This window comes from Agelaius tricolor, unplaced genomic scaffold (genome assembly GCF_023055355.1).
Source record: "Agelaius tricolor isolate 1412-34295 unplaced genomic scaffold, bAgeTri1.0.p SCAF_2, whole genome shotgun sequence".
Taxonomy (NCBI): Eukaryota; Metazoa; Chordata; class Aves; order Passeriformes; family Icteridae; genus Agelaius; species Agelaius tricolor.
The window spans coordinates 68,951,547-69,021,935 of record NW_027269262.1 but is presented as its reverse complement, the minus strand read 5'-3'; the positions used below and the strand labels follow the sequence as shown (position 1 = coordinate 69,021,935).

Below are 70,389 nucleotides of genomic sequence, written 5' to 3'. Positions count from 1 at the left end.
TGTGTATCCTCCTTTCCCAGTTTGGACTGGCACCATGCTACCAGTTCCTGCCTGCCAGCTTTGGACACAGTATTTCTCTTGGAGTGTGCAAGAGCCAGTGCCCTGTGTGGATGCTGCATTCTGAAGGTGAGAGTTCAAATTCCAGCAGAAAATCCACTTCTTTTGGTGAATGGTAATTTTAGTTTGCCAGCATATAGGTCAGAAAATGACTGAAAAATTAATGTATACCAAAGTTCAGGCTTTCTGTTTTGCAATGCTTTTCATGGCACTATAGCTACAGAGGAGGTTTGTAACACACATATATGGGTTTAAATTTGCTCTAATATGGCCTCAACAAAATGGCTTCACAAGGATCTGGAATGCAAAGATGAAATGGTGAGCTGGTATTTGCACAGTTTTTTTTACAAAGATTTTACATCATGTACCCTGAGCTTTATGCAATCACTGCTTTATCTCTCATACACATAGAAACCCACCTCTCCCTCCCTACAAAAAATCATAGAGTAGCTGAATTTGGAAGGGACCATGGAAGATCATCTCTTGCTCAAAGCAGAGCTAACTTCAAAGTTAGGTCAGGTTACTGAGAGCCTTATTCTAGCTGAGGGTTGAAATAGTTCAAGGTGGAAGATTCTGCATGTTCTCTGGGTGACTTCTTCCAGGGCTTGACCATCCTCATAGTGAAAATTTTTGCCATATCTCCAGAGAAAACTTTCCTCATTGAAAGTTGCAATTATTGCCCTTTTGCTTTTCTCTGCAAATCCCATCTTCCTATAACCTCCCTCTTATACCTGAATGTATATATATATGTTTGTAGATATATATTTATATATTGAATTATATATATATAATAAATATGTATAAAATTATAAATATACTTATAAATCTGTTCTGTTTTAAATGTATGTTTGCTTTTTATTTCTACTTTGCTTTTCCTCTGTTTCCTTATCACTTGTGCATCTAATGGAGAAAATATTTAAGATATTTCTTAAAAATTATATCCCTGACACTAACCCTATAATCTTGAAATGTCTAGTTTGTTTTCCCACTCTTTCTGTTGGTTGCAGAAGGAAAGGCAGCAAAGATGATTGTGTACCTGTAAACACAGAATTGTTACCACAACAAGCAATGACAATCAAAAGTAGCTTTCAAAATGAGAAAAGTGATATGATGGAAACTTTTTTATTGAAATGTCAGAATTTGTGACTTATTTTGTTGTAACAGAAGCATTGTCAAGCATAGATATATGTTGTATTCAACATCTTTTCTTAATAGCCTTCTAATTTAGTAACTGGCTTTGGAGATGTCTTCCAAGTATAATTTAGAGATATTTACTATTTAATGTTAATAAAGGCAAAGTGTTAAATGTTGTGATGGTAAGTGCATGTTTTCTCCAGCATATCTATTTAGCAATAAAGTGATTGCAATACTTGTTGGAATATACAAGAAGTATCTCTGCCAAATGATAATAAAGAAGGGAATTTAAAAAGAATTTTGGACAGTTGAGAATTCTTAGATAAAATCCTGAAATTTGTGTAGTTAATCTACACCGAGTTTCAAAAGTAAAATTGTCTCCAGTAATAAAATAACGTGTTCAAGACAGTTTTATAATCTGCAAAATATTATACTTTTCCACTGTCACATCATTGCTTACTCCTTGTCTTATATATTGAGCAAACAGCTCAGGAAAACAAATTAAAAAAGAACTCATGAGCATTCTCTCTGAAGCACTGTCACCTCCTTTAGCCCAGCTCAGGAGAGAGCCTGGAGCAGTAGGTGATCCTACACTGAAGGAGCAAATAGTGACAGGAATAGGAAAGGGGAGCATGAGCTCAGTGCACTTGGGGTGCCAGTCCCTACATGACCTTGTACAAATACCTATACAGAAACCAAGGGTCTTGGTGAAAGGGCAACAAAAGAGCTTACATTCAGTTTTGTCAGAGGAATTGTACAGATGTAACTGAAGACATATTTTTAAAATGTGAGAGCCACAAAATACAGCTTTTCATTTTAAAAAAGTGCAATAAACCACTGTAGAATATTGTTTTGTTTGAGCTTTATACCCTGCCAGTCATGATGGGAGCTGAATGTCAGCTTTTACTTCATTGCAAGTTTTGGAGAAGTGTACCATATCTATCTTGTGGGACCAAAATTAGATTGATTTCTTTGCTTAAAATATAATAGAGATAAACCATAAGGGGGGAAAAGTGAAAATTTGAGGTCATCATTCTTCAGAACAATTCTTCAAAGTAAAATTAAATTAGAGAATAGGGCAGAGAAACTGTGATGGCAGCCATTTCAACAGCACCCCAGGGGCTGAGAGGGCTGCTGGAGCCAGAAGCATGAACCACAGCACGTAAGGAGCTGTAGCCTATAACCATGCCTATCTTCTGATGATCCCCAGAAAGCCCATAAATCATGCTCCTTGGGGACTGAAAGGCTTAAATAAGTATTAAAGGACTCAGTCATGCACTGGCAGAATAATACATATGATAATCTAGGAGATTTCATTTTTATTTTATTTTGGACATTTTTCTCTGTCCACTGAGCCCTTTAAAGCAGAGGAGTATGTGAGGCCATGCCAAGTGCAGATATTTCACTCTCCTTTCCCTGAACTCAATACTGAAGTTTTTTATCATCACTTTGAGGGATATTTTCAGATCAGCTGAACGTCTGTGTTGATTTTCATTATTTAATGTCAATTTCTCTCCTTGGGGAAAATACTAAGTTAGGATTTTTTTTAACTAGCATGAAAATTAACAAAGAGAATATTACAAATCACATGGTTTAGTCTAAAAACAGCTACTGATCATCTTCAATGCCCTCATGACTGTCCCAAACCTTCTTTTACCCCAGTGCTGGTTTGGCACACAGCTGGCAGCTGAATATTTTCTGACTGTAGCTGGCTTGGTGAGTACAACTAATAATATCCCTGGGCCCAAGTCCACTCCCTGCTGTTTTGTACTTCTGGGGAACAGCATCTTGCACAGTAAGCAATTGTTGAAGTATCAAAATCCACATTTTATCTGCCTCTTCATGAGGGATGCAGAGCGATGTAGCTGGGACAGTTTCAGGCAAGGGATTTTTAAAAGGGAATTTGTGGTGTGCTACTGCTGGCCCCTTACAAAGTGTCACCTTCAAAACTTAAGATGTTTTTTTAATATTAGGGAAAGATAAGTACCTTGTCTCATACCCCTTATACACATGGGATAGAAACTAGGAGCTAAATCCCTGAAGAACATATTTGAATGCCGGCAACTAAATTTTACCTGAAGTGCAGCACCTAAATACAAAATAGAAGTAACCAATAATAAAAACATTAAAATAAAATAAAATAAAATAAAATAAAATAAAATAAAATAAAATAAAATAAAATAAAATAAAATAAAATAAAATATAGCTTGGCTTGCTTCTCAGCTGGAGGTTTTAAACACCATAGCACCATTTAGCTTGATTTCAAAGATCCTGGAAACTTTGCTTCTACCTCAAACTGGCAAATGTGGAAGGCTGGGATCCTCTTCAGCAAACACATTCTCAAACCTTAATTGCAAAACAAACATGAAATGTGCATCACTATTTTCAAGCTATGCCCCTAGCCCTGCCAGTGTGGTTTATCAGAGGCATTCTGAGAAAATATCCAGGAATGGTGTCCTTGCAAAACACAGCTGTGATGACTTTGTTAGACAGCAACAGTACCCTAACACTACACAATTGACTATTTCCCATTTGCTTCATGATATCAAAACCTACATCTCTGAATGTATCCTAAGTAATTAGTAGTGGAAGGCAGAATGGGGATGAAGTGATCTAAACAATCCCAGGAAATCGGGATTTGTTAGACTAGAAGGAAGCAGGAGAAAGAAGCCCACATTCTAGGAAAGATCCATGCATGGCTCCATGTTTTCTGTCCCCCAAAAGATTTATGTTTGCATTCATCAATTACTGCCTAAAATATTACATGTCCCACTACAGAAAACCACCTTGGAATGGGGGGCTGAGAGCCTTCAGCTATAAATTGCCTTTGGAGCAATCAGCCCATGACAAGCTCTGTCTGCAAACATTGTCCATCAACCATCTCTTGATGATTCCATCTAGGGAAACACGGCTACCAGGGCCTGGGGAGCAGTAGATGTGGAATCTGAATGTACATTGAGGCTGAGGACGTTCTTGAGTATCAATATCTCACCCCTCAGCTGAATGGCTCAGCCTGTAAATGCCTGCACAGAATCACAGAATCACAGAATAAGGTGTGTTGGAAGGAACCCACAAGGATCACTGAGTCCAGCTCCCAGCCCTGCCCAGCACCATCCCCAAAAGTCACACTATGTACCTGAGAGCACTGTCCAAACTTTTCTTGAGCTCTGTCAGGCTTGGTGCTGTGACCATTTCCCTGGGGAGCCTGTTCCAGTGCCCAACCACCTTCTGGGTGAAGAACCTTTTTTAATATCCAACCTAAACCTCCCCTGACACGGCTTCAGGCCATTCCCTCGGGTCCTGTGACTAGGCCACCATAGAGATGAGAACAGTGCCTGCCCCTCCTCTTCCCCTCATGAGGAAGTTGTAACCACAATGAGGTGTCTCCTCAATGTCCTCTTCTCCAGATTGAACAGACCCAGTGACCTCAGCTGCTCCTCCTACAGCTTCCCCTCAAGGCCTTTCACCATCTTTGTTGCCCTCCTTTGGGTGCTCTCTAGTAGTTTAATGTCTTTTATTGTGGCACCCAAAACTCCCCCAGCACTTAAGGTGAGGCTGCCCCAGCTCAGAGCAGAGCAGAACAATCCCCTCCCTTGCCTGGCTGGTGATGCTGTGCCTGATGCCCTATAGGACACATTTGACCCTCCTGGCACTGCTGGCTCATGTTCAACTTGCCATTGACCAGGACCCCCAGGTCCCTTTCCATGGCACAGTTTTCCAGCATCTCAATCTCCAGTCTGTACATACATCTGGAGTTGCATCCCAGTTGCAGAATCCAGCACTGTCCCTTGCTGAACTGCATGTGGTTGGTGACTGCCCAGTTCTATAATTTGTTGAGGTTTCTCTGTGGGGCCTCCTTGCCTTCATGGGAGTCAACAGCTCCTTCCAGTTTTGCATTGGCTGTGAACTGACTCAGTGTCCCTTCCAGTCCCAAGTAATTTATGAAGATGTTGAAGAGCACAGGCCCAAGGATGGAGCCCTGCAGACCCACTAGGGACAGGTCTCCAGTTTGATGTCACTCCATTCACTGTAACCCTTTGTATCCAACCTGTGAGCCAGTTGCTCACCCATCACATGATGTGTTTATCCAGCTGTGTGAGACAGTATCAAAGAGAGATATGACCTAATAAGGTTTTTTTTAAAAGAAAATTGCGGATTTGGGTCTGTTCTTTGACAAAATGGCTGTAGGTAAGTGCACATGGTGACTATATTTTTCAACCCTCTTCACTGGTTAAAGCAGCATCTCCTTTATGGTGGCTCTTTGGAGAGGTGCAGGAACACTGCTGCCCCCCAAATATCTTTGATCAGAACATCACTGACAAGCAACTGTAACCCAGCTCCCCAGTTTCCTCAGTAGCTCCATGTGATGCCTTGGACATGTGTCAGGTTTTGAGCACATGTGATGGGAGCAGAGGTGTGGGGATCACTGGCTTACAGCTACCTATGGTTTCATGACTTCTAAAAAATGCCCGTCACAAGTCAAGGATGAGACTGTGATCACTGTGATCAAAAAGTGGCCCAGCACTAGCACTGTTTGCTGAGCCTCATTCAGGTGCCTCAAACTGAGCTGTCCTCTCATCCAAGTTAAAGGCGACCCATGCAAAAAAAGCTTGTGTTAGTATCTGCTTCTCTAATGTCATTTGATACACTGATGCAGCCAAGTAACTGCTTGCTGGGTCAGCCAAGGAGGCTGTGGCTCTGTGAAAGGCTGTGTGAATATTGCTTCGCTACCTCAGCTTATAATTCACACATAATGCTACAGATTTTTTGAGAGATGTTTGATGCTTAAATTATGATCACCTGCAGGAAGAGGGTGGAAAAGGAAGACAGGGAATACCACATAAAACCAGTCTAGCTGGGTGGGTTTCTCCATGCTCTTCTTTTTGTAATAAGAAATGACTGCTATGTGGGTGCATTTGAATTCTTAAATTTCAGTTCTCTCTGTGCTTGGATGTGATCTTGGAGCAAAAAGCAGTGGACACAGAAGATGTCTAAGACCAGGATGATAGGATCACATATATCATCATATATTTTTGTGAGCAAACTGTCTTGCTAACTTTTTATCCAAAATGACCACTGCCTGCTTGGAAGACATCTGGAGAAAGGGAAATGGCATTATCCATGGAGGGGATAGGAGCAGGAGCTCTTGCCCAACCAGCAGCAGGGCATTCAGCAGCTGCCAAAACAAAGGAAACCACAGCTCACAACTGCAAAATCAGCCATTATTAAATATGGAAAGAAGTTTTGAAAGCTTATATGAGTTTATGGGGAGAAAAGGTAGAAAATCATACTTACCAGTGGCAGTAGCAGCAATACAGTATAAGCGTAAAACTCTTGGCAAGACTTAGAGCAGATTTTTCCATTCCACTGATGTTTTTCGCACTCTCTCTTGCCATATATCATTCTTACATTAAAGTTTTTTCCTCAAAAACGTTTTGCTCCAAAAAAACCCTTTGCACCTGTAAAATGCAAAATGCAAACTACCTTTAATGAAGAGGATTCCTCCAGGATTTCTTCCACTCATGTTTATGCTCAGGGTATGACTCAGATGTTCACATCAGACCCAAGAAACTACTCCATCTTCAGAGGACCCATCAAACCAAGCTTTCTTTAAGACCTGCATTAGAACTCAGCCCTGTCCTGTCCTGTGCCAGATCCTGGCCACAAACATATTGAAATTGCTGGGAGAAATGTATTTTGTACATTTCCAACTATTGTTCTTGTGTGTATGGTTTGTACTAGGGGAGACCTTGCACCCATGTCATTCCAGCCTTGGAGAATACACTCCTAGCAATTTCTGGGGCCTGATTTAGCTCTAGCACAGCTGCACTGCCATGTTATAGGTATTCCATCTGGGTGCATTGCAGTGTTTGGTACTGGCATATTTCCATTCAGTGGTCTCATGTACAAAGAAATTGTCACAGAATTGCAGGGTGGCTGAGGTTGGAAGGGACCTCTGAAAGTCACCTGCTCCAACCTCCCTGCTAGTCTAGCAACAGCTGGTTGCCCAGATGGCTTTTGATTATGTCCAAGGAACATTTTGGCAACCTGTGTTTGATCATACTCAGAGTAAAAAAGTGGGGGTTTTGTGTTCAGATTGAATTTAGTTTTTTAGGTTTGTAATCACAAGCCTCTCAACTTGTCACCAGACTCCACTGGGAAGATTGGCTTTCTCTTTTACATCCTGTCACACCAGGTATTTATTTATACATATAAGAATCCCCTGTGCCTTCCCTTCCCAGACTGGACAGTCCCAGCTTTCTCAGCCTCTTCTCCAAGTGAAATGCTCTAGTCCCACTCTGCTGGGCTCACTCCAGCAAGTCCATGCCTCTCTTAACTGGGAAAATGAGTGGTGGGTCTTCTGAGCTGGCACAGAAAGGCCAAGAGAGATGGACACTTGTTTTGAGGAGTCAGGTCTGAGACTGCTTAGGAAGCCTGGGGACAAAAGATCTGAACCTGGTTGGGGACAGTCTAATGAGGCTGATAAACTGTCACGATTGTACAATCCCAGATCCAGCAGAACAGAGGCCATAAAAATTATTTTGTAAATATTATTTTAACATCTAACCTGGTGGTGTTGTTTACGCCAGGCGAGAGATTTGGCTGAGGTAGCTGCAGCATGTTTAATTCAATACCAAATTGTCAACAACTGTTTTTCCATTTGACTCTGCAAAACACACACCATAATAATTTCCATTATTTGCTTTTTCAAACTTCCAGCAATATGCTCTGTAAGGGGAGAGTTTTTCATAAAAGCAAGTAGTATGTTAATAGAGAAAACACATCAGAGTAGCTAATGAAAAAAAACTTAGTATTTTTAGTAAAAAAATATATGGTAAAACCCAAACTATATATATCATACAGGTTCAGTGTGAGACAGTAGACAAAAAAAAATCCTGCAATACTTTGTAACTTGTTCAAACAAGCATTAGAAGAAAGCCACCCTTTGAGTAAACCACCTGAAGTAAGCAATTAGCAGAGCTTTGCTAAGAACAATTCCTGTTGCAGATATCTCTTATCTGTCAGATATCACTAGTTGATACCTTAGTTAATATAAATCCACTTTGTTTACACTGTTGGAGAGTTTTCATTATACCAAAACCTTTCCATAAACTGCATCATATTGTATACAAGGTATAGAAAGCATTTGTTTTGGGCTTACTGGATTCCCAAACAATAGATTGTTTCTTTTTCTTACATGTAGCTGGTTTGCTTTGAAAAAAGCACTTAAACATTGATTATATGGGAGCAATTATCAAACTTCCTGGGGTAGAACTGATCCAAAAATAATTTAGGAATTGCAAAACCAGAAAAGCCTCCTAGTGAGAGGTGAGATGCTGAGGTTCAAATCCTTATTTTAAAATCAGGAAAAAGAGGGATGTAAGCCTGGTGTTAAAGGTCCTGGGTATGCACTCAGGTTATACAGCTGACAAATCCTTCTTCTTGGTTTGTCTTCCTGATAGGACAGATCTCAGAGAATGCCCACCAGGTAGGATGGACTCCAGGAAAAGGAACACAACTTCAGCTCCTGCCAAGTTCAGCCTGCATGTATGAAATTGGGCATTTAGCGTTATGGGGAATTCAGAAGTCTCAAGGATTAGATTGCAGCTGTAGAAGGCATAGCAGGTTTAAATTTTGGATGTAGGCACCTGAAAATGAAGTGATTTTCTATCACTGATTCAGTGGGGTGATGACAGATGGAGCAATGATTTTCAAAGATATTCCCCACTAATTGCAATCCCACTACCTGGCTGAAGAAAGGTGGTTGAATACTGTGTTCTTACTCATTTCTGCCCATGAGACTAACATAACCTTTTCTGCAAACTATCACATCTCTTCCTTCTGCTTTCTTTATCAGTGACTATTGTTGAAACAAAAAATTATAAAACACCATTCTCTCAGTTTTAGAAGATCTGAGTAAAGACTGCAGGAAACCTGTCACAGACTTGATGCCAGATACAGAAGTACAGACAGCTGTGCTGTTCACCTGAAAGCAAGACAATTTTGGGAACACACAGAGTGCCTAGGGCAATACTGATGTAGGAATATAGCACATCCTTACTTTCTGATATTTACAGGGCAATCTCAACATTGCAATAGTTTAGGGGATTTTTAACACACAGATTAAACCTTTTCTGAAAGTGAAGCTCCAAGGGTAAGCCAGCAGAGAGGTGCGAGCAGAGCACCAGTGGTTTGGGATTCACCATGGGCTGTGCACACCTGCTGGGACCACCCAGGCCTTCCTGGGATTCTTCTTCTGCACCAAGTCCTGTGACATAGCATCCTCATTGCTATTTATATCTTTATGAGGTAGCCTAAGGCTATTTTCTAAATCTTTTAGGGGCAGAAGAATGTAAAGAATAGGCTTAAGGCCCTCATTTTTCAGTGAACTTTATACCTTTTCCATTTATAAGTTTGACAGATGCATCTGGAAACACCATGTGGAAGGATCTTGAAAGCAGGTCTGGAGTTGGAAGCTTCTGACTAACACAGCAGTAACATTTCTAGTTCCATATTCCAGGCCCTTTGACAGCATCAAGACAGACAAGCCACCTATAGTGCTTGGAACAACTATGCTCTGGAAACTTTTATACTCATTTTAGATCAGTCTAGCAATAATAAATTGATTCTTAAGGTTGCTGGCAGGCTGCCCCAACATGAGAAGCCTTCTATCCCTTGCTGAAACACAGGATCCTTCAGCCAATCTTCTCTAGCTCAGGGAGGTTTGGACTGCAGTGACTTGCTCTCAGCCATCCCCACATTATGTTATTTATTTGTAGCATTTTGTATAAGAGCTCCTGTGCAAATTAGAGCTTGGAAGCTTTGTCCAGTGCATAGCAAGAGCTGCAGTGTGCCATTCCCCCAGTGGCAAGTCTTCTTCCCTGTCACTTAATAAATCACCATTCCAAACACAAGAGAAAAATATAAATATGTTGGAAATTTAAAATTGGATCTTTTCTGTCATTCTTCTCTCATCACAAATAAACCAAAAAGAAAAGAAAGATGCTTGTGGTACTAGAAGCCTTTGGATTGTCATAAATACTAACCAAAACCTCCAATAAGCTGCCAACCAGACTACTTCCCTCAAGTTTATTATTCCATTTCTGTTTCTGCCATGCAAATCCTCAACTGTAATATTTCTATGCAAACAGCATGGTGTGTCCAAAATATCTTATCTTACATTAGAGAGAAAACAATTTTTTTCAGAGAGAACACTGTATCTTTTCCCCATATGGCTACAACTATGCAAATCCAAAATGGTTTCTCTCTTGGCAGGCAGGCGGGATACCTAATGAGCCAATACACAGAAAAAAGATAAAATTAAGAGACAAACAGCAGAGCATGTTTCATCCTCTTTCTTTTCTCACCATGTTTTTTCCAGGTTTTATGTCCCAGCTATTACCACTAACACCAACAAATATTTAGAAATTACATTTCAACCAATGTCACTGGCCAACGTGCCCCATGCACTGATGCAAATTTAATACTGCTCCCCGATATTCATGGCTATCTGGAATTTTTATCTTGTCTATATCTCTGTTCTAATTTCTTCCTAACTTTGCCTAGTACTTTTTGATTCTTCTTACATGACAGCTTCTTTTCTCTTTCATAACATGCCCTATGTTGTTTCACACTGTCCTTGTACTTTCCTCAGGCTCCTCCTCCTTTTGCCTTCTCCTGTTTCTTTAGACAAACCTTTCAAACACTCTTCTGGAGTAGAGGCTTCTCCCATGACTTCCCTTCACATCCTTTATCTTTACTCCCTTATATGGGTCCATAATAATTCCTCAGTTTGAAAACAATACAGATGGAAAAATCCACAGGATGAAAACACCACATCTCAAATTCCCTGCTTCTCCAGAACTGGTGATGTTGAGTTGATGGTTCCTGCATCACAGATATTTAACTAATGGATGGATGCCACTCGTTTCCTAGATGGAATCTTCCAGCTGATGGATATCCCTTATATCTTCTTTTTTTTCTCACAAGTGCAGCACTAACAGAAAGAGGGAAGGGGAGGGCTGTGTTATCTCTCTCCATGGGACCAGCTCAGAAGCTGTAGGGGAAGTGAAGATAAAGAGAACATGGTGAGGTACTGGAATATGTGGCCTTAAACTAACACCACATATATCTCTTTGTGGCTCCCTCTGCCTACACATACAACAGTCCCGCTGAGTCTGGCTCTATTCAAGAGCAAAGCATACACATGATAGCTTATTAATAATATTTAATATCTAATTTTTCCTTTTTTTCACCCCAGGAAAACACTTAGCATCTTATCACCTTTCAGTTCTGTCGACTTCTAACAAGCTTTTTAGGGAGATTTTTTTTTTCCTTGAGTTGGTTTTGGTGGTAAGTAGGAGTGAAGGAAGAAATTCAGTAAGCCAGCAGGCAATTGCTACATTGGCAGTGTGTATTGCTTTTCATTTTGGAATTGGCATGAAGGCCCTCCAAGTAACATGAGCTCTCGTTTTTGAGAGAATTGACAGATTAATTATATACACAAGATGCAGTTGGATAGTTTTTGGGGGGATGAGGATTGAGTGAAGTCGAAATGGAAAGCTCATTTCACATCAGGGATATTCCTTCACTGTTTTATTGACACAAGACACCTTTGATCCAAAAGGCTCCAATAGCCCTCCACTAAATGTAGCCAAAATTTGAAATTATGTGGCTGTCTAAATTAAGTTCCTCAATCTAGAGTTGGCTATACCAGTAACAACTCAATGATCACAAGTGCTTGACCTCTCCCAAATTCTGTTTACTTGGCGGGGAAACTGCAAATCATTAGTACCTTTAAGATGTGTAATTATAGTTTCAACTCTATATTTGTTGAAAACACTCATTGAATTTGTCCAGGAAACTAATATCTAACCTTGTTGAAAGCCAAAATAGATGAGTGTTCTTGTTACTTTTAACCTAATTTGAACCTCCTGGAACTCACAGAAATTATCTGACATTTCCCATGCTGGGTAACATTTGCTTTATGTTCAAATCATATAAAATATTGGATTATATTTTTACTACTAATAATTTCCAATAAGTGTTTTCAAAGCTTTGGAAGCTGCCCTGAGTGAGTTTCAGATCCTTCAGGGAGATTTATAAGGCAATATGAAGTGTGGAACAGGGAAGAAATGAAGTTGAAATAAGCTTCTCCCAACATATGCAGTAAGGAAGGCACAGCACCAAACAAATAGTACTAGTTAGATCAAAAATAAACCTATGGAAAAGAAACAAACAGGTTGTTCTCTGTTCTTTACACTGAGCAAACTTTAAAATCTTCTGTAGTGCAAACAAAATTTCTTCATTTAAATTCGTTGGGAAAAGGGTTGTTTCATCGAGGAAATCATACAACACAAGGTTTGTATAAGTAAGAAGGAGGAACTGCAGCTTGATAGAGGAAAAACTATTAGTGTCTAATGTCATCACCTTTTGTCTCTTCAAAAATACCTCAATCTGGCATCATAGGAGGAAAAATGCACCTTAAAGCAGAAGAAATAGGGAAAAATACCTAAATTATGCAATTATTATCAAATACCACAATGCATTTCTGTGGGCCCTACTGTAAAATATGAAAACATACAGAAATAATTTACACCCCAAAACTCCAAAGTACTTTGACTTCTAATTCCTAAGAGGGGATATAAAGCATACATTTCTTTGCCATGAGATTAAACAAGAAATCTCTGTCCATATGTAAAATTTTGAGCCTTCTACAGGCAGCCACACTGTTCAGTCACAAGGTGAATACTTTTACATGTTCTTTATAATGGTTCTTTGGCACAGCACAGTATTTCCTTAAATACCACCACTTCTGATCTCTGCAGGAACACAATTTAGCCTTCTCAACATGGGTATAAAAAGATAATTGCTTTAAACAATTGTTTTTACATGCCCTGCCCAGGGTCCTTATAAGAGCAATATCATTTGCATGTTCCCAACTCTTACAAACTCACACAGCGCAGTTTCCAGCCTGTGGCCACTTCAGCCAAGGCAGCTGGAGCTGAGCAGCATGGTCAGCACCTTTCCAGATTCTACTGCAGTGTGTGCAAGCTCTCACAAGCACCTCATTTTTTTAAGGCAAATTCTTGTATTTACAGTAGATGTTCACTGCAACAAGAAGTTCAACCTACTGAAACAAGCTTAAACTTTTATGTTCTTTGCATTAAAATTTCTCCTCATTGCCAACTTAGCATATTCAGGGTTGGTTAGCTCCAGGAAGATGAGATCCACCATGACAACAGTCTAATTCATACACCCTTTAAATACCTTAAGCTGTGGAATGTATATACTGCATTATCATTTCACCTCTCGCTAAAGCTCAGCTTTGTTCAGTGGCCATAGTGCACATATGAACACAAACCCTCACACTGAAGATACTTTGGGACACAGTGGATGGAGAAGTTTAGATTTTTCTACTGGCACAGGGCAGATGGGTGAGGCCTGCCATGCCTGGTCTGCTACCATGCAGCCTACTTTTTTACAAGGAGAGATATGGATTACACATACCCTTCATTCAAAATACCCTCCTATCACTGAGGATGCACTGATCAAGAAACAAAGAGACTACTTCTGATGTGTGATGTGAAGTCAAGGAAGATGTGGTTATGTGGCCTATTCCTTTGCCCAGGCTGCTAAGAAACCATAGCCATCCTCTGAGTGAACAATTAATGGAGAGCTGTACATCAGTGGTGGTTTTGGTCTTGGCAAAGCATTACTCATTCTCACACAAAATGAAAGTATTCATTAGGAGGCATGCAGATTTGTATTTTCACGTCTTTATTTAGTCAGGGTTGCATGACGCAAGTAATCAGCTGGCTACTCATACATGGCAAGGAATTTGTTTCACAATTTGGCTTCTAGTGCCAGTTGCCATCCTTTCTAAGGACACCCCATTCATGAATCCAGCTGCAGGGAGCTCACATGCACCTCCCAAGGTTCCTGGGTAGCCAATTCTTGGTGCTAATCACCTCACCCTGCTGTTATCCACAGGCCTCGGAAATCTTGTTCTACGGAGGAAGGCTCCTACCTGTTGCCATCTTGTTTATTTACAAAGATAGTTCATAAAACCAAATCCTCTGCTGAGTTACAAAATGATCGAGGAAAGCCAAGTCCACTTTTCAGCCCCTCTGTGCTCTTGGCATTTCCTATTGATCTCCTACGTTTGCTCATTCCCCATTGTGACTCACAACAATTCCAGCAGCCAGTACTCTTTGTTGGCACAACAGAGTCTTAGGCTATAAAACCTAGTGACGACTTGGAGTAGAAAATATGTCTGCCTTTCCAAGCTGCAGGTGGGATTTAGTTCAAGCTTTTATTTTAATGTACAGCTTACACTCATCTGATTTTGCTTCTCTCCTGGATATTACAGGTTACATAAACAATTGCAGGGAAGCGTGGAAGTCCCTCATGCAGTTCTTCCACTCTCACCTGCTATAAAAGGAGCTCTCTACCAGAAGTAGCACTTACCACAACCCTCCTGTTAAAGATCCTTGAATGGCTTTTGCAAGCTTAATTTCTGGTGGCATTTCTACAATGGGAATTGAGAAGACACTTATTGAAACTATTAAAATTTTATTAAAATAATTACAAATATGGCAACACATCTTCTCTAAATAGGATAGATGAAATATTTTAACCCCCAGACAGTCGTAGCTTTACATGTTACAGTTGCTTAGAGGGAAAACAACAATCTTTATAGTCTCCAAAAGAGGGAAAACTTGATATTATAACATTGTAGCTGCTCAACAAGTTTATGGAAAAAAAAAAATCTTGATTTTAAAAGAGTCCTTGGAGCAGAAGTACAAAATTTCTCTTTCACCCTTCACCATTCCAAAACCTAAAGGAAAGAGAAGAAAGTCTTAAAACAGTCTTCCTCTCCCCTTTGCAAATCTTTTAGCAGTTACTACAAATATTTTTTTGTAAAAGCAATGCCAAAACAAGAGACGAAGTAGACCTTATCTTCATGTAATTTAGACAACTATTCTTGGATGTTTATAAAATATTGCTACTAATGAGATTGCTAAAGCTTAGTCAATGGAAAGTTATGACAGAATTTGCAATTGTCGTGCTTGAAGAAAGCTTCATCTACTGCCAACCTACTGCAAACTCACGCTCTGGCCAGCATCACCCTCTGCCTGAGAATAAACTTTGCCTTCCCCCATCTACTATCCCCTGCCTGTGTAATTCAATCATAACTCAGTTCTTTGTGAAGGTGTCCCAGATTGCCAGGCAGGGAAGGCAGCACATTCTCCATAACCACAGGGACAGTCCCAGCCAAGCACACGTTCAGCCACATGAAAAACCCTCGGGTGACTGCTGGCAGAGCTGAGGGCTGTTGCAGCACCATCAGGAGAGCCCATTATAGGGTTTGTCCTTGGAGATTTAGATTCAGCCAAGCTTTCCTCTCTGAACAGCAGCATTGGGACATACAGAAAATAAATGAGTAGACTGAATTCTTACTGGGCTGCTGAAAGCACAGTGGATTTACTCCACCAAGAGGTACCTGGAACCAAAGTCCTTCATAGCAACATTTTGAATGAAGGAAGCATTTCCCTTTCAGCCACTGAAACCAAGTGAAATCTATCAATTTACAAGAATGATTTTTAGAAACATTACTTCATATGTGTAGCAGCAGGTGCGTTTCAGAACACATGCAGCACTCTCCAACTATACAACCACCCTTCTGTTTCATTTTTTGTTTTAAAGAGGGACAAGAACATTTTTTAAACTTCTAAGAAGAGATGAGGGGTACTGACAGAAGTACTAAAAATAAAACCAAGAAACTCCTAGCCTGTCACCCTCCAAAAAAAAAAACAACAAACCAACAACAAAAAAACCCAAAACAAACCAACAAAAAAACCCACAGAATCAAGCCACAAAGCAAGTTTTACATCCACAAATTGAATAAACTCCACCCTTTGAGCTTCCTAAGGACCTAACAAAAGAGTAATGATTGTTTCTTTAGTGAATGTCAGTCATAAAAGTGTTGGGGTTTGTGAGCTGGACTGAAACCTTTAATGGGAGACCCTCTGACACATACAGCGCCATGGCAGTGCAAGAATTAAAGGCTAGAAATGACAGGTATTTTGTTGCTCAGTACTTTCACAGAAGATATTCTTATAATTTTGAACCGAAGTTTTGCTTTCAGGTTTTCAAACTTAGAGAACACTCTCAAGCCTAAAAACTTCATGGAACTGACATGACACAAAGTTACCAAGCATTTCAGTAGTGCTACAATCTGCATGTACCTTTTCTGTGCCTACACAGCTGGTACTTGAAGGGTCCAAAACACAGAGTATCTCACTAACACAGTATCTCACTTCTGGGATGAGATTATTTTAAATCTGTACTTTTAATTCTTTCAGTCAAAGGAAAAACTGCATGTGGGTCCTTTCCGCGCTGTTTACAAAGAAACATTCCAATTTTATCTCATTTAAAAATTCTTTAATTATTACACAACTGCACTTCTATGATTGTGTTAACAGGGAACATGGCTATTACACAATCTGGGTTGTTCTAAAGTGACTGCTTTGGGGCTGTAACAATATAGAGTGAATCTACAGATTGCAATTTAATCAATCCCTTGATAGAAAACTTGGGGAATAAGGAACTTGGCATAGAGCATGCTCAGCCTTATGAAACTGCTCTCCAAAAGCAACTTGTTAACTTCAGCTGTGTTTCAGACTCCTCATCCCCATCCTAGGAACCAATGTTATACATAAAGTGAATCTTTGTGCTGTAGACCAGCTTTCTTGGACAATGGTTACAGACCAGCAGCAATCTTTTAACTGCTTATTGCCACCGCTTCTTAAATTCCAGCTGCTCAGCCAAGGAAGGGACCTTTGAAGGCCAGAGCTCAACTCCCTCCTCAAAGCAGGTTTAGGTCTATCAGGGTGCTGAGGTAGTTAGTAAATCCAGAGGAGGAGACTGCATATCCTTTCTGGGTGACTGCTTCTAGTGCCTCATGATCTTTTAGGTAATAAAACAATATTTTGTTATTCCCACTTAAAATCTATCTGGATTTTTCCCATGTTTTAATTTGTGTCCATTGCCACTGATCCTGTCTCCATGCAGCTTGAAGACTTGTCTTGTTTACCCAGTAATACAACAGAAAAAAACCGGTCTTAGCCTTAAGGCTGAACATCACTACACTGTTTCTCCTTTCCCAGGCAACATGTAATTCCAGACAGTAAGCAGGAGTGCTGGCAAGCTGAAACAACTTTACACACATAGATGAATCCCAGAACTCAAGGAGTTAAGAGGGAAACAGGCACACAGCTGGAACAAGCTCAAGGTGAGTCATTGGTGTTTCCCTCAACCTTAAACACAAAACTGTATGCAGTGATAATGCCTCTTCCTTTCCAACATCTACACTCACCTCAGTGATCAGTCACTATACCTGACAGAACTCAGAAAAAGGATCTGTGATTTCTCTTAAAGATACTGAGGCATATTCTGCAGTGCAAAGGTACTAAGGAAATCCAGGCAAGTGTGAAACAGTAGTTGAAAACCCCAGAAACTTACAAACCCCCTCCAAAATCCAATAGTTGAACTAGAGTTTTGCTCTTATATTTGCATCATTCATCTTAAGAACTTCAAATTTCAGAATGAAAGTTTTAAACCATATGCAGCTCACTTGTCAGGCCTTTTGTAATCCTCCCTCCCAAACAAAAATACTCCAAAGTTTACAACACAAGGCAAGATTAAAAATTTGATTTCAAACAGTAAAAATTCTGAAGCATGAACACAAGAAGTCTACTCAAATTATTCTACATGTAGATTATGTTAGGTTTCACAGAACATACTGGCTGCAAGTGCCTTTTCCATGCTTCTCCCAGTAACAAACAATAACATGGAAGTACAGAAGAAGATTTTGGCTTGGCCACATGTTCAAACATGGTCTATTTGTTTGTTCCACACACTTCTAATTTTTTTAACTTGCAACATTTGCAATAGGTAAGAAGAAATCTATAAATCCCTGCTTCCAAACTCAACCCAGAGAGCAAAAGCATCCTTTGGTACAAACAGACCTAACACAAGTGACATCCTAAATTTTGCAATATGTGGTCAAAAATTCTGTAGAATACTATTATGTTAAGAAGTCCTTATAAAACATAGGAATCTATTTAAATCAAAGACACACAGACTGATAAAAGTAGCCAATTTTATTCCAATAACATAAGCGCTAACACATAATTACTTTTCTCAAAAAGGTTACATATTTATGTGCTTTTTTAGTCAAATAAACAGATTTGTCCCCACTGTTGAAGTGTTTCAATAGAATCCAGAGTCTTGAGTGGCCCAGTTGGGTGCCTAAAAATGAATAAAGATTAGAAGAAATTACTATATTACCTAATACTTACTGAAATGTATAACACATTAAACAGTGGGAATGTTGCTAATTATGAAGGATACCCTATAAGGTTAAAGCCAAGTGTTCACATCCCTGACACACACACTGTAATTGAGTTGTACAGCTAGAGTCCTCCAAGCTAGTAGTTTCAAAAAGGAGAAGTTCTGGAAGATCCCAATATAAATATAGGAATAATTTCTCAGCTATAGTTTTAAAAGAAAGCAATGATACACAAGTTTCACCAAAACTTCCTATTAACAGAATAAAATGGTGCACCACTACCTGTCCAACTTCCACCAGTATTTCAGCCAAGCACTGAGGAAGCACAATAAAACTTATAATGTTTAAGCTCTTTTGCTGTGTAGCTTGTTCTGATTTTTGTTCGTGTTAAAGATGTACAGCTGGGCCTCAGAGCCACCCCCATTACTGTGCTGTTCTGCCTCACAGAGCTTCTCATATGTAATATGGAGGGAAGCAAAACCAGATGATCTAGCCAATTTTCTCATTTTCACTGGTACTACTTGAAGCTTTCAATGACAACTATATTTTCTAGAATTCCACTTAACAGATTTAACAGTTAGGGTTTTGCACAATTCTTCCTCCATATTCCAATCTTGAGCATCATTCATTCTCTTTTCAATACCACATACACCCCTACAATACTTTTGAGTACAACTCACTTGGAAAAGTATTATAACTACTTTCATAAGTGTCACACTTCATAATCTGCCCTTTCCTAGTGGTGAAGGAGACCATTTGAAAGAAGCAGAGCAGCAAATGACAGAAACAGTTATGCAACAGAATAAAATCTAATGATGAAGAGAAAGGCTAAAAAAAAGCAAGAAGCACTGTGTTTGTGGTCACTATGTCATTTCCAACATAATTCCTAATATTAGAACTAGGAGTAGGCACACCTGGTGAATTAAGGCATAGTTTAAGAATTATTCTGAAAATTATCTCTTAAAAAAGGCAAGAATTCAGAAAAACAAAACTTATACTGACCTCAGATCTACCACTCTGATTCAGTTTCTTCTCAATGTTCATAGCCAACATTTGACTACGAAAAGACAAGCTTTTGGTCTTCTCAATCACTTGCTGATAAGGTGAGACTGCATTGTTGCCCATGACTACATGGCCCTAAAACCCAGCAAAGACAGAACAAATTTAACAATTGCTCAGCATGCAAGGATCTTTGCTTGTAATACTCTGCTTTCAGAACTTTCTCAGATCTTACAGACAAGCACAAAACACAATAAATGAAATCCACTACAGTTTATCCAGGAACAGAAAGTTTTTGATTTCTATTGTTTTTCTTTGCCCATGAAGTAAAAGAAATTTAATGAAAAACTCAACAAATTCACTTGGATCCATCTGGCTTTAAAATGAAAAGAGAGCAGGTTTAGATTAGATTACTATGAGGGTGGAACAGAAAAACTGTGGGTGCTGCATCCCTGGCAGTGCTCAAGGCCAGGCTGGATGAGGCTCTGAGCAACCTGGTACAGTGGGAGGTGTCCATGCAGAGGGATTGTAACTAGACAGTCTTTAGGGTCCTTCAACAAAAACCAGTCCATGACTCAATGTGCAGTCTTACCAGCTTGGAATCCAGTTTGGCATCCAATCGCGCATTCCGGATCAGATTGACAATCCATCTTTCTGCTTCTTCAGGAGTCATATTTAGTTTATCTGCCAACATACTAAAAGATAAACAACTTATTAAATGGCAAAATAAAATCTCTGATGTTGGTAAACATAACAAGGGACTATGGAATACAAGTCAAACCAATACAAAATATGGCACAGTCCAAGATTCAATAAATACTGCATAGCTGGGAAGCTTACTTTAATTGGACTGAAATGACTCAAAAATTACATACAGGCTCTTCTGCCCATCTCCCACCCCCACTGCAAATAAGAAATTCATATCCCAAAGCATATACTTACTCATTCTGAACTACACCACACTGCTTTTAAATCTTGACCTGCACAGTTTTCCTATGTTCCTATTAAACCTTGTCTACACAAACATTCTTGGAAAAACTGTCATTTAAGTAATTTCACTAATAACATAAAACCACCACCACTATTAAAAAAAAAAAAAGTCAACTGAACTGCTTTTATTCTTACTTAAATGCAATCAGCAGTCAAGAAAGTATAGATTACCTAGTAGAAAAAATATGTTTAACAAGAAAATTTCTCTCCGAAGTTCAGGAACAAGACCCATGAGACAGAGCTTGGTATAGAAGATATGACAGATGCACTATGTTAGAACTTCTTGCAACTTCAAGGAAGGAAGGTGGGGGAAAACAGAGAAAGGAAAATTCTTAATCAAACAAGCACTCTTGTCCAGGAATAATTCCTCCTAATAGTGCTTCCTGTGGCTTTCCAGCTAACTCCTCCAGCTTCCTGCTGGCAGTTGGCTCATACAGGGCATTAGTAACACTCATTCTTCCATCAGCTTGCAGACTAAGGTAAGAAACATGAGGTAAAGGCTACAGGAATGACTAAAAAGCCAGCTGACTACACTGAGTTGCACAAGAGGTCAATTTCTCACCATTTTACAGAATCTTGCCTAAACATCTTTTTCTCCACCTGAAAAAGTGATTTTTTTCTTGATGATTATTTGCATCAAGTAACTAGTTTATAACATACTTTATAACATCTACCTGACTGGACTTCTATGTACACTTCTTTATAGAGTTGTCTCTCCTATAAGGTCTTGATCTCTTACCTTTCTCCCAACTATAAAGGCAAATTCCATTTTTTCCACAGATAAACATCAAGTGAATAGGAAAAAAAAAAAACCCAAAGTAACTTAAAATACTGAACTTACACTGACTTCAGCAAAATAAGACAACAAATGGGTAACAAGTGTTTGAACTTGGCAAAATGAGGGGAAGTAAAACCCAACCCCAGTTGCTACTGTTCCAGTAGACCTTTTAATCTGAGTTTGAATGAGCAATTATAAAGGCAGAAGAGAGCAGAAGACATTAGGCATGGAATTTTTTGTGGAATTATCAGTCACCTGGACAGAACATGAGACACTTTAATACAAAAAAAGTACAATAATTTTATTACCCCCAATCAGTGATGTTAAGCATTTGACTTGAAACTAAACACATTTTAAACTGAAAGTACAAGGGGGTGAGTATAATTCTCACATTTCTCTTTTAAAAGCCTTAGTAAGATTTAGATAAAGTAAATTCCCTTCCAGATGACCACAAGAAAGGCTACTGCCACTACAGTGGAGATCAAGCAACCCAGCTTTGGGATTACAGTGTGGAACCTCCATTCATGGAGATAGGAGGATTTACTTGTGGATTCCTGACTAAGCAGCATAATGGAATACTGCTGTGGGACCTGCTCAGAGCTGCAACTGAGTTCACAGGATTAAACCAGATCACTTCCAATCTACAGCACCTACACTCTCCTTTTTCCTTATAACACAGTCCTCGTGTAATTAGAGGGTAAGAGGGCATATATGTCTAGAGAATCATTCCAAGCCAGAAACTATGAAGTACTTTGCATTTGTTACTAGCAAATAATTTTACCTTTTTCTATTATATCTACCTTTTCCTACTAGCTCAGCTGCTTGAGAAGTGGATTTTTTTCAACTAAAAAGTGTTTTGGAACAAACATACAATATATATGTAGCAACGCAACAGAAGTAACACTACACAAGTATTATTTTCCTGCACATGTACCTGGAAAACTTGAAAATCAGAGAATGAAAATGACAGAGTAAAAACGATGTAAAATCTGTTTTATCTCATCTTGTAGCTTTGAGACTTACTTGCTACCTAATAATGTCAGTTGTTTTATACTAAAATTTAAACATTGTGTATCTTCCACTGAATAAGGAGTAAATCTATTAAAAACCTAGAACTTTAACACATCTTTGACACAAGAGATGACCTTCCTCTAGCACTTGGGGCAACTGGATTCCCTCTTAAGAGTCTCTCCTTGCAGCCTACACTGAAGCAGCCAGGACCACCCAAGGTGCATGGATGTATAACATAGAGGTATTTTCCTGGTAAACTAACATACATGACCAAAAAAGTATTCTCTATCTTTTCAGAGCCAAAAGCACAGAAGATCTATCCTGATTACAATTCTGTAACAAACACCACTATTCTCCTACCACAGTTAGAACATGTATTTAAAACTCTTGAGATATAAAATACAGCTTAGCTTCATTCAAGTTTGACAGCTGAAGTAATAGTGACACGTTTAGATTTACAAATATGTATTAACATCACCAATATTAAGGAAAGGATGCAACACAATTTGTATTATAGGTTACCACTGTTTATAAAGATTCCTGATATAATTCAATAAAAATGAAGTCAATTATAATGAAATACTATTAAAATTTAAAGAATGGTCTACCATATCAAGTTAGAGTTAATTTCAAATGGCAGACTTTAAAATCATTTCTGTCCCCTAGTTTTAGAAGAAAATTCACTTATTTGGGTCATGCTAGGGCTCGTGTTAAGTTTTCATTTACTTAAAAGGCAAGCTGAATTCCCCACATGCTCATATATGAACAAGCCCATCTTATATAGTTTTCTTGTATGTGCAGTACAAAAGAAGAATGAAGCATATTCAGCTCTCCAATTAAATACAGGCATATCAAAGACTAAACTAAAACAGAATAACCATCTATTACTTCTGATAAACATGATATTTCAAACAGCAAACCAATCACAGGGTGATTTAGGATGTGCAAACTTCAAGTCACAACTGACAAAGCAAATATAAGGAAGTTTCCTACTGTTTTCAAAATCATTCTGAATAGCTAAGCAGTACTCATCAAGCACTGTGTTACAATCATTCAGTTTTTTGCTCCAGGATTAGCAGTGGAAATCACTTGTGAACAAGAAAATGCAAGAACTACGTCTCAGCCCAACATTCATTTCAACTGGCTAATTTCTTCAAAAGCAATTCAAATGCACTAAGAAATAATTATGAACCTAATTTAATCAGCTCAAATATAATCATTGTTACAGCTTGCAAAGAAATTTAAGGCTGATATCCATCATTAAACACACAATGACCTACTGAGAACCACCTCATTACTGATGACTGATTCCATGTGCAATTAACTTAGGGGTATGTGGTAGAAATATCCACGTCACTCTGAGATAAATGTCTCAACTCCAAATCTATCACTTGCCTCAGAACACATTATAATGCTTATAAAGAAAGGACACTGCTACCTGTATTTAGGAATTACACATAACAAGGACAGCCAACTACATTTTCTATCATACCCGAAGTTGAAATATCACACACAGCACAAAAAATATGAACTATAAGTAATAAAAACAAAATAAATGGCAATTACCTATCACAAAATTTGACAGAGCTTGCAATTTTTGCCATAATGAATTATTGGTATGTTGCCCACAGAGTATCAATATCTTTTGAAACAAGACTTGAAAAATTCTTAACATACACACTGCAGAGTCTTTGCTCATTGACCAGAGTCAGGTAAGAGGAGACTTCTTAGAAAGCCATCTAGTCTCTAGTTAAAAAAGCTTAAACATTTAATTTCATTGAAAACTTGTGCTTGAAAATGTGCAGTGTTCACACCACGAAAGAGATTTCTAAGAAAGAGCAAGACACTATTGGGTTTTATGTTCCCCAGAAACCCATCTTTTAAGACCACTATACGTACAGGGTTTTTTCTTTCTTTCCAAATACTTATTCAAATCCCCTTTATGCCTAACCATGCAGTACTTCTGCTTAAAGTGATTTTAGACAAAGCATTAGCCCTCTTACAAAAACAAATATTAAGTATGGAAAAGCTCTGCTCACAGAATGCAATTCCATTTCCTATTAGGACTGTATGCTTAAACCCAATACATGAGAGCTGACTAAAATGCTCAAATTCACTGTTTCCCTTCTACATCAAAGCCACTATTCTATTTTAAGCTGATACAAAGGATAAAAATTTTTCCAAAGGCAATGAAGACAAACATCACCCAGTGACTAAAGATTAAAAGTATTAAGACTCAGTCCTTTTTCCAACTATATCTATTCATAAAAAAAAGCAATCCTTCAAAGAAGTTGGCAGTATTAAGACAATTTTCTCTCAAATCCTTTCCTTTGAAATCAGGCAGTGTTAAATCCTTTCCTCAGAGGACTAGATGCACTCATTTGCTCTGGATACAAGCTAGTAAGAAGACTCCATTGAACTTGATCGATTCAACAGCCTTCATTTCTCCTGTCTCAAAGATCTCTGCACTGTTCTCTATCAGTGAGATTTTTATAGCATTCAGAGTTTTTCACTTCCTTCTTTTTAATTTAAGGGTATGGAAATATGGGAAATGTTGGCAAAGGCCAAGTAGAAAGAGATCTCAAGCATACATAATATCATCCCATTTAGTGTTTTTTAAATATATATATATAAGAGGCATCAGAGCTGATTCATTTGAAAAACCTGTATTTATAAAATAAATCTGAATAACCAACAGACATATTTGCTAATAACAATTCTTACAGCTGAATCACTTTGTGTCACAGGGAATGAAATCCACTGTTTCCTATTTAATTAATGAAAAAGGCAATGTGATTCAATAAATTTCAAAGAACATATCTATAAGACACACATGGGTATCCGTAGCTACCAAATAAAAATAAATTTAAGCAGTTGTTGTATTTGCAGTTTGTATTTACTTAATATTAACACTCTATCTCAACATGTGGAATTGAGGCCCAAATGAGGTACTGCCACCAGGACTTCAGTGACATGGGGTATGAAAGTTAACATTAAATTCAGCAGAGATCCCACTTAAAACCATAGCAGTTTTAGCTTGAAAGTACTGCTTGTCTGGGGGGGGCTAGGGGTGATAGAGAAGGGTTGTTTTGAAGTTAAACACAATAATTAAATTCTGAAGTATAATTATAATTCAAGTACATCACATTAGATTTATAAAACTAGAAAGAATACTACGCAAATGAGATTTCAGTTAGGATTTTACCTGACAACTGAATACTTCCTGAAGTTCGCACTGTTTGTCAAACTGCCCTCCATGACTGATTTTCTGAACTGAGGAATGAAGACATTCTCTTACCCAATGCTGATGCACTGATGGATGCGACAGAAAGTCTCAAATATAAAGAGACGGGCATTCTCAATGAAGTCCTCAAGGCATGCCACTAGGAAGAAATCATTCACAAGCACCTGCATGTGGCAGCAGAAAGGGAACATGAGAGCAAACATGTGAGTAGAAAGGTACTGGCAGACACTGCCAGTAAATAAAGCCAATAACTACGAGCAGCCCACAGTATACCTAAAAACATTATTGCTATGTTCAAAGATGTGGCAAAAAAGCTATGGACAAACAATATTTTTCATTGTTCAGCATCTTACTAAATTTAAATTGCATGCTAAGTGATCACTGAGGTCTGACTCGAGAGTAAGGTTGCAACTCTACTGAAGGTCAAACTCTACTGCTGCCCTTAAATATTGAAGATACTTTCAACACAAAATTTGACTCCTCACTCATCTTTCACAACAAAAGGCAAATCTGAGCTTTTCTTCAAGCACTTCTCAGACTTTAATGGAACACCTGAAGCTCAGCCAAATGCATGATTACCTATTTGCTTCTTCTTCTAGAAATTCTTAAATATAACATTAATAACATTAAAGCTATATTCTTAACAGTAAGTCACATGTGTTACAAAATGAGTTGTCATAAAACCCAACACCACCCAATCATGAATTTAAGTTTATCAGAAAACGCTGGCAATGTAATCAAACACCACTGTGAATTTTAGAGGTCTTTACTTAAAGGAAAAGGAGTCTTATAAATATTTTAAGTCTTACTGTTTCACACTCTCTCAGCTTCTTCTGAGCTCCATCAAAATCAAAGTTAACATACAAGCATTCCACAAACTCTGTGATAGGGTCCCTGTATGTGTACGATTCCTATTAAAAAAAATTGGGAACAACATCAGAAATCAAGGCCACGTGGTCGCTCACGTATTCCTTATACTCTTAAAAGAATTAATAGTGGAAACAAGCCCATATATCACCTTAAAAAAACCCTGAACTTCCAAATTCCTTTTATAAAAGCTACATAAATGTGCTTCCTCCCTTTAGTCTGGTAAAATAACCAGAGGTGTAGTTTCACCTTCATCATTTAATGCTGTAACCTTTGGGCTAGGAAGCTGTCAAGATATTAGAGCTGTCTTTGTATCAAACCTCCAAATTTCATAAAATGAGATAGAATAGTCTTCCTAAATTCTGATTTCAAAGAGGACTCCAACACCAAATCCTTCATACTTGAAACTGAACAATTATTTGATTTTCATAGACAACATAGCTAAGAAAAATGCTACTTTCTATACACTAATTACTTCAAATTATTTTGGTATTACAGAAGTACTCAACTTTCTCTATTACCAGGGAGAGATAACACTACATCTATATACAATTGTGCAAATTCAAGTGTAACAAACATCCCCTTAAGGGTTTCTAATGCATATTATAAGACAGCTTAAATCAGTATGTATCAGTATCTGCTTTAGCATACAGTAAAATCAACAGATTAAGGGAATTCCTAAGAGATTTTTCTTTCTGGATCAGCTATTTTTTTCCTTCCCCAAAGAACTGTACTTACAAACTCATTATTTAGATTTAAAATTAAGTTCTATACATGTTTTTCACATCAGAATTGCACTTGTTAACCATTATTTGCAAAATGGTCTTCGAACGAGCGTCTCTCAATTTCAATAAACAGACTGCACACCTATCAGTTCAATACTTGCAAAGATGTTGCTAGTATAAACAATCTTTTACTGCTACTAAAGCAGCACAAGTTATTTCAAGTTTTATTTCTACAAAACCTCTACCACATCATCATTTAATATCATGAATCATACAGAGTTAGAGGAGTACTAAGAAATCTGATAGGCGATTTCAAAACCAAAGCCCAATTTGGTTATTTTCAAAAGGAATACCCTAATGGTGGGCAAGATTAAACAAAAGCAAGAAGTTGTAACATATTACTTACTTCAAGTATTAGAAATTCATATTATATTAAAAGCTCAATGTTACAATCAAATTTTAGATAAAGATAAAAGCTGAGTCACAAGATTTACCACTGATTTATTGCTTATGGTACCTTTTGTAAGCACTAATGCTTAAAAACAGATTAAGTTGCAGCTAAAATGTGATCTTTGCATTGACTGTGCTTTGCACAGGTAGTTTCCCAAATGCCTGAAGTGGTTATAACTGACTACTAGCCTATAATAACTGCACTGTCATATTTATATATGTACACAGAAAGATACAATGTTTATTACAAGATTATCAAGCATTTGAAGTGCATTGGTTTGTATACAAGTTGTTGGGTGATTTCATATAAAATTCTGGGCCTTAAACCCCTGTTCACTGCTATCAAGCAACTCTTTTATTGCTCTTCTCTGTATCTCCATCCTCATGAGACTGTGACAACAGAACCATTTTCAAGAAAATGCATGTGAATTCAAATCAACACACACAATTCAGTGGTTTTGAAATGTAAGAAAGAACTCTTATTCATACAACAATTTACTGTACAGAGAGTTGAAAAAGAATCAGATCCAAAGCCACTTCACATCTCACAGAATTTTCAGCATTTAATAATTCAGAAAGTAAGAACAGCGTGCATACTCTACTGCATGCATGTGTACAAGCAGTAGACATGTACATGAAAGGAAAAAAAATTACACATTACTAGAAGAAGGTTATAATGAAGTCTTCTTAAAAAAAAGGCAAAATATATCAGATACTGCAGTCCTTACCTGCTGAATAACCTTGACTAGATCTTTCAGCACTTGTCTACGTTTACGAACATCCTTATTTGTTATGACTGCAGTAGTCAAATATCTGAGGATATGTGGGCACATTGTCTGAATTGCATTGAGATACCTAGAAAGAAAAAAACATAGGTAAGATTCAAAACTCAAAGGTATACTGAAGTTTGCTGATGACACTAAAATGAGAGGAGCTCTCAACTCCTCGAAGGCAGAGAGGCCCTGCAGAGAGAGCCTGACAAAGAAGTCAGAGGGCTGGACAATCACCAACTGTATTAAGCATAACAAGGGCAAGTGTCAGATTCTGCATCTGGAACAGGGCAACTCTGGATCTATGTACAGACTGGGGAATCAGAGGCTGGAGAGCAGAAAGGGATCTGGGGCTCCTGGTCAACGACAAGCTGAATGTGAATCACAGTGTGTCCTGGCAGGCAGGGGGGCCAACTGTGTCTTGGTGGACATCAGGCACAGAATCACCAGCTGGGCAAGGGAGGGGATTGTCCTGTTCTGTTCTGCACTGGGGCAGCCTCATCTGGGTATTGGTTGCAGTTTTGGGTGCCACAACATGAGAAAAGTATCAAGCTTTAGAAAACATTCAAAGGAGCAACAAAGAACGCTAGATCTACATATAAGTCAATCCTCTCACAAATAGATACAGTGTTTCAATTTTCATTTTTAGTCTGGGAGTTCCCAAGAATCTTTTGAAATAGCTTTCTATAATCAGAATAGAACAATACCTTTCTTCACCCTGCAGCCCCAAGCTCAGCAAGCTTGCATATTTATCATTTGCCTTCAATTTGATTTAAAGACAGCCCCCCCCCCCCCCTCCCCCCCCAGATGGTACAATACAACTTACTGTGGCTGATAGAGAAAAAGGTCAATGATGTTGTCTCTCCCTTTAGGATGATTAAAAAACACGAACAAAGACCAGTGGATGAGCCATGTTCTTTGCTGAAGAGACTGCAGTGGAGAGCTGACAGACTAGGAGAAAATGTAACATTGGTTCAAGTCAAACACAGCACAATGTTTTTTGTCATCTCAATGATAAATCTACTGAAAGTTATAAGCAAGATAATTTTTCCAATATTATATTCCAAACTGTTTCCTGAATCTGCATTTTTTACAGTAAGAGCAGAGATTTTAGCTCTCCAAGACCACCATACCAACCTAAGTTACTTCCCTTCTTAATTCTGAATTCCTTGTATTCCCTCCTCAGACGTGATCTGAGTAACTACTTGGCTTTTTCACCTTTTCTGTTTTACTTCCTTTCTAAATCCTCAGGACTTTTCTTTTTTTTGCCATAAACTCTCAGACAACGATGAAACTTTATAATCACTTTCAGCCAAAAAAAAGGTAATTATCTTTATTTAAACCTGCTGATAATGGACAAACAAGGGTTCAGCTCCAAGTACCTGTATTAGCTCCAAATTTCAACAGCACTTCAAACAGACTGCAAAACAACACACTGAGGATGAACTGACATGGCAAGTAATCCTCCCTCTGAAGAGCATGACAACAAATTGCTCTGATTCAATCCTAAAAAAATTCTTGGGAGTTTAATGAACAAGTCAAGTAGTCTACTATAACCATAGAGAATCATGAAGACAACAAAATTACAGAAGAAAAATTTTTAACACTAATTATCTGCCACACAGACAAAGAACGACTGGGGGACAGAAAACACCTGTTTTCTCAAGACTCTGGTTCAGGAAAACGAAACTTTCACATCTCTGACATGGCCAGTGAAGCTCCATAAGCAAAGAGGAAGACTGAGAGGTCCCTAATCTCATCAGTTGCTCTGAATTAGTACTGCAGCCCCACTCACCCCTTAAGTTCTTGGTACTCATCTGAACTCAGAAGAGCTTTGTTAAGAAAGCTGAATTAGCTGAAAACTATTTCCAAATATAAGCTGATTGCAATATCTGTCAAAAGCACTGTCTTCATCAGATAAAATGGTTTATTTACATGCATTCTATTCCTTCCAGCAGATGAATACTACAAGCATCTGAAATTTAAACAGCAGTTTCACACAATGATACCTCAGCCTCAAACACATCCTTAAGATTTTTTTGTTTATTGGAAATATATTTGAAAATGCAGATAAGAACCTAAGGTGTTAAGAGGCAAGCAATTTGAAAGAGAATGTTTTGTTATTTCTTCACTAACATCCTTCGACTTTCCCACTGCCAATAAGAAAGTATCCAGTGAAAAGGTGGCAACCTATTCCTAAATAAGACTGCAAGTAATTTAAAATAAAACTTGAGTACTAACACCTCTAACCTCTCACCTTGCTAAGATGTCCAGGATTTTACTTACATTATTATCTATTGTCTCCTTTAGTCTTGTGAGATCTTCCATGGCTGCATCCCAATTCTGCATCAGGATTTCAGATGCCAGTTTTCCCCAAAGAGAACTCAACGCATTTCTGTCTGTTGCTGGAACCTATGTTCAACAATAACAACAAAGTCACACTCTTAGTATTTGAAATTATTGTTAAAAATTATTACTTACTTTTAAAATTACAAACAGTATTTTCTGGCAGTATTTTTCATTTACAAGATACCAATTTTGCATAGGCCTAACTCTCCAAATTAAGTAGGGGTTTTTTTCAGAGAAACAGTTTAGACATGGGAAAAAAACAAACCAGTAGTAAAATTTCTTAAACAGAAACTAGGAAATCCTGTCAAAAAAAGACAAAGATCTGTGCTGCTGCAGTTTAAGTTAAAAAAAATTAAAAATGGGTGAGCACCAGATGACACACTGGTCCCAAATTTATTTTGGGTTTTCTTTTTTTGTTTCACCATTCAACAAATGCTTCTAAACTAATAAAACAAAGTTATTACTAGGCAGGTTCCTAAAGAACCCATAATAGTAGATAACCACCTTCAAAAAGCTAGCATTCCAAACTCTTCCTGCTAATGCCTTGTCCAGAACTGTACTTGTTACAGCAATGTCCAGTGGAACTGCAACTTGGCAGCACTGAACCTGCTCCCTGGAAGGGTAGTTCTGAGGTCAAGCTGTGTTAAGTTTTACACAGGAATGAGTTGCACTATGCCATTCACAATGTCAAATTCTGCTCTTCGACTGGTTACAATAGCTCTTTCACAGACTATGTTTCATCACACAGGGCTTTGAAACAAATCTTCTCCCGTCAGAATCAGTAACAAAAGTTTTACACTAAGCTATTATCAGCACAAAAATCAGTACTCCATTTTTTGAGGTTACTGACATACAAGAACATAATGCTATGCCCAGAAAAAAGGCATGAAGAATTAAGGACAGTTGCCCACAAACCTACTTCCCCTGTTGGCACATAAAAAGGACCTGTAACACTGAAAGTCACCTTTACCATCAAAATTTAGACTTATAATTCAACTCATTCATACTTTCTTCTGATTAAAGATACATTTCCCAATTTCTCTTCTTTAATTACAGTCAATTACAGAAATTTTTGTGGTTTACTCTAACACTATTTCAGAGAGTTAAGATTACTTTTAGACGGGAATACAAACTAGCAAGGAAGAGCATCAAGGTATGAACCACTCCATGTTTTCAACAGTCACTACACAAATTTATGAGATACACTGCTCATAAGTCAGTATCTTCCAGGCAACCCAGGTGCCAGTTTAGTAGATACTGAGTTCTACTGAGAAGGTTCACATGCTCTGTGCTGGTTCCAAATCACTTAATTAGAGGTAGCTGTTCACAATAACTGCTTTTAGGTACCACAGCTGTTCCAGCTACATTATTGGGATTTTCAAGCAGTTTTTATTCACTGACCACCAACAATAAATTTACTGTGCTGGGATTCTTACAGGACATCAAATCTTTATTCTCAAAATTCACTCCCACCAGTAACAAATGACATGAATTACAACAAGATGAAAAGAGTTGCTTCAGAGACAATGGATCTGGTTCAACATTTATCATCTGAGCTGTCTACATTTCATAGGGAGATGACTTATACTCTTAAATCCATCACAGAATTCAAGAGAGGACAGATCAGAGTTCAGATAAGAAGCTGGCAGTTCACTACTACCAGCAATTACATTCAACCCACCTGCAAGCTTTTCACTGCTGTTGACTACATCTGTGCACAAAATCAAGTATTCTTAAAAACAAGTATTCCCTTCATTGTATTATATAATTAAATGTTACAAGACACACAAATTCAAAGAACAATTCTGAGGTCTACTTGAAAATAATGGAATTGCTGAACCATAGTGATGATTATTAACCATTACTGTAAACTTTGGCATACAGTAATTGCTTCAAAAAGCTATGAAGTATTATATGCTAAGAATGACTATAGACAATTTACTGGTTTAAGTATTTCGCTGAAAATAACACCAAATAAACAAACCAAAAAAACTAAGCCCCAAACTAACAACCAGTGAAAACTTACCAAAACTCTAAAGAAGTAGAGATATTCTGCAGCTCCTGAGTAGTTACCACATTCATACTGGAATTTTGCATATCTGTAGAGTGTATCTAGGTACTCCTGCCTAAACTGAAAAGGAATACAATAAAAGCTTTTATTCCCTAGGAAAAAAACCCATGCTGTCACAAGCTCATTTTAATGGTAGAGTATAACTGGAAATCTGTAGCTTTTCAAAAGACATTGTACATAGGAAAAGACAATAGAAAACTATTATTTTCTCAATCCATGACATGGAATGAAAGTTTATACCAATACCAGAAAAAGGTGAAAGCTTGCATTACAAAGTAAAGCCCATCTAAGTTACCAAGTTATCTTAGTTATCTAAGTTACTAAGCCAGCATTAATTTTAAGCTTTTTTTTTTTTTTTTGGTTGTAAAAATTAAAAGTTCAAAGGCTTAAATATGTTAGCATTAGGAATTCTACCTATTAGCTACATTGACAGGAGACAGGACAAAATGCTTGTCCATACTTGGTCAAAACACTGTCAGCTGTGAGGGAGGTTGGGTGGACATACAAAGAACTGAATTCCAGCAGCTACAACACTTACCCCGTGCTTCTCAGCTAAATAGTCAAACAGCATCCGACCATCTCTATAATAAAAGGATAGAAAGCACTGCTTTTACAAAATAAATTGATAGCCACCATGCAACACCACACAATGCAACAGAATTTTAAAGGTAAAACACAAAAAAGTGAGCGTGAATTTGACGTAAAATTCTTCCGCTTGTTCAAAAGCAGCTGCAGTCATCTATTACTGTGCCATGCAGTCTCAAAATCTCAAAATTATTCAAATTTTAAATAATGAATGCCACCTGCAACAATAACTACAGTTAAGAAAGAGTAGAAGGTTGTTTTAAATTTGATAGCACCCTTAGCTTTCAATATGAAAGTAAATTCTGAATTAGAGCTCTTCCCACTCTCATGTTCCAATTTCAAAGCAGTTACTCCAGACAACCTTGATTTTAATAGGAGATGGGAAAAAATGGCAAAGACTAAAGTAAATAGAAGTAGAACTTATCCTGCTAGCAGTGAGACAGAGTGGGTCTCTACCACAGCCAGTAAGTGCAGAACACAGAACCATAAATCATAATCATACTACTAAGTTCTTAACTTCTATATTCATGTGATCACCTCTCTGAAGACTGTTTTTTATTTAACATTAATACTAAAAGAACAAGCATTATTACATATATCAAAGAGAAGCTTAAGCCTCCAGGAGGCAAACTGTAAATTCCCTGAGACAAAGATACAATAAAAATGGTATGAGAGAGAATATTTTCCCATTTACTCTGAAATCAACTGACTGCAAAAATTTGAGTTTAATTAGAACTTCTAGTACAAGATTCTACAGGGAAATGGCAAATTGCCAAGTGAGCCAAGAATGACAATCCTCAATCATACCTCTGAAAGCAATTAAATAATCTCATGGATTTGCTACAGTAAAACATACTTTGAGGATGAGGAATACTGCCTATCACTCTCTGTAATTTTTAAGTCAATGTCCTCCAACAGTTGCCTAGAGTAGTAAAATGTTTTGGGTTATTCTTGAAAGAACTTCTACCTGCAAAATCTCCTTTACTCTTTTTCTCCCAGAGCTGGGTATTCCAAACAGTGCCATCATGGATCAAAAGTCATGATCTAAAGTCCCAATAATATGCAGCTATCTGAATTTGATAGAGATTTAAAATCACCAGCAGAAATTCCCAAAAGAATCAGAACTTGTTTCTACTATCTTCAGCACACTACTCAGGCCTAGACAGATGGGACATATTTCAGCCCAATTCTACCTATTACTATCTAACCCCAATAATCTGGATTAGAACTACTCCTGAGCCAATAACCAAAACCAGAACTTCTGAGCTGTGAAGTTTCCAGATATTTTACAAACACAAATCACATATCAGTTCTAAACCAATACTTGCTGCAGATGAGTAGTAGGGCTAATATTCTATAGCATTAGGCAAGTTATATTCCATGCATTTATTGACTATATTGTCTCTCTTGCTCCCAAACAAGGCATTTCCAATTTGAAGTCCATACTATTGACCAACTTTTGTGAATCAAAATCAAGTAACAGCATACTCCCCACGAAATGCTGGTATTTTAGTAACATTTTTCTAGGCTAATTATTATTATTTAAAAAAACTGGCTAAAAGCAAAGCAAGAATTGGACAAGACCTCTGTATATTCAATTAGATTTGAATCTAATTGAACATCTAGTGTTTCTAATTGAATCTAGTTTTAAGACAGGCTCAATTGCCATAGTAACTGAGACTTTCCCTTTCAATGCTATATCTATAAAAGCAAATGACTCCTGGCTTTGCATAATCACAAGTCATAAACAAATGCAATTCCTTTTTCTTTATGTAGTTACCTGACATGAACATCCATTCTGAAATCAGATGCAAAGGCAGTTTACTTGGTTAAAAATGGCTTTACAGCAGGAGCTTAAAACCAGGAGCTCTGATGGTATCAGGATAGAAAATAAACTTATCCTGACGTGCTGTAAAGCTAACAGATTTCATGATTCGTACTGACATCTTGCTTCATGTGTGCTTTGAGACATAATACACTGCACCTCAGAATTTCTGCACCGACCAAAATCTAAATTGATCTATAACAAATTATGAAAACAATGCAAAGAGTGGAACAAAGAACACAGGCAAGAAAAAAAGGATGATAATGTGTATTTTAAACAGAGTAGATTTTAATCAAGTTCTTCTCCATTGAGGGACCCATATTCTTCAGGAAGTTTGTTCATAAAAAAAGGCATATTCATACAGGAGATTTCTGCAAACTAGAAAGAAGAGTTTGTACATTCAATACTGTTCTAAGAAATCCCAGAAGCAATGTTACAGTCTTCCTAATGTTACAGTATCAGCGGATGCACAAAGCTTGCCAACAATAAACCCAAGTACAGGCTTCACCTGCAAATTCAAGTTAAGCCATAGGTTCTCTGTCTCAGACAGTATGCTCTATTTAAAATTTTAGGGCAGGTAAGGCTGAAGAAGGGATCCAATTATTATTCCAGTTTTCCAGACACATTTACAAGAGCAGTAAGAGTGATTCCTATCTAAAGGAAACAAGGAGTAATTTATGCCAAACAAATACCTGCCCACCTCTCTGCTGAAGGCAGTTACTCCTCAGTGACTACAGCTGAATTCTTTCCTACAGAGCCCAATTCAAGCTTAACCATGGTGAAACTTTGATAGATCTTAGATACAATGTGCAGACAAACTCATTCTACTTTAATTACTTCCCATAAGAAAATTAAAAAAAAAATTGGATGCATCTTAACAAGACTTGAGCACAACCTTACACCAACAAGTTGGAACAGTTTGGGGGTGGAAAAAGTAAGCAGGAAAAGGACAGAAGACCCTGAAGAAATATGTGCTCTGAGGATGAAAGGATGGTCATCCACCAGGCCTCCCAGACTAATATGACACTCCATAACCTTTTCTGGAAGGCAGAAAAGAAAATATTAACTGTTTCATCCTGTATTTTCCCTCAAAAAACCCTAAAGCCGATCAAAGCCAAACAAAAATTAACCTGTGATTGGACTGCACTGGATGATGACTGTCACTTGTAACAAGCTGATTCACAAACATTAAAACAATAGATGTCTTTTGCACAACAGGGAAAAGCACTGAAAAGAGTAAACTGTGTCCAGGAATTTCACCTACCTGACCACAAGCACTATTTAAATACTATATGAAAATAAAGTCTTTCTTGCAGTTACTACACAAAAAGCTTTCCCAGCAGCAACACCTGAGGGGTACCAACAAGCCATCCTGACAAATTATGTTAGAAATTACCTAGTGGACTGCATTTGCCTCGTAGTCTCTGGATCCTCAAACATCTTGACAATAGGTTCTGTTTCAGCTTGAAGCTGCTTCAGCTGTGCAACAACAGTTGTTCTCTTCTCACGCAAAGCTGAACACAAACAAAAAGACTTTAATATAATGCTTGAAGTTTTTACATGAACCAGCCTGTAATTACATGGTGCTGACACTTGCACACATCTTCCCAATTCCTACCTCACCTGTCCTCAAACCCAGCTGTGTATAACTATTCTGTAACTTAGTAAAAACTCCTAACATTTGGTTCTTTTCCTCCTGAGTGGAGGCTGCCAGAGAGCGGGTACAGTTGGAGCAGAATCTGTATTACACAAGGTCTCTTCAGGCTTCCATTAAGGGAGAAACAACCTTTAACTAAGTTCACTTATTCCAAATAAACTTGTAAAAAAGTAAACAATCCAGTGATACCACGAAGATTAATTTTCTTCTGACTGATGATAAGGTTCTGAAAGAACAATTAGAGCATACTTAACTAAAAATTGGCAGAAGAAACTTCAAGCAGCTCAAACTGCAAAATTACAATTTTGAACACTCTGTGCTTAATGAAAACATTTTAAGGCCTTTACAAAAAACTGTTAGGAAATTCAACTAAGAGTTTTTGGGTGATTATTTTACACAGACCCCAAATTCCTCACCAAGTGCTAGTAACACAATAAAATGAAGATTTAAAATTTAGAAAAGTGTACACATTAAAAAAAAACAAAACAGAAAGAACACCCTGACATTGGCTATGTGAAACACAGGGGATCAGAGAAGCCAAGACTAAATCCCAGGAGATAAATGCAGGAAACTGTGAAAGTGAGCCACGCACCAGAACACTCAATGCCATGGTGAACAGAGTCAAGATTTCTTTCATGATTTGACTACAGAGATATTTGAACAGGACATCCAAGGTGGCTAACACCATAATGGTGACCCAACCTAAATATGAGAACAACTTGCCTGACAGGAAGTGTTCCAACAAGGAGAAATTATCTCCACCTGCAGTTGACTCTTGAGATTATAAAACAGGAAGAAGAAACAGATGAAAGTAAAACATTCAGTTGACTTACTAAGAATACGAAAATGTTTTCCTGCGACATCTCCTGGGTGTGTGATTGTAAGTTGATCTCATGGAAGACAAGACAAAAGCAACTATAAATCGTGCAGGGACATTTCTAACTGTAACTGTGTAAGTGAACTTAGTTTTAAGTACTTTAAACAGGGGAAAAGGATAGGGTAAGCTTCTAATGATGCCAGCAATTCCACAAGTAAGAACCACCTGTCCATGCACACATTCTGATAAGCGCTGCTACAAGAAGATGACACATACCAGAAAGATCTCAGAATTAAGGCCTTTGCATAGGAAGCTGTGCAAGCAAGCACCCTGAACAATGTGTGAAAGAACTAGCTCTGCTTATGTTAATTGAATAAAAGCCACACATCAAACAACAGTAAGTCATTATAAAAAAAAAAAAACAAACCACCCAAAAAAACCCCCAAAAAACCTTCCAAAATGGTAAGGTAGAATCGTAAGAGATGTAGTGTTTTTCTTATAGTATTTTCAAACAAGTGTGGAATTTCTGATTTTTCATGAAGGCAGAGCTCTCCAAGGGAGAAAATTCATTCAACTTTCTTGCAGCTGTGACCTTATGAAGTTATACTCTGAGACAATCTCCTTAAGTAACTGGCTATGATGAGAATTCTGAAGACATTTGGAGTAGTTACTTTGTGGAAGTCTGCTAGAGTTGCTATTCTTGTCTTGCTTACTTCTTGAGTATTTTACTCCTTAATTACTACTGCTAACAGTAATATTCAACAGTTTAAAAAGGCAGAAGCAGGGAAAGAAAGAGGAATACCTATTCAGCATTGAGATTTTTTTATAGCCTTGATGCAGCCTGACTTTTTTGATCAGTAGAACTGTTAAGTAACCTAAAGGTGAAGCTATTAATACAACTGTTTCTGAGATGACAGAAGTGAAACCCCCTGGTTCTCACTGCATGTCACAGTACACATGCCCATAACAATGCCCACCTAATGCTAGCACAGACTCAGTCAGAACACTGACTCCCATGTCCATAAGCCTATTAATTCTCCTCTTTGGAAGAGAAGAGTGGCCATCTCTGCAGCTTCAAGAGCCTGAAAAGAGCAAGACCCAGAGGAAGAAAGCAACAGCACCCAAGTCTCTTCCTCTTAAGATGCAGGCAAAAAAGACTGTCATCCCAATAGCTAAGAAAAAGGTGAGGAATTCACCAACACGAAAAACAGATGGAGAAATAGGAAGGCAGTGGATATTGAAAGACTAGGTCAGGTACAAAATGAAACACACAACCCATAAAAAAATGAACTGGGAAAAAATGATTAAAATTAAAACACCCCTGAAGAATGGAAATTAGACAAAGCTAGATTACCTATTTTCTCCCCATTCCCAAATGCTCCTCCAGATGATAGAAATTTAAGTAGTAAACAGAGAAGTTATCAAAATCATGGATAAAATAGTAAAAGATCGCATTCATTATAATCTTAAATTTATTTTCTCCTAGAGAAGCAGCAATTCTTATTTTGCCAAAACTGAGGAAAACACACATTTTAAGAAAAGTCTCTCAAACTCTAAAAATCAGCCACAGTCAGATAAATTAATGGAATTACCTAGAATGCAATTCTAGTCTTGACACACTGGATGCTTTAAAGAAAGTCACCAAATAACACCAAATCATTATGCAAGTGTTTGAGAGATGAAAAGCTACTACACCTTCATTAGTTGCAGTGCAACACCTTTAAAGTGCTTGAAATTACCAAATCAGCATTGAAATACTTAAGAGGTCACTCAAAGGTTAAGTTCCTGACAGACCAACAAACCCAAACTTCTCAGGATTAGGGCATTCTGTTTTTCTCAGTATTGTGCATCCTTTTGGTAACCCAAAGTTAAACAGCACTCCAGCTGCCATACACAACAAGCAATTACCACCAGTTATTTATTATGTTAGACAGAAAAATTGAAAAACAAGCTTTACATATAAATGAGCAGCTTACCATGAGGAATTTCATCAGAATAAAGATTTTTGTACACATCCATAGCAAAATCCACCATGTTGGTATCACTAAGGAGATCCAGTTTTCCTTGGAGCAGCTCTTTTTCATTGTATATCTGAAATAGCAATTATTAACAGATTCATCTGAATAGTGTTGAAGTTTCAATTCATATTGTGTATTACTTTTATGGCACAGTTTATGGACTTCTGTACAACTGAATTGTTTTAAGTATCAAATCTCACTGCTCTACCATTAAGAGTACTTACTATAAAACCTCTCTGCATTTTCAGTTTTGACAAAATATCAAATATTTCCTGCTATCTACCAAAATAGGTACTTCAAAAGCTAATTAGAAGTCAAGTAACTATTACTAGTCTCTTAAAATAAATAGTAATTCCTATTGCAAAATTACACACATATTTTAAAAATTAAAGAACCTTAATCATACTTTTCTTTCAAAGTACTGAATACCTTCCACAAAATAAAATGCTGAACAGTGAGGACTAGTTAAATTACTTAAAGTGGATTTCAGAAGAGATATACAGGATTAAACTCACAATTTAATTGTATGGCAAATTATTCTTAAATATGTTGCTAGGTCTATAGCATAAAAACAAGTTTAGAGTAGCTATGTAATCAAATATGTACTTTTAAACTTTTCAAATTGTTTTTTAGAGTTCATATTCCACAATTTATCAGTGAGTTGCAAACTGCTGTTAGACGTTGAAGATGTAGGCGAAGGCCAAATCCAGTACATTCCTCAAAAACTTATTTGCACAAGAGCCGTATTACAACTCACCATGCCACATTTGAGGATATCTCAGATACAGAATCTGTAAAAGTTTAATTCAGCTCTGAACATTGTGTTGTTCAAAACTAACACCACAAATTTAACTGTTTAATTAACTTCAGCTGACATAAAAATGCTTATGCACAAATGCCCCCAAGACGAGAGGCATTAAGCAAACTCCCCATGCTAGAGACATGACAGCTGGCAAGGCCAAGTTAGCAAGCACGGTTCAACAGTTCCTATCTGAAGGCTAAAATAACACCTACTTTAAATTTAAAACTCACATAACTTTACATATTTTGCTCCCATTTTAAAATAGTTTATACTGATGAGTTTAGTCTAAAGTATGTGAAGTACTCATCTGAGGTATCCTCCAGCATTGCTATGCTCTTTGTAGCAATATAACTTAAAAATATACATAAGAAGACCCACAAGGGATAACTCCAGAAGGGATTTATATTTGTTTCCGACACAAATTCGTGATGACATGGGTTTCAAATTAAAATTAGTCAGTATCACTGGCCTAACCCCACAGACCGCCCAGAGAGCCGGCTGCGGGGCTATCGAGGGTGTCCCACGCCCTGGGACTGCGGCTGCAAGGGAGAGCTTTGACTTCTCCTTTCTCCAAATATAGGTAAGAGAAAGATACTACACCAAATCCGAAGAAGGAGAAAGTGCAGGAAGTCCATGCTGCCTCGCAAGCGAGGGGCCGCGGCGCTGCGCGGCGTGATCAAGGAGCGGCTCCCTCAGGCCTCCTCTCGGCTCTGCTCCCGTTCCCGTCCGGGCAGCCCCACACGCTTCGCCCCTGGACTCACGCAGCACAGGAGCCTCGAGCTCCTCCCTAGGTAAGCTCCAAATCCCCCACGGGCCGCGCCCGGCCCGCGCAGCGCCCAGGCCCACGGGACGAAGCCCCGGCCGCGGCACACCCAGGCCCACGGGAAGCACCAGCAGCTGGCAGCAAGGCCTACCACCTTCCCGCTCCCACAGCCAGCTTCCCCACCCTTAGGACAGACACGCACCTCCTTGACAGAGAGGAATTCCAGCAGCGGGAAGACCAAGTGCCGGTCCAAAAAGTGCGCGATCTTGGTAGTCAGGTCGTACTCCGCCATCTTGGAGCCGGGACAGAGGAAAGGCAGAGGCGTGACGCGGCTCTTGTGGGCGCTGCGCCTGCGCGGCCCCGCCCCCCAGCGGCGGGAAACCGGGGCCTGCGCACTGAGCGCCCCGGCCAGCAGCCAGGGATGGGGCAATGGCCGCGCCCTCCCTTTCCCCTCCCCTCCCCTCCCCTTCCCTTCCCCGCTCCGGCGCCCGGGCCGCTCCGGGGCCGCTCCGATCGCGCGGTGTGGCGGCCGCGCTTGCGTGGGGTGAAGGCGCCGGTGGAGCGCGTGAGCAAATGCTCGGCGACACTTTGGGCACCCTGGGTCAGAGTGGGATTTCGGAGGGGTGAACATCTCCTGAAAGCAGCTGTGAGCTGTGAGTCCAGCCCCCACACCTTGTGCGTCGTGCGTGAGCTTGACTTGATCTCGGGCTAATCTGGTAGTGAGAATCTGAAAAGGGGTCTAAACTGTCCTTGGCACCAAGTGAAAAGTTTGTTAAGGGTTGGTCCATGTTGGCCATGTTTCCAAGCTCTCCGTGGCAAGACTGTATCACATGTGATGGAAAAAGGCTCCCAGATGGGGAGCTGCTGAACAAGGGCTTACACAGGGAACTCCAAGCAAGTGCAGAAATGTATTTGCTGAGTTTAGCAACAGAAATGGAAGAATCAGTAATACTGCTGATAGCTTGCTTATAGCTTCCTTATAGCCATTGTAAAGAAGCATTGGTACTGGCTGCCCAGAAAAGTGCTTGAGTCCCATCCCTGAAGGTATTTAGAAAATGTCTGGATGTGGCACTTAGGGACATGGTTTAATTGTGGACTAGATCATAGAAGTCTTTTCCAATCTAAATGATTCTGTGATTCACCGTGTTAACTCATCAGAAAGATAAAAGGTTTCTTTTCCTGTTACACTTTTTAAGTTTTCTAGTGATTTTTGTCAGGACACACAGTTGAGTTCAGTAAGTCAAGCCTCCTCTCTTCTCATAAAGCATGACTAAAACCTTTGTCATTAACAAACTTTTCCTTTCATGAGCAGAAGCATAATAATTTGTTTATGTGATTCACATAACTACAGACTATGTCTACGGTAGCTACAATAGTTGTTCATGTGGAATAGCAAGTTAGTATAGTTATAGTACAGGTTAATTTTAGACTTGGATGGTTTGTTTTAAATGTAAATGAGAGGTGAGCAATAAGAAGGTCATAACACTTATTAAGCCATTATTCAGGCAGCTAGTGATGTTCTCCCCACCTTAACAGAAAGATGTAAAGGCTATAGAATTAAGGATGTGACAGGCTGGTTTCTAGAGGTAAGACTTCATTGTATCTTAATGATGCCCTGTAAGGGAAAAATAGTATGCAGTGTGAATGAAGTAATTCTTCACGTGACACTGAATTGTTAACACTTCCATATAAGTCTGTGATATGTGTAATTTTGTATTAATAATATCTTTCTAAGAACATAATCTGTGAGAAAGAATCCCTTTTGATCTGCAAGATAGGTTAGTATTTTTCATAGTAGTTGTAGATACTGTTTACCTTGATATCTACTTATCACTGATGGCATAGATAATCTCTAATGGTGAAAATTATCCTCCTGTATTATTTTTCCCATAATAACAGTGTGGATTTTACCAAGGCCTGTTCAAACTTGCCACTGGTTTCTCCTCATGACAGTCAGATTACAGAGCTGCCAGTGGAAGACCCTCAGCACTACAAAATGCTAAAGCATCCCAGGTCCCATACAGTGCTTATGAATTTCTCTCTGCTAGAAATAGGTACAGTAATGAGTGAAACGGTGTCAAGAACTAGCTGGGGAGAGCCTTTTAGAGAAAGACCATAAGACTTAAAACAATACTGTGCCAAGGCAAAATATCAGGAAAACTGTTTTAAATTCCTTCAGTGAAACATACACTGTGCAGAGGATTACTGTTTTAAGAAGAGGATGTTTAACTGCTTTGGCTGTATCATCGGGTGAGGTATTCACCCTCTTGGTAAAATTTTTGTAAAATATATTTAAACTTTCATGGCAAAACAGTCTTAGCCAGTCTTAAATGAATAACAGGAAATGTGAGTTTATTTTGAACTGTTTTGAACTGTTGCACAGACACCTGACTGAGGAATTATACAAAGCATCGTACCTCTAGGCCAAATTTCATTTTTGACATAGAACAGGCTTGAGGCTGAAGTCCTCTAACCTAATGAAGTTCTTCCCTTCTAGAAATTCTGTACATAAGGTTCTTAGCACCAAAGTATTTAAGATTGCTATTTTGGCTAATGAAATAAAACCCATTTGGCTAGAATTATCTAGAAGATTATCCTAAATAAATCAACAGGAATGTATCTTGCTTGGGCTAAGTCTTTTGATTTCATAATTCCTAAATAGTGAGGAAATTTTATCTGAAGGATTCTGTTTACATAATTGGTTGTCATTTATCTTATTGTTAACATGACAGTGGAATCCAACATTCTTTGAATTGTTAGAAGTAAATAATCACTAGGAAATCATAATAAAGTATTTTTCTGTCTCACATTATCAAAGGGAAATTGAATCTATTAACTTCTTCCACATCCTTTCATATGATTCAAACCTTATGTAACTTGTCTTGGGCTTTTTTTTTTTTTTGTATTTGAAATTCAGAAATTATGTTTCTATTGTTTTTTCTTTTGACTTTGTATCTGAAAACAATTTTTAAATCCTGCATTCCGTAAATATTTTTACACTGCTTAAAACAAAAATATTTCTAAAATCAAGAATGTATCATCTAGAGGAATTCAGTGCTGTCAACTATTTCTGGATAGCATTCAAATTTACAAAAAGGGTATCTCATAATTCAGCTGAATCATCATGAAAACCATGATTATGTTATGTGCTATTTAAACTATCTGGGAAAAAAAATGAGGAAACACAAGAGTCCAAAATGCAAGCAGTGGGATGTGGATCAGCTGAACATGAGCCAGCCGTGCCCAGGTGGCCAAGGAGGCCAATGACCCCTAGCCTGTATCAGCAGTAGTGTGGCCATCACGACCAGGGCAGGGATTGTCCTCCTGTTCTCAGCACTGGTGAGGCCTCACCTCGAATCCTGTGTCCACTCTGGGTCCCTCAGTTCGGGAAGGACATTGAGGTGCTGGAGTGGGTCCTCCAGAGGAGGACTATGGAGGTGAAGAAGGGCCTGGAATACAAGAGCTATGAGGAGAGGCCGAAAGAGCTGGGGGCATCCAATCACTCTTTACAACTCCCTGAAAGGAGGGTGTAACCAAGTAGGGTTTGGCCTCTTCTCCCAGGTAACAAAGGGCAGGACAAGAGGACACAGTCTAAAGTTGTGCCTGGGGAGGTTTAGGTGAATGTTATAATATCTGAAGAATAGAATTATAATATCTGAAGAATTTCTTCACAGAAAGGGTGATCACTGTCCCTGGAGGTGTTTAAGGAAAGACTCAGTGACATGGTGGTGTTCAGTCATAGGTTTGACTCAGTGATCTTGGAGGTCTTTTCTAAGCTGATTCATTCTGTGATTCTGTACTACATTATAACTTTATAATTATTTGATACATTATTTTCTGGTTTAAGAACATTGAAGAACTTGTCTAATGTAATTATAATTAACTTAGTGGAGTTACTCTGCATTTTTCTTGTGGAACTAGGATAAGCAGGTTTTCCTCACCTGAAACTGTGAATATATTAAAAAGCCAAGGGCAGAAATGCTTACCTGATGGTACTTTACCAGTGGGCTCTAGGCTGTGGCTCTATTCTCAACTTTCAGTGTGATATTTTCTGTCTTTTTTGAACTATTTCTCTTATATAACACCCCAAACAATTTATGAAGCTATTGTGTTGCAAGGTTCACTGACAATTTGAATCCAGTGAAGTCAGTCAATCAGTTCTAATATATTTTCTGCAAGATTCCAACCAAACTTAGGTTTCTGTAAAACAGGTAAATAAAATACTTTCCCTTTCCCTCCACAAAGGGGATTGGGAAGAACAGGACAAAGTGAAAAGATATTTATTTCATAGGGAAAGGGGGTTTATGTTTACACTCCACTTGTAAGGAAAAATATTCTCTTTCTCATGGCTTATACTTCCAAGATGCCTGGTGGAATAAAAGTTTTAAGAGGTGAATCTCCTACAAATGCAGATGTCTTTGCTGATTAATATCCTCTTAAGGGTTACATGAGGTATAATATACTGACACATGATAGGGTTAAAATGATAATTGTTAAAAAACCATATAATATGGGCTTGCTCTTGGTCTATTACCTTGATTTTTTTTAGAGAATATAGTAATATGAAAGGAATGGAGAGGGGAACCTTTTACACAGGAATAGTCCCTTCCTTTCCACCCTATGCTACAATTTTCATTATGCATGGTAACAAGAGAAGATAGAAGGAAGTATAATTTTATTTGAAAATAACACATGCATCTCAAGTGTTACCAGCTTGTCTAATTCTGTGCTTTCAAGAGAGACTTTAAATGCTTGCTGTAAGGCAAAACTTCCCTTGCCTGGGAATTACAGAATACTTCAGCGAGCTTTGCTGGATTGCTAAGGAATAAATGAATTTGGCTCTGTAAGTATGACATAGTGTACTTTAAATATACAAAACAAGGCAAAGGAAATTGTAAGTAAAGCTTTTTATCCCAGAGTATTGGAATCAATGAGCAAGGGCATAATTTAATCTCAGATCTTTATTATTGGTGATGATGGAAGAGCATGAAATAAACCAGTTTTGCTTTCCAGTCCCAAGTTGTCCAGAGGAGAGAGATTTGAAGAAAAACCATTGCAGTTCAAGTATACTTGAGCCAGAGATCAGAGAAAAAAATGAGGCTTTTCAAAATAAGTGTGCTCTACAGTTATTTTTCAGAACAGCTTTATACATTAAGAGGTACAATAAGTCATGCATTAAGTAACTGGAAATTGTTCCCTCCTTTGATTTATTAAAAAAAAAAAGAAGAAAAAGGAAATAAAAAGGAGGGGGAAAAGTGAAATTTCCCAGTGGGAAATATCTTTAAATGTTGTATCCCCAGGATATTTGGGAAAAATAATAGGCTATTATGGAAAAGCCTCAATATAATGAATGTGCAACAACTGGAAGTGAATATTATTTTCACAGAATCCCAGAAAAAGCTGAGTTGGAGGGGACCCTCAAGGATGAAGTCCAACTCCTGGCCCTGCACAGGACCATACCCAAGAGTCACACCAGGTGTCCAAGAGCATTGTCCAAATGCTGCTGGAGCTCTGTCAGGCTGGTGCTGTGACCACTTCCCTGGGGAGCCTGTTCCAGTGCCCAGCCACACTCCAGGTGAAGAACCTTTCTCTAATATCCAGGCTAAACCTCTCTTGACACAACTTCAGGCCATTCCCTTGGATCCTGGTCACTTCACATCTGAAAAGGACTCTACATGCCAATGAAGAGTAAGCAGGGCTTACTGTATATTCTTTTTCTATCCTTGACTGTTGGATCAGTTTAGGTTCAATTATGAAATATTAAGAGGTTATAGAATGATTGTACATGAACATCTGAGTTGAAGGTGATACATATATCACTAGACTTTTTATACTATAATTTGAAAACCATCTGAAGTTGATATAAATCTGGTTATAGGCATGAGTTTTGTGACCTCTGTTTCAGATACAGTTTCTGCCTTTGGATTTAAATATTTGCTTCCCTTTTCATTGTTCAGGAAATGAAGCTTGAAACTATCTTAGCTTAAGACATTTACCTCCAAGTTTCAATATTTTAAAATCTTTGAAAAACCTTTTTAATTCATAGAAAATTTAGAGGATTTTTTTTCATGAGGACTTTGGTAAAAGGATTGTAAACTTTAAGCTTTATGTAGCAAGTGGGTATATTTTTTGAAATGTAAGATACTGAGCTTTTTCTGAGTAAGGGAGGGTAAAATAATTTTTTGTCATATTCATGTATGTGAGGTAGTACCTGCAGAAGTTTACCAGATTCTGTGGAATTAATTTTCATTATGTTTTCATCTTTTATTATACTGTACACTTTTTATCACTGCTTTGCATTTGTTTTTATTTTATTACTGTGTTATTGGTCATCTTCCTTTCAGTAATTATGACACTTTATGGATACTATATTACTCTAATTAAGGGCTGAAAATGTGTAACATTCACAACCCTAAATTTGACTTCTAAGTACAGGATTCTGAGGTACCTAAGCAAAAGTAATACCCAAATTTAACCACTGTATGCCTTGCTTGCCCACTAGGGTTAATTAGGATCTGGTCAGCTCTGACCCAGAAGTCCACAGCTCTTAACATAAGCATGACACAACCTTCTTAGAAGGCCTGCTAACTGGAACACAAATAGATCATTCCCACAGTAAATTAATGCTCAAGTAAGCTGTCTAAAGAGCTTAGGGGGAGAAACAGGGCAGAACAGGGAAAGAGAGATGTATAATGCTTCATACATATTCTGTCTTTTTTAGGTTCAAAATCAATGGCTCTGTAATCAGGTGGTGGACCTGGCCAGAAACTTCACATCAGAAAACAGTTCAGAGTCAGAAAAAGGTGGAAGGGAGCTGTATTTCTTCTAATTGTTATTTTTCTATGTACAATTCAATTTAAAAACCAGCCCACCCTAAACCCTGGCTTAGGTTGCCAAATACATAATTTTGTCTGCGTGGGGTAGCATTCTCATGCAGCAGGGCTGACTTTTAAGAGAAGAGAGACTTAGGGTTGTTGTTCAGGAAAGTGGACAGGGCCCGTGAGGTACTGTGAGCATATGGACTGGACATTCATTTCAGGTAGCTTAGGAAGAGCTAACAATTAAAACCAGAGACAGTCTTTATGTTTCCTGGCAGCTGCATATTTACCTGCATTTACTGAAAGAATAATTTGTCATTTCAGGATTGTAGGATTGTTGTCTGTTGTCAGCCTTCTCAATTTATTGGAGTCTGTACTGGCCCTGGTAGCATGGAGGATGGGGTGTCAGAGATCACAGCCCCGTGTCCATTCTCCAGTTCTGCTGTAGGGCAGGATGGGGGCTGCCAGGCCATATCCTGCCTGTCTGTAGTAGTTTCACAGAAGCGAGTAGATTGGAAAGTTGTGGTGGTGAATATTTGCAGGTAGTGCTAAGTGCCTTGCTGTGGGAATCTCTGGACTATATTAAATGGATTACACAGGGCAGTCTGGAGATGTCAGCTGAGCAGGCTGTATAAATACAGGCAGTATATTTCATACGTGGGTGAGGGTTGTACCTTACCATACCTGTCTTCATGAGATCATGAGAATGGTAACAGTCACCATGGCAAATCCTACAAAAAAGCTGTATTCACAATGGTCTAATACATCCACAGCCTTGTGCATCAGTGTCAGACAGCATTTCTTCAGAAAGGATAGGACTCTGCTGCAGGATACATTACAGAATACTACCCTGTAATGTTCATGGGCAGGGCAGGAACCAGCACCCATAGTGGATCTGGTTACTTGGGTTTGTTCAAGAACCAACAAGATCAGTTTTTTCACTCTATTAGATTATCTCACATGGACTTGCTCACCCCCAGCATTATATCTAGGTCTTGGCTTCCCTTCCCAGCAGGGAGGTCATGGTTGGTCCAGGAATGCTGGAACCAAAGCCATGTTGGATCTCTTCTGTGCCACTGCTTGTGGCTACTGGCCTCAGTCATTACAGACCAAGGTCCCTGAGCACCCCCTGGCAGTTGTTTCCACACATACCCCCTGACCCCTGAGATCTTTACTCCAGCTGAGATTTTCACTGCCTTCTTTCCAGGCCTTTTTTTTTTTTCCTCCAAAGCCATGTCTTTTTTTTTTTTTTTTTTTTTTTTTGGGAAAACCTTCTTTGAGGCCCCTAGTCTCTCATTTTCTCAAGTAGTCTATGTAGAAACACAATGCATGATCAGCCTCCTAATTGGGGGTTCTGTCTCTGTATTAATTGGAGGAGTTGGGATGTGCTGCTGTTCAGTCACAACGTTATCAAAATTTATATCCAGACTGTACAGGTTGTCAGTGGAAACTAGCAGTCTTCCTGAGGATATAAAGTTCAGTTTCAGATATTCACACTGGTATAGACACTTTCATTACCTTGCTATTGCTTAATTTTTTTTCCTGCAACAGCAATGCACCAAAGATGCCTGAAAATACAAAAAGAAACCCTGCCTGTTCTCGGGCTTTGTCCATGGGAAGTGGACTGCGTCACCATGCTAACCACAAGAAAAACATTCCAATCTTACAGTGTTCCCTGTACTCATCTCAAATTAACTTCTCCAGGAGGGATAACATTTTAGGCGCATTTGTTGAGGAGGAAAATTGAAGCAGGGAGATGATAAAGACTTACTGAGAGCTAGCACAATAGCTTGGTGGCAGGACCAGGAAAAGAGGAAGAGATCTGACCTCACTCTGGTCTCTTGGAGTACTTAATTGTTGTAGGGGCCTCCAGTCGGTAATGAGTCTAAGACAGTGGAAAGCACAATTTCTCACGGGGGCGGGGGTTGTGGTGAAGATGTTCATTTCTCTCCTTTTGTTTGAGAGCTGTCTTTGAAGGCATTGTTCTTCCACAGCTGCAGTAGCCTACATTCATTGTGATAATTGTGGGACAATACATAGAATGGATGATTGATACATGAGATAAAGTTGTGTAAGAATATTACTAGACGATCATATGGAGATAATAAATTACACAAAGACAGCTCAAAGAAATAAGCTAAGGACAATTTTAGTGGGGTACAATGTGGGAGATGGCACAGCAGATCCAAATAGGGATAAAAATGAGTAAGAGAAACAGCAACTAAAACATTTGCTGGACAAGTCATATAACAGGACATGAGTTAAAGTACTAAAGATAGGTGAGTAGCTCATGGGCAGAAAAGGAAACAAATTCTCTGTGCTCATGAAGATCTCTGTACTGCCTATGCACCCTGTCATCTTTTTTTCCATATAAGAAGGAACTGGAAGTGCACTTCTTTGTTTTGGTAGGAAATCCAGGTTTATTTACGGGGTCTGGATTTTTAGTAGGTTGAGTCTGAGAGTTACCACAAAGCTTGCAGACCAGTCTGGACATATTCGAAGAGTCAGTAAGGTGCCATAGTAAAGAGATTGCTGCCTTACAAAATGTGAGGTGAGCTCAATGCTTTCGAAGCAGAACACATATCGGTGTTCCTATCTGACAGGTGTAAGATGTAGAAAGCAAAGAGCAGACAAAGTTTGGTTTGGATTTTATTTTATTTTTAAATTCTTTTTTGAGGCACCCTTTGTAAATTTATTGCCAGTTCCACATTAAGATGTCTGAGAGACAGGCTTTCTTACGTTTTTCGGCTCTTCTAAATTCTCACTATTTATCAATCATACTGTATGGCCTTGACAGTTTGAAGTCTCAGTGAATATAGTTTTAAGAACACCTTGAAAATTTTTATAATGAAAGAGTAGATTAAAAAGGGAAGATGCAATTTTTACTACTAAAGGAGTATCTGAAATAAATATACTCACTTATTACTAACATTCCTCTACTGAGTCCACCACTTAAGTTTTTTAGTAGATATGTAATAAACATGGTTGCTTCAGGAAAATTCAGTGGAAGGAGAAATGGTTTAGGCACTTCTGCCAACTGATCACCCTGTGGCTATGGGCTTCTCTTCCATCTGAGAACAATAGCTACTCCATAATGCTGTGACTGCCTCCTCGGTGAGCTTGCTCAGAATCCCCGCTCTGAATGCAGAGGAAGGTGAAGGGGAAGCTGACTTTCCTTTCTCACTGTTGAACTTCTAATACAAATGTTGATCTCTACAATATGTATTACTGCTTTCAGTCAACAGACTATGATGTCTTAGGTCTCAATAATTACGCCCCCCTTGCCTAACATGACTGGTATTTCTAAATGTCTGGTATATTCCATAGATGGGTTGTCTGTGGCATAATATAATCTTAAGGACTTTGATCCAAACTTGTTGAAGGCAGTGGGATGTGTCTGTTGACTTCAGTGGTTTTTAAGGGGTGTGAAACAGATAGAGGATTTGGACTAGAGCATAAGTTTAACAGCTAATACTGCCTGCAGCAGCACAGCATTTTCCTCACTATGTTAAATCACCTTTAAGACCTTTAAAGAGGTCAAATTTTTCTTCCCCTCTCAAAATACTGAAAACATTTTAGTAACCTATGCTAATCTTTTGCAATACTCTTATTTGAATATCATGAGCATCATGAGCTGCATGATGAGCACAGAATGTTGTGAAACTTACATGTTTTAAATTTTGAAGCAAGGTTCATTCATGACATCATGTGTCAAGTTTCATCCCCCAGGGAAGGTGCGTGTGTGGTTTTTGTTTTGCTTCTTTTGGTTGGTTATTTTTTTCAAACTGAGTTATTAGGCCCTGAAAAATGGAAGTGCTGATATAATCTGAAACATATTTCCTGAAGGGCCCCATTAGAGCAATAGTCTAAAAGTCTAATAAGTCCCATTGTGAGAGTCATTTGTCATTTTATCCCTACAGGCAAATTTTTAAAGGTTAGTGAGGGCTATTTGTCAAAGTTAAATGCTGCTTTAAATTTTGTTCCCAAAAACCAGGCGTTTTGTGAATATTCCTCGTTGTCCTCTTCAGATTATCTTGGTAAAAAAAAAAAGGTTGGTATAGGATGGATGGGGAACAAAGTGTCTGAAGCGAATTGCTTATACACTTAATTCTGAAGAACAAATTTGCTGTATAAAAAGTTTCAACTGAGCCTGCACAGTTTTGGTCTGTGCCAATAGCCAATAAGTGGAAAAATGCAGGTATTTTTAATAGGATTAGTTTAAAAGGAGAAACTACTTCAATAGTGGCTAAAAGTATAGGAATCTTGCTGTTTGTTCTTCTCTAGATGGGAATGCTACCTTGAAATTCCAAAATGTTGTCAGGATAGTTTCAAGTGTTTATACTTGTTGATGGAAATCAAGCTTCCAGTCTAGTGAAATCCTTCTACTTAACTCTGATAGAATTTAACAAAATTTTGACATACAAAGTATTTACAATAGTAGGAAAAAGGATACAAGAACGCTGCCTTTAAAGTGGCAAAATGATTCATGATCATTGCTTTTTAACATGTTCTTTAAAGCATAGTGGTATGAAAATGCTTACAAATGAAAATTGTATTCCACTTAACTATGGCATTGGCATTTTACAGGGAGTTGGGTAAGTACCTTTCTCCTTTTAATTAAAGAAGTCTAGTGGGGATTTTGTATTTTTCATCAAGTTACTAGTTATTTTGTCTGACAGTGCAAAACTGGAGAGTTGAGATAGATGACTTTATAGTAAACATGTTGTAGGCTTATAGGATCTGATTTAAAGTAGCCCATAGAGAAGTGATAGTCCTTCTGTGTACCTTGATAATCAGACACCCCAACAGATAAAACAAATAGCAAAACAAAAAAGGGAGTACTTATTTTTCCTGATTTTTTAATCAGCAAACTCTTCCCTAAAGATGGATCAAATCCTCTTATTTAATTTATTCAGCATAAATGAATTAAATTGAGACCTGATTAGCCCGCAGTTGGGAGAATCTCTCTGCAATGACTTGGAACACTTGCTAGGGATTAACCCCAAATCCCAATTCTTCTTCACTGCCTGTTCTAGTAGCATCATTTGTTCATGACTTTAGAGTCCTTCTTTCAGAGGTTACTGAAATACTTACATGCCTTTAACCTTTCACAATTTTAAATGCTTATGATTAACTTCATCAGCAAGAATTTTCTGAGAATCAGTCTGTGATTCAGTATTTATGAAGCTGAGTGCATGAATTGCACTGAAGTATTATTTAACTCTCAGTAGTAGAAGAATTGCTGTGATTGTAAAGTAGTAATTCCATTAGCTTGCTGTCGAGATATGGATGCATCTTTTCTGCTAAAGACAAAAGCCCTTGTGAAAGTACTTGCTCATTATCCTGAAATAATAGGATAACACTATGCAGTTCAGTATGAAAAGTTTTATTCTTACATCAACAATATGTTAATGATAAGCATAACATTTGCCTATTGACAGACTGATTTCATCAGAACAATCAATCATTACGTATCTAATGTTTTTAGAAATTTTACAAAGAAGTTGCATTTTTAAGGCCAGATCATAGCCAAAAGGTGGCAGTATTCTATTCAATATTCATTTACAAAACAGTACAAAAATGCATGTATTTATTGACACTTTGCTTCTAATATCAGATCAAACTGGATAATTGTATCCTAAAAATAGTGTCTATTTATGAAAAGGACTTATTTAGACTGAATGTACAAATTAAATTTGTTGCTTATGCCTTAAAGTTTGCAAAAAAGAATCTAGTTTGTAAATTTTAATTATTAGGTGTTTAGTGTTTCACATGATACCTACGTTGTCACCAAAAGAGAACTCTGTGGCCTGGGGGTTTTTATGAAGTGCTTAAGAACATTAGAACTTTTTCTGTAAATGTTGGCAGAGTTAACTCATTTTACCTTCAAAAAGAAAGAAATTAATCTCCACATGCTTTTAATATGAGCCAAAACTGCTGCATTAAAACCAATTTGTTTTATACACCCTAGAGATTGGTAATATTTTTCATTAAGTAAGTATGGGCTTTTTTGTGCTGAGACAACAATAACTTGAAGAATTGCTGAAATATTGCTTTTCCTGCCTGCCAAGTTGTTTAGCTGTACATCAGTGGTTTGTGTCAGGATAGATTGAGATTGAAGTTTGACTATTAGTAGGAGAGAATGCTTGCAAGTGCAATTATGTTCAAGCAAATATTTCCATGTAAATTTCGATCCATAGTTACATCAGATGTTATTATGGATTTACTGTAGTTATAGAGTAAGTTTAAGTCAAATAAAGTAAATATATATTCTATTTCAATGTATGAAATACTTCTAAAAATCACTTCTTGTCACAGTTCTTTTAGAAATATTTAAGAATGAAGGATCTATTCTCCAAATATTGGCTGTTCCAGTTTCCTGTTAATATTTTTCATTGTTTTTTTTCAGTGTTGAAAAGTTTTGATAAATGTTATATGTGAAATGGAAGAAAACATGATTCAGTGGGCAGGACATGGGAAATCCAAATGAAATGGTACTGCTTTTTAATATGCTTTGGTATTCACCTCCAGTGGAGAATAATTCACACCTATCAATCTTTTTTAATGTCAAGCAAAACATGGTACAGTTCCCAAGGGAACTGGAATTAATAAGTCTTTTGATACATCACTGACTTCTCTGTTTTGGCACTTAATTTTCTCCAATAGCCCACCCACTGAATCTCTGAGGGCAGTTTCTTTTTCCAGAAAAAAAGGATGTGGCACATTTTTATTCAAGAATCATTTTAGTGTTCTCACATGGACAGGAAGGTGATGTGAAATTTCATTCTTTATATAATCAAATAAGGCAGAGCATTGTATCAGTAGCACAAACTCTGGAAACATCATGAAGGTAAGAATGAAGGTGTTGGACAGACATAGTTGAATACCACAGATACAACTAAGAAACTGCTCAGAAGACCAAAATGGATGATGTTATTTTTTTACCAACAAATCATCAGTTTTAAACATAAAGTCCTAAGGAAGAGCAAGTGTGCAAATGCTGACTTTGCTAATAATCTATTTCCTGCTGGGTTCCAGTGTTTGTGATCCATCTGCTTCTAGAGTTTATTCCCAAAGAATATTTTAGAAAAGCTTACTTATATAGAATGGCCTAGAAATTTCTTGAAATTATTTTGGGAACAAATCCAGATAGTGAAAACTGTGGGATATATTCTTGTATATGGATATTGAAAAGAACCATTGCTTATGGCAGTGTGCTCCCAAGATACTGAATATATATCCCTAGAGGAGTAGAGGGATATCTTGTCAGTGATGTGTCACAGTTTAAGCAAATTTGGTCAGGAATCACAGCACAACTACAGTAATAATATTTTTTTTACCTTACCCTTCAAATGATATGAGCACATCTCCATCTAAAAGCAAGAGCATATGCTTTCAGTAAAGTGTAATTGTCCTAGCAGTCCTTATGTAGGAGAATATGCCTTATGCATGTGTAGTTACATAGGAGAGCAAATGATGCTCACTGTTTTCTTTTTGTAATTACATTGGGAGGGATTTATGCATTAAGGTATTAAGGGTAAACTTCCTTGTGATAGTATGTAAATAGAGCTCTAGGTTTATGTTTTGTCTCCTAAGAGAAGGATGAGCTCCCTGAACAAAACAGAACAAGTAGTGGAAGGATTTGGAAGGTTTTTGTGTTCATGCACAGGATGAGGTTTTGCATCTGCTGAATGCAGGTGTGCTCTATACCATATATTTGCTGCTGTGGATGACCAGTGCCTGTGCACTTGCTTCCAGGGGCTGCTTGTTCTGTACTCTAGAGAAACCATGGTTTCCTGTTGAACCTCTGCCTTTGTCAAAACCCTGTTTTGTCCTGATGCCAAATGCAGCAGTAGGTGGAATGGGAGACACTGCACATGGATGGCCATTGCTGAAGTGCATGTGTTGCATCATGTATTGCTCATCAGGTAAGGGTTATCCCTAAGGCTTGCTGGCATTTGACTAAAAATATAACTGGCTTGAAAATTTTTGTCCTCTGTGTTCCTCCAAGAAAAACTTGTGATGTGCAATAAATTAGCAGTTATTACCAAACTGTGTTGGTGTTTCTGTACTAGACCTTTTAGGAGATAGATTCCCAGCAATGTTTCCAAGCTTCAGTTCTGATCAAACAGACTTGTTTAACTTCAATAGATTTAATTGGTGAGCAAAACTTGCCAAAATCTAGTTTATTACAGTTGTATGCCTCTACTCAAGATCGCTTTTGGGGAATGAAGGCAGGGCAGGACATAGGTTCTAGGAAATTTTGTGCCTCTTAGGAGATTTGATATTATTTAACTTGGGCAATAAAATGCAAATCAGTCTGCAAGGGAAATATAATTCATATGAAACAGTGCCCAGCTCTCTTGGAAGTTATAGGGAGATTTCTCAGGGACTGAAATGGAGTTTGATATGCTGCACCTCCTCTGAAGATACTATTAACAGTGCCATTGCTAGAGAACATACAGACTGTGGCACTGATCCTGTGCTGTGTGCTTTGAAGTTGCTGTGAAATAGTAAAAACTCCAGTTTTTTCCTAACATTTTTCTCAGGTCACACATTTTGGAGAAATACATTTGGTGAATGTCATCATGCACTCAATATATGTTTTTCTCTAGAGGATTTGGGGCTTTGTTTTGAGGGCTGTTTTTAATTATGCTGTGTGCTTAATTACAGTATTTTAAATTTCCATTTTTCTACCTAAAATTCAGAATGTTTTCAGGACATTTTTATATTTTCGGAGAAATTCCCAGTTTTCCAATTTCAGTTGTGTTGTACATGGGATAAGTGTCTTGTTTAATTCATCACATTTTTCCTCCAGGTATGTATAGGAGAGACTTGAAAGAGAATTATTTCTTGCTGGAGCTTTAAACTGAGAGCCCATTTTGGAACCTTTTGAGGTGGGCTTCGCTGGCTTTAGAGAACTTAAAATAGTCGAAATAGTAAGATACTAAGATAGAATTTTTAAAACTTAGAGCTACTTCTTTTGCCTCCTTGAGCATGATCTGATAAAACTTTAGTGAAAATGCCCAGATGGACAGTTTTTCTTGCATGCATCAGCCTTTATGTCATATGTGGTAACGTCTAAGATCACCTGTGAGTCAGTTTTTAAGCTGGCTCACTAAAGAAGCAAGGCCTCTGCTGTCATGCCACAGGGACCCCTGTTCATCCCTTTGTAACCTGCAGGTCAAATCAGTTTAAAAGTGGGGTATAGATACCAGAAGGGAAAATCTTCTGCAGTAATTCCAGGGACTGAAGACAACCCCTGAACTTATTTGTTCATGTGCCAGAGAATGAGAGACTTGATTTTCAGCAGGATTTCCTGGCAGCCAGGTAGAGCTATGCTTACATCAGATCATCAGGCATGTAACTAGTGGCAAAAATGTAGAGCAATACAAGAGTCTCTAACCCAACAGAAAAAAAGACAAGTAGATAGGGAGGACTTGAAGATATGATTTCAAAATGTGCATGTGTTAAGGGGCAGCAGGGACTGTTGATGTTCAACCCGGAGTCACAAAGACAAAATCAGCTTTTCCTATTCAAGAAATATTTGGCTGCAGCTAATCAAGTGCAACAAACCTTAAACACTTATTATTAATTGCTATCTTGTTGTGGTTCTGTTTCTGGAGTCCCATACTGTTGTTATCAGATTTCTAAAGTCCATACCTCCTCAGTGTGTTCTTATGGTTGCAGATCTTCACAGCACAGACTCCTTCTTCTACATGTTATTCTCTCTCAGTTCAGGGCTCCTTCAAGGCTCTCCCTGACTGGCTAACCTGCCCCCTTTTATCCCAGTCATCTTCATTGGTCACAGCTGCAGCCCATCAAGGACAGCCAGGACCTCCCGGGGCAAAGCCTATACACAGATATTCAAGTACAATACACTTCCTCTACTATATTTCCCCCTTTTCTTTTACTTACAGAATGAAGTTTTACATACAATACTTCAAGTACAATACATGCATTTCCCCCTGACTCAAAGGCCATGTACCACACGCATAGCTCCTTGCTCAAAGGCCATACTCTTTCACAGGTCCTTGACCCAAAGGCTATGTTCTTTCACAGCTCTTGGCTGTCTCATCTTCTACCAACTATCACCACAGCTCTTGGCTGTCTTCTACCAACTATTCGCAGCTCTTGGCTGTCTCATCTTCTACCAACTATCATGTCAGGATCACCCATTGTTGTGGTTCTGTTTCTGGAGTCCCATACTATTGTTATCAGATTTCTAAAGTCCATACCTCCTCAGTGTGTTCTTATGGCTGCTGATCTTCACAGCACAGACTCCTTCTTCTGCATGCTATTCTCTCTCAGTTCAGGACTCCTTCAAGGCTCTCCCTGACTGGCTACCCCGCCCCCTTTTATCCCAGTTATCTTCATTGGTCACAGCTGCAGCCCAATTAAGGACATCATAGCTGCAGCCCATCGAGGACAATCAGGACCTCCCGGGGCAAAGCCTCTACTCAGATATTCAAGTACATTTCCTCTACTATACTATCTAATGTATCTACAATTGAAAATGTGCCCCTCTACTCAGCCCTAGTGAGCTGAGCATCTGGAGTATTGTGTCCAGTTCTGGGCTCCTCATTACAGGTGAGTCATGGAGGTCCTGGAGCTGGTCCAGCTGAGGGCTACAAAGATGATTAAGAATCTGGAGCTCTTACGAGGAGAGGCTTAAGTACAGGGGCTTGTTCAGCCTTGAGAAGAGATGATTGAGAGGGGACATCATAAATGTCTACAAGTATCTGAAGGGAGGATGTCCAAGGATAGATCCAGGCTCTTCTCAGTGGAGCCAAGCAATAGGACAAGAGGCAATGGGCAGAAACTGATGCACAGGAAGTTCCACCTGAACTTGAGGAAGAGCTTCTTTACTGTGCAGGTGACCACACACTGAAAGAGATTTGCCCTCTCTCCAACAGAGATTGTGGAGTCTCCCTCAAGAACCGTCTGGACATAATCCTGTGCCATGTGCTCTTAGATGACCCTGCTTGAGCTGGGAGGTTGTACCAGATGACCCACGGGGTTCCCTTCCAGCCTCACCCATTCTATGAATATATAGCCACACAAGGTAAAGGAATTTAACATCCAAGAACCTAGCACTCTTAGAAAATTCCTGTCAGTTTTGTGGACTTCTGTGCTGAGTCTCAGTCATCCTAAATTTATCTGAAATTATTAAAAATCTAAATAGTAGAACTTTAAAATGTTGAAAATCCTCAGGGAAAAATACAGCCTCTAAAAAGACAAGGCACATCCATATGGTTGATGAAGCTTAAAATACTTTACTTGATCTTTCTGGCAACCAGCCTATAATCAGTCTGCAACAAGACCTTTCTATGTATCAGACTTTAGGAACTGCTGAACTCATGAGAAATATGAAAGTAGAAGTGAACTTGTTCATACTTCTTTTCCCATAGTGGTGAAGTAATGATCTAATACATGACTGAGAGGAAAGGTATGGGCAGTGCTGCTTGAAATCATGACCCCAAGGGCCTTGCTCTTTTGGGTTTAGGTCAAAGCTATAGCAAAGGTGGTGTTTTCTATTCCCTTAAAAGGATGTCTGTGTTGCTAACACAGGCCCTTGGAGGCATGATTAGTTACTCAGAAGAAAATGCTTGTCCTCCGATTGGCAAAATGTGTGTAGAAATCACAGCTGTTACTACAAATAAAATGAACATGTACTCAATAGCTGTAAACTCTGAGCTTGGACAAAAACTGTCTGGCTCTAGCTATTGCTGTTCTGGAAATCAAAATTTTTTTCATCTATATGTTGCTTTGTCCTGCCTAAGGATAAAAGGGTATAGATTTTGAAACGTTGGACTGCTTATATAGGTACAATATTTAATGATATTCCTTAATGAAAATGTTTGAGCTGATTGACTTAAATGTTGACATAAATGGAAGCAATATCTGATTTTCATAGAAAAGCCAGTAGACTGGCTACCTGCTTGAGAACAGAAACTCACATGAAACTGCCCAAAGCAGAACACTTTGTAGATAGTGGGGTTCCAGAGTGTACAATACATGTTCATTGACAGACTATAAAACACCAGTAGGATGTCTTACAAGGTGTCTTCATATTTGCATGAGTGTTATTAGCTATTCTCTCCCTTCATAAATCAGTATACTTCTAAAGATTAGGAACAGAACTGTTTAGGCAGTTTCATGCAGGCTTGAAAATAAGGGATGATTCAACAAGCTGCCTTATAAACAACAAGTCTTCTCAGTTCACTAAAAATTCACTTTTCCAGGTTTTAATCATCAAAGTAACTTGGAATACAATTCAGTGTATTGTATTTTGATTTCACTGCTGATAGCTCATATGTCATCCTATTTATATTAGTTGTGCTGAAATTAAAAGAGAGTTGCAGGATCTGGATCAAGATATTATCTGCCTCATTCATTGTAATGGAACTACTCACTGAATGAGTGTGAACAAGACAGATTAATGCACATTTAAATCCATGGGCTCAAGTGTAACAGTTTTCATTGACAAAGAAAATTATACAAAGGAAAGTCCTGTTCCTGCAGATCTTTGTTGCAAACAAGGAATAGCTAACTTCAGGATAGGGTAATTAAGGATTAAAATGATCCCAATATATTTCAAGTCATATATAAAAAAGAAATTGTCTTCTAAATTGAGACAAGGGAGTGCAAAATGAAATTACTACAGGAAATACCTTTTTGCTCTGATCATGCTAGAGATCTAATTCTGTGGCCATCCTTTTTTCATCATTTGATTGATTGATCAACTTTTCCTTTCGTGTTCCTTAGATTTGATTTTGCCTCTGAAACCAAACATAATAAACAGAAATGCAGTATGACAAATACAGATCAATTATAACAATCCAGAATATTGATTTAGAAATTCACAGTTCTCCTTGTAGAACAACAGAAATATTTTGTATAGGAAGCACTTGCCAGTATTGCAGAAAGCCTCTCAGAGCTCAGAGGTAATGCAGTAGATCTAGATTGTAGGAGCACCAGGGAGGTGAGAATCTTGTCTTCCAGAGAATTCCAGCTGTTTAGCACAAGGCTTAGAGCAGATATCTTACAGAACTATCCTGAAGCATAGTAGTAGAAAAAAGCATCTTGCAGATTTATTTTTCCTCTAATTTTAGAAACCTTTGTCTTTGGCACACATTTTCAGAGGTACCATATTTCTTCTTTTTAGGTCAGTATATATCCTGGGATAGGCTAATCTTTACCAAAGCCAAATCCAAACCTACCCTCTCCTCAGAGATTGTAGGAATGGGACTTTGAACTTAGTGCAAATTGCAAAATGTCTCTTGTGTGCTTCAAGTACAATGTAGGTACTTCCACACTTACCTGTGGAAGTATGGAAGAGCAGTGGGATCAGGTTTCATCCATTCCTTCTGAGTTTCAAGTGTTCTAATCACTCTCGGTGATTAATAAGGTTGTTGGCACAATCATCATGGTGGGCTTCAGCAACAAAAGAGCACCAAATGACTGAATTTCAATGAAACCTCAGGACCTAAGCTTGGGAAGTAGTGGCCATCTCTAAACCCCTGTTTAATGTGTCACAGCATTCTGAGTTTGACACCATTAGTGTAACTTCTCTCAAAAAGAGAGAGGTTTTTAGACATGAGATTTCTGATAATACCATTGAGCAAGGAGGAGAAAAATTTCACTGCAGGTGTATTCATGTTAAACCAACTTTCACTGTAACTTTCGGAATTTTTTCAGTAGGACAAAAAGTCAAGTGACTGATTAGCTTCCCCCATTGACTAATCTGTCAAATCTTCCTGCATGCCAATCAGAATTTTACCTTTAAAGTGGAGGAAGTAGTTCTTAGGAGCTTAGTTTTAGAATTATTCATGTCACAGAATGGTAACCAAATAATTAGTGGGTTGAGTAATTTCATACGCTGATGTGCAGAGAATGCATGTAAGAATTGTTTGAATCATAACTGGGTTACTAAAGATGTGGAATATGTGGCTGAAATGGCAGCTTTTAATACTGTTTGCAAGTAAAAGAATTTAATTGTCCCCATTGTTTTAATCTATATTTCATTTTACATTGTATTGTTCAAAGGAGGCATCAATAATCCAGTTTTTCTGCTATCATCTGTGTGTCTTCTGTGTCTTGATACTGCAGATCTTGATTATTGAATGTTCCTCATGTCAGTGCATCCATGCAGGACTGTAATTGGAAATAGGAAAATCTGTGATGCTGCTGTGAGTTGTTCCTAAGGGAAGAGTTGCAAAACCAAGCAGTTCTCTGGGGTCTTAGACTGCAAGTCCCATAATGCAGTGTGCCATATGTGCATAGCAAAATTGCAAACTTTGGTGAATTTTCATCATCTCCATTGAAAGAAGAAATCTTTTTAGTGGTCCTGTAGGCAGTATGGATGGGAAGATCATTAGCACGTACTGTAACTATGTCCCCATATTGCCTAAACTTTACTTGAAGTGGGTAGTTAAACGTTGTTGTCAGAAGTCTGGCACAGTTCAGGAGCAGGATTCCTTCTGTCATCCATTGATCAGTTGATAGCTCTTACGAGGGGCTGCCAGGAGAGAAGGAAATCACTTGCTGTCAGTACAAAAGCATGTTGACCCTGGTGCCTGGCCCATGCAGACAGACATGGGAAAAGTGTGCCTGTACTGGGGCCTGGGGTGGAGCCCTTCTGTCACCTTCTCAGTGACAGGTTCTGTGTTTGCACACAGCTTTCTGTCAAGCTTTAAAATCAAACCAACTTTTTGGAATTCAGAGCTTGCTCTGAATTCCAAAAAGTTGGTTTGATTTTAAAGCTTGACAGAAAGATATGGCTCCAATAACTCATGAAGCCTCTTTTAAACTGCTGGTGAAACCTTGACCAGGTTCCCATCAATGGGAAGGTTTGAAAGCTGAAGGTTACAACTGACTTGACCAGGATTAGACTTTTGCCTTGTGAATCTGTGCATGGCTTATAATTAAGTTTTCGATTCTTTTTAAAGATGCTGAAAAATATGTGGTGCCCATTGACTTTCTGTAGGACCTCAATAGGATGTTAACATTTCAAAAGACAAATTTTTTATCTACTAACTTCTGATAAGAATTTAAGATCAATTTTAGACTTTTAAATTTGATCTTTTAGCTACTCCATTAATTTAAGGAAGCAATAGTGCCTGTCCTACCTGTAGCTACTACTAAGGTGAGCAGGTAGAAACCCCACAACCTTGCACTGCAATCTAGCCATTTGCTGAAAGTGCAAATGTTCTTGCTTGCTTACCAGTGAGCTGTCAGCTGGGATTTCCTTTATTCTGCTGTATCATTGCTGCTTTCTCTTTTTGCTCTTCAGGTTAATAAAAAGTTCAATATAAAAATAAAATTGTGAAAATCAGAACTGATGTATGAATATGACATTCAAGAGCTTTTTTTTGTCTTTCTTTCTAAAGAGAGGCAATATTTGCTGAATGTAAGCACTATGTATGGCTCTGTGGGTGAGCATACCAGAGCATGTTTCTGAGCCTTTTTGCAATAAACTGCATGATCATACTTTAGCTTTTTTGATCCCAGAATCTTAACACCACCTTCCAGCCAGTGACCCTATAATGAATGTTGCATTTACATTACCAAATCTCATCACCATATGTCCGTGAGTGCTGAGGGGCTCAGATCAGTTGAAGACTGCTGAAGTTAGGTCTGTGAAATAAAATACAACTCCTATTCTTAGGTGAGGTATTTCTGCAAAAATTATGTTTAACAGTATGGATGCCAAGGAGAAACTAACTTGAACTGGGTTTTTCATGAGGAAAATAGTTTGTTAAATACTGACAGAGAGACTAAGTAAGCTGCCTGAGGTTTAGTTTGTAAATATACATACAACAAACACAGGAAGATAACTGTACTAGTTAAGAGATTGTTACTAATTTCCAGGGTGCATTTTTTTCAATAAAGTTATCCATGTGCTTTGAGGAGATAGTTCAGATTGTTTTTCCTTAGAATGATTGATAAAAAGGGCATAGAAACAGACACCCAGGCTGAATTTGAGGGTGAGTCATTCAGACCCAAATACCAAGTAAATCCAATTATTTTCATTATACTTTCTGAAATGATGGTTTAGTATATAGCTCAGCTGGGACAGATTTTTGGACTAGCATACATAGTGTCATTTTTAATGCCTTATGGGTTTCCTTTCTGATTTAGTGATATATTTTTTTATATCGTAAGAAGACTTAGTGAAGATTTAAATTTAAAGACAGTTTCATACCTTTATACCTATATAAACATGTATGTTCCATAAGCATATATATTTGCTCACCTGATGAAAGGCATGACAAAGAACCATTTTTGTATATAGTTTATCAATTCTACTGAAAATACTTAATTATTCATTGTAAAAAAGCTTTTTCTACAGGATAATTTGTTATTTATTCACAAAATTTTTGACAAATGAAGTTTGAAAGGTTTCAGACGATGACATTTCTACCATCATCTTTGGAAGACTCTTGATGATCAAAGAGGAACATCATTATGAACTTTTTCCTTGATTCACAGCCTACTTCCAACATGCCCCTTTTATTTCAAATTCTGTAAGGAAAGAAATTACTTGATTCTACTGCTCTTTTGTTCCTCTATCCTTTCATGTGCTTGTCTAACAATCCTCTAATAATTTCTGAACTGGCAGCCAATTTTAACCAAATTTGACTGAGGATTAAAGGTCCCAAAACTATTAAGGTCTTATACACTTCATGAAAATTGATACTAAAGGAGAGAGACTCAAGTCAGTGCCCCACTGAGCAAAGCTCACTCACAGCTTGCCACTGGGAATCTGCTTAACTGATTGCAAGTTCATGCTGGTAAAGTTAAACAAATGTACATATACTGGCTACTTCAAGCCTTAATTTTGTAGTGAACAACAGTACTGGGTTTTAAAGATTTTGTACCAAAAGTTTTTCTTGTGCTTTTTGCATTTGGTCCTCCCGTGACTTTTCATCTTGGCAACTGATTTTTTGCTTCTTTAGCAGGAAGCTGCAAACGGCTTTTTAAAAGTGCACTTGAATCAATGTCTACTGAATTTCAGATGCTTTCAAAGTAGCAGCCTGTATGTTGAGCTCACAGCTCACGTGTTACTAGCAGCTCGTATTCTGTGAGTCATTACAAGGAATCCTGAGAAGTTATGGCTTGCTTCACTTCCATCTTAGATTGATCATTAGAACTTTTTTTGGATGACTGATACAATTTGCTACAGAGAGATTAATGAAACCCCTTCTGATAATGTGATAGAGTAATTAAGGTTTGTTACTAGGATAAAATGTATTGCTTTAGATATTTTCAGCATAGTTTAATTTCCTTTCTTGCCAAAAACCACTCTTATTTTCACAGCATCTTTCACTTTGAATCCATAAACGTGCATGGCAGTGTAGCTTAGAGTACTTCAGCCTTACTCAGGCTGAAGTTCCACTCATTTAGGATTAAAATTTTATTCTTAATTATAGTGGGTTCAATCTAGATTAGTCCTTAGTGGAAATACAGACATAGACATTTGATTTAATCTCTTTACTAGACCACTTATTCTGTCAAAGTTGAAATATCTAAGAGATCACACAAAAGGCACCAGTTAAACATGATGGGTGCAAGCTTCCTGAGTGCCATGAGAATGCAGTATTTCTCACCCTGTATTCACAGGCTTCCAGGCTGGTACCCTGGTACCACAGGGTATATAAATTCACCTGGCACTGGAATTACTGTCCTGCCATCTTGCTTGGCTTGCTAGACTTTGACATAGCACCTCTCCATAGGAGACCTTTATAGGAGTTCTTCTTTATAGTCTTCCAGGTCAAGGGGCTACAGAAATGGTCCACTGACAATTATCTCTCTTGCTTCCCTGGGAAGCTGTGCTACCATTTCTGGAAGTGAAGCTGCTGTCTGTTCTTTGCAGTGGTGCACTTGGTGATATTGCCACCAAACACTTTTCACTTCTCTCCACTGACATCCCAGATCCAAGAAGGCCATAGTCTATCAAGCTCTCCTCAGTTAACTTCTATCCAGGAGTTTCCTGTAAAGAAACTAAAATTGACCCAGTACATTCATGCTGTAAAATGTGTCTGCTGAAGACTGTCATGCCTGGCCCACAGACCACCTGGTGCAGGATGGAAACATCCTTGCTTTACAGGGCTACTGTCCTCAGGAACAGACTGGTCATGTTCATAGTGTAAGAGTTTTCTGAGCTTCACAAGGTGGCCTTACAAGTTGCTATTTTTTATGTATTTTTCTGATCAAAGTGTAACATGTGGCTTGTATTTCAGTCTTCTAGAGTGGAGATTTCATTATATGAATCTTAAGGTATGTGCTGCAGGGTATGGGGTATAGGCTGTGGGGTATGACAGAATGGAATGTGTGTTTATTTGCAATGGTGTTGGAGGACTACACTGAGCAGGACCCACAGAGTGTAGGCTGGTCTGTGCTGTCTTTTGGGAAGAGTTGCTAGTGAGCTACCCACAAAGCTGCCCTCCTGCTTTGATGTGAACAGAGCTAGCTAATTTCCTTCAAAGGAAAACTGGAGAGTAAGGTAGACAGGTGACCTCTATCTGGGAGATTGTCAAGGAGCTAAGCACAATGTGGATGTGTCCACTGAGGTGCTGGTGGGATGCAGTTCATCTGCTAAAAGATATGATGTCATACTGGGGTATTGCAGGATACAAACCAGAATACCCAGCTCCTACAGGAGTTTCCTGGAGTTGTTAGTGCTTCCAATGTAAATCACCAGGTTTCACCAGGTCTGGAAAGTATAACTTTTGCTGTTTTCATGGCCTTGATCATGAGCCTACCCACAAGGAAAATAAGGCTTAGGACAGCACAAGAAACTTAAAGAACATTTTCCTTAGCTTGATATAACTTTTTAGTAATGTTACTTTACTTTATAATCATCACTTCGGGTCATTTCACACTTCTTCCAATTTTGCAATTTGTAATATTGTACTGAATGGCCTTCACTATTTATTTAAACCAAAACTCAGTTCATGTTTCTCACCATTGTTGAATTAAACTATTGTTTTGGTGGTAAAAATAGGATTCATTTGGTATTTGGATGCTTCTGGATACTAAAATGTTTTTGGTTGTCTCCAAGCGCATGACTAAGCTTCATACCAGGCTCTGAGTCATAAAGGACTATAAGTAATGTCTGAATTCATATGCACTTCCTTGGAAGCATTTCCAAAACTTTTTCTTGAAGCTATCTCAGCTATAGGTGTATTAATCTGTCCTTGCTGTGGAAGTAGTGAGAACTGGGTGCTTTTTCTAGGGCTTATTCTTTTACTTTGAGAATACAGAAGGCATAGTTTGTGAGCTTAAGTTATCTTTCCTCTCCTTCACAGTGCATGCCAATGTTGATATTTCAGGGCAAATAAGGATTGCACTTAAAAATGACACTCCCAATTGTCCCTACTGACTGTTTCTTGCTTCTCGTTGTGGGATGGTTTTGGCACACATATGCTAGATGCTTTTGGGTGAAACTAAATTGGAGTATAGACTCTCAGAGCTCATCTAATGGACTCCAGCCACAGTAGGGCATTTAGTCTATGGGACCAATCTAGAGTTAGTCTAGAAGTCTCTAAAACAACCCCCAAGGAAAAAGCAAGAAAAAAATCCTTTAAAAGTGAGTACTGTGGGTTTCAAGTATTTCACCTGAGTGTTCTGCTCTACCAATGCTGTCCTCTTGGTCTTCTGTGGATGTGGAAACCATGATACACAATGCAGATGTTATGTGCTTTTAAAGAAGAGAATGTCTTAGAGTTATGGGAAGAGCTTCCTGATTCTTACAGAACAAGACTGTTTGGGCACTATACTACCTGGTGTTTAGTAGCTGGTTAACCACTACAGCACTGAACCTTGTCTAGACACATAGTTGCATGTTGCCCTTCATAACCAATTAAAGTCCTCCTAATTTAAAACCTCTTTGTGTAGGGGGAGGATGGGAAAAGCAGAGCAGTTTTCAGATGTATATTAGGTATTTTTTACATTGATTTTACCTTTTTTTCAGAGGAGTTATTCTAGAGTTGCACTGTTTTAACAATGGAAAAATTAAGGGCTATGACTTGCCGTCCCTATTTTATTTATGTGCCCAAAAATACCTTGGTGGTTATTCAAATAAATGCATTCAAATAAATCCATTCCATTTACCTGACTGATGGCTTAATCATGCAAATAAATGTGAGGATGATATTTATTTGACTGTCTGTCGTGGTGTTTCTTTGACTGTACAGTAAAGCATACTTTCTTTTTCCCCAAAGAAAAAGTTAAATTAAATGTGTAAAAACCCACCCCATGTTGTAATACAACAGTTCAGATTTTAAACACACATAAGTCAGGACATTCAGAGTTATGACTCCCTAGAGCTTGTAGCTCAGCCATGTTGTACATGTGGTGTAGATTAAAACAGTGATTTCCTCTCCTTTCTGTACTGCTTTCTCTTCTGAGCCTTTTTTTCTTTTAGCTTTTTTTATGGTGTCTGTACTGGAGCTCCTCCATGGGATTGGTGATCCAGCAAAGGCCCTGGATGACAGGCATGAGAGCAAATCCCATGCATGCAAGATTGGTCTGCTTGCAGCAGTAAAGGAGCACAGCAAGGAAAAGAGGGAGCCCAAGGACCACTTCTGGGGAGGCAGCACTTCCCTTCATAGGGATGGTCCTGCCTCCACTTCATACTCATCACACATGCAATTCTGTGCTGTCCATTTTGCAGCACTTTCCAAATATTTTTCTCTTCTCCCAGGCAACTCACAACAAGGCAAGAGGAGAAAGCAGTGCCAGGGAAGATTCAGGTTGGACATCAGGAAGGTTTTTTTACAGAGAAGGCTGTCAAGCATTGGAACAGGCTGCACGAAGATGTGTTGGAGTCACCATCCCTGGAGGTGTTGAAGCACAACTGGTCATGGCACTGAGTGCTATGGTCTAGTTGACAAAGTGGTGACTGGTCAAAGGTTGGAATCACAGAATCACAGAATAAGCTGAGTTGGAAGGCAGCCACACGGATCATCCAATCTGACTCCCTACACAGCACCATCCCCAGGAGTCATGCCCAAGAGCATTGTCCAAACTTTCCTTGAACTTTGTCCGGCTGGTGCTGTGACCATTTCCCTGGGGATCCTGTTCCAGTGCCCAACCACCCTCTGGGTGAAGAACCTTTTTCCAATATCCAACTAAACCTCCCCTGACACAGCTTCAGGCCATTCCCTTGGGTCCTGTCTTGGATCACCACAGAGAAGAGATCAGTGTCCGCCTCTCCTCTTCCCCTCACAAGGAAGTTGTAACTGCAGTGAGATTTCCCCTCTTCTCCAGGCTGAACAGACCAAATGACCTTAGATGCTCCCCTCAGAGCTTCTCCTCAAGGTCCTTCACCACCTTTGTTGCCCTCCTTTGGACATTCTCTGATAGTTTTCTATTTGACTTCTATTGTGGCACCCAAAACTTCCCCAGCACTCGAGGGGAGGCTGCCCCAGTGCAGAGCAGAGCAGGACAATCCCCTCTCTTGCCTGGCTGGTGATGCTGTGCCTGATGCCCCCCAGGACACACTTGGCCCTCCTGGCTGCCAGGGCACTGCTGGCTCATGTTCAACTTGCCATAGACCAGGACTCCCATCTCCCTTCATGTGGCACTGCTTTTCAGTCTCATTCCTCAGTCTATACATGCACATTTGAAGGTCTTGTTCAGCCTAAATGATTCTATGAAATAATACTTTTTTTTTTTTTTCAACAAATGTGCCCTTGTCTTGAATCTCTTCCTCAATGTGCTTTATTCATGCTGGTCTGTGTTATGGGGGGTGGCAGGGAGGGGGATGTAGTAACTTAAGAACAAACCTTTAGGTCCTCATTCTGTGCAAGCTACAGATATTCTGTTGATAAGAGAACCACACAGCGTGATAACATTTCTCCAGAGCCACATGTAGTCTATCTTGACAGACAATGAAGAATGGATGCTTCTCAGCATTCATACTGGTAAAAATTGTCTGAAAAGAGAATGTGAGTTCCCGCAATACTTATTTTCTGGATCTTGCTCTTTTTCTGTGTTACTTTTTATATTCTGTATTTCTACGTAACTGAATAAAATATTATATGATCTTTTATGTGGTTACTATTTCTTTGCTGGTCTCATAAATAACTTGCAGTGTTTTCTGACTTGGCATAGTAAAACTCCCAAATTTCCTCAACAGTATAAATTTCTAGAGACCAATAGGTGTAAATTGCCCTGAAGAGAATGCTGATTTGTTTGCTCTTCTCTAGGCCAAATCCTATAATGGAAGAGTTCATCTGTCCAACTGTTTTCTTTTCTACAAGTGCATATCATTATATCAGTCTCTGGATTTTCC

General features: G+C 38.5%; 1 protein-coding gene and 1 long non-coding RNA gene across 4 annotated transcripts; one reads left to right on the top strand and one right to left on the bottom strand.

Moving 5' to 3' along the window:
• Window positions 1-18,344: 18,344 nt before the first annotated feature.
• EIF3E (eukaryotic translation initiation factor 3 subunit E) lies at window positions 18,345-41,628 on the bottom strand. Of its 3 annotated transcripts, XM_071421374.1 has the most exons (14): window positions 41,471-41,569; window positions 40,461-40,494; window positions 39,662-39,776; window positions 36,608-36,725; window positions 33,340-33,382; window positions 32,757-32,861; window positions 30,668-30,793; window positions 29,208-29,332; window positions 28,340-28,466; window positions 26,379-26,480; window positions 25,624-25,733; window positions 20,139-20,241; window positions 19,550-19,684; window positions 18,345-18,507 (listed from the first exon to the last, which is right to left on the bottom strand). In XM_071421374.1, the coding sequence occupies exons 2-14, from the start codon at window positions 40,461-40,463 to the stop codon at window positions 18,469-18,471; spliced, it is 1,251 nt and encodes a 416-aa protein (XP_071277475.1). In that variant the 5' UTR covers window positions 40,464-40,494; window positions 41,471-41,569; the 3' UTR covers window positions 18,345-18,468. The 3 variants fall into 3 exon arrangements, with proteins under 3 accessions (XP_071277475.1, XP_071277474.1, XP_071277476.1); XM_071421373.1 differs by lacking the exon at window positions 40,461-40,494 and having other exon boundaries at window positions 41,471-41,628; XM_071421375.1 differs by lacking the exons at window positions 26,379-26,480; window positions 40,461-40,494 and having other exon boundaries at window positions 41,471-41,628.
• On the top strand, window positions 41,628-70,146 carry LOC139587274 (uncharacterized). Its single transcript, XR_011678359.1, has 2 exons — window positions 41,628-41,921; window positions 68,797-70,146. It is a non-coding gene; the product is annotated as an uncharacterized lncRNA (long non-coding RNA).
• The last annotated feature ends 243 nt before the right edge of the window (window positions 70,147-70,389 follow it).

What these genes read in the sequence shown, in the direction of transcription:
- EIF3E (XM_071421373.1), bottom strand. Translation starts at nt 41,560, where the DNA reads ATGGCGGAGTACGACCTGACTACCAAGATCGCGCACTTTTTGGACCGG. An exon ending in ATTTAGCTGAGAAGCACGGG is followed by an intron (nt 32,862 to 33,339) that starts GTAAGTGTTGTA and finishes ATTCCTTTTCAG; the next exon opens with TTTAGGCAGGAGTACCTAGA. An exon ending in AGGAGACAATAGATAATAAT is followed by an intron (nt 29,333 to 30,667) that starts GTAAGTAAAATC and finishes ATTTTCTCCTAG; the next exon opens with TCTGTCAGCTCTCCACTGCA.